At 41.4% G+C, this 72,089-nt stretch overlaps 1 protein-coding gene across 2 annotated transcripts; it reads right to left on the bottom strand.

Moving 5' to 3' along the window:
- Positions 1–3,705: 3,705 nt before the first annotated feature.
- NDP (norrin cystine knot growth factor NDP) lies at positions 3,706–31,222 on the bottom strand. 2 transcript variants are annotated; one of them, XM_007180262.3, is made up of 4 exons: positions 30,896–31,222; positions 23,979–24,071; positions 16,446–16,815; positions 3,706–4,973 (listed from the first exon to the last, which is right to left on the bottom strand). In XM_007180262.3, the coding sequence occupies exons 3-4, from the start codon at positions 16,605–16,607 to the stop codon at positions 4,746–4,748; spliced, it is 390 nt and encodes a 129-aa protein (XP_007180324.2). In that variant the 5' UTR covers positions 16,608–16,815; positions 23,979–24,071; positions 30,896–31,222; the 3' UTR covers positions 3,706–4,745. The 2 variants fall into 2 exon arrangements, with proteins under 2 accessions (XP_007180324.2, XP_007180323.2); XM_007180261.3 differs by lacking the exon at positions 23,979–24,071.
- Between the last annotated feature and the right edge of the window lie 40,867 nt (positions 31,223–72,089).

A 72,089-nucleotide genomic window follows, 5' to 3' on the forward strand; every position in this document is an offset into this window, starting at 1 on the left:
TATTACAGTCATCTCTCACCCTCTCTAGGTTGTGCACATATGAAAATCAAAGTTACGGCTTTTTCACCACAGTATCTCCAGCATTTAGCATTCTAGTTGACACATAGTAGGTGCTGGTACATATGTTTAAGCTATGCATTTAGAGGAAGCAGAAACATTGATTTGAACCCTAAATATTATTGGCCACTTAAGAAGACAAGATGGCGTAGATACAATCGCTTCCTTTTACAGGTCAATAAAATATGTAAAAGTTACTGTTGCAGGTTTGGTTCCCAAGAGTCAGAGGCTGAGATGGAACTTGTGATGCAGGGTATTTATTAGGGGTCAGCACCTGTGGAACACAAGGAGGGAAGCAAGTGTGGGCAGGAAGAGAGATAGAGCTGACACGCCTCAGCCAATCCAGTTGGATGGCTCTGGAGAGAGAATTGCCCGCTAGAGTTGTCTTTCATCAGACTAAGATAGCCAGCCTCTTATTACCCCACCTACATATCAGTCATCGGATGTGAGAGCCACCCCTGGAAGAGGATGCCCTTGGGCAAGGTGACTCTGCAGCTGAGGCAGACCTGGAAAGGATTGACAGCTGAGGCAACAAATCCTTCCCTGGTGCAGGCATGTCCATGTTCACCATGGTCGCCAGATTTTAAATGTTCTGTCTACCACGTGAGAAGATGGCATTAATATTTGAGGGCACAGCATGTCTTTAATCAATGAGAAATTTGGAATTACATTCATAATTGAGTTAAAGAAATTACCCACGTTTTCATAGATTTATGGTAGAATATACCAAAGTATTTCATTAATATAGTGAAGACTTGCGGGCAAACATTGATTTGTTGGCATATGATGTCATTTTCTCATGAACTATTGTCCTTCAGCAAGTAGTTGCTGGGTACCCATTAGCACACTGAAACAGGCTTAGTAATGCCTGTTTCAATGTGCAAATCGTCCTCCTGGGGTGTAATGATACAGCTATGGGCAGAACCTCTCTTCCCAGATCCAAGTCTCTCCATTATTCTAGCTCAGGAAGGGAATGGGCTTGTCTGTCTACCAGGATGTGGCTCTGCCCTGGGGTCATGAAGAAGGCAGCATCAGCAGGATATGGCTTCCCTTTCCCATCTAAGCCTTCCCAAACCCCTGTCCCCCAGGCATTTGGCGTTCCCTCTTGGGTAGCTCTCTTGCTCGAGTGTGTATGTTTCAACGGGGCCTGAAGAAGCAACCAAAAGCAAATCTGTACCTTAATTTCTCCAACGTCACAAAGAAGAAATCAACTTCCTCAAACAGTTCCCCAGTCATAATGTGTAGGCAGCCTGTTCTACCCAATACAAAATAATGTGTTGAGTGGATTAGCAAACACTTGAGTTTAGCAGAAAGCCAACTGCTTTTTCCTCAGGACCAGGCACAGTTGATTTGCCCTTCATTCTAAACTTCTGGGGAAAGTTCAGGAGGTTACAGGAATAAAACTGAAGTGATTGGTCTGGGAAACTGAGATCCCAAGAAAATCAGTTCAGTCCATAAATTTCTCCATTTTCCACTATACTATTAACTCATTATTATTAAATGCTTATGAATTATGAGAGCAAGATCAGTTTACAAGAGGCTTGCCCTGCCCCATTATGGATTATCACACAGATTTTTAAGATGTAAGCTACTGAGATTATAAAATATTTTAATTTCCCTTTATTCATACAGAGCAAAGGGGGAAGACATTCCTTAGGCATTCCACAAGTAGTGTTTTTAAATGATCAATGTTTTCATTTGGTTCTCTCTCAATCCTTAGGGGTAGACGTTAACATAAGGCTAAATATGTTTAATTTTTTAAAGATATAATGCAAATTCCATAGTAACTTAATATCCAATAATGTCTAAATTCTCTCAGTTCCCAGGGCTATTTTTAGGTCTTTAGGAAAACTATAACTCTTTTTCCTCCTTCTCAGCCTTGATATGCCCCCATTAAATTTTTTTAAAATAAATTTATTTACTTATTTTTGGCTGCTTTGGGTCTTCGTTGCTGGGCATGGGCTTCCTCTAGTTGTGGTGAGCGGGGGCTACTCTTCGTTGCAGTGCGCGGGCTTCTCATTGAGGTGGCTTCTCTTGTTGTGGAGCACGGGCTCTAGGCGCACGAGCTTCAGTAGTTGTGGCTCGTGGGCTCAGTAGTTGTGGCTCACGGGTTCTAGAACGCAGGTTCAGTAGTTGTGATGCACGGGCTTAGCTGCTCCATGGCATGTGGGATCTTCCCGGACCAGGGATCAAACCCGCGTCCCCTGCATTGGCAGGCAGAGTCTCAACCACTGCGTCATCAGGGAAGCCCTGCCCCCATTAAATTTTACTCTCTCTCACTGTACTCTTTTCCAGCCCATTCACCATAATCAGCATGCAAGATCCTGAGAAAAGCGGGGCTCCTTTCACTGGCAAGGGGAAGGGAAGAACCCATGGCTGCAGAGAGCAGGAAGTCTGGGTTCTAGTTCCAAAGCCAAGATGACGTGTGTGACTCTGGGCAAGTTCCTGGATTTCTGCAGGTCTACATTTGCTCATCTATTTAGTGAGAGAGGAGAATGGAAGCTTTTTAATGGCCCTCCCAATGCCACCATTCTATGATTCTCTAATGTTCCAAGCATATTCTACTTTTTGCCATGGGGGAAACTTTGACAATAGACCATATAAAAGAATTTGAAGGGAACACTTTCTATGGCTTCAAGAGAATTTGGAAAATAATGACTCATATAACTGCCCCCCTCCAGTCCCAAATTGGTAGTAAGGAAATAAAGACTGGAGTTTGGGGCATATGACTCTCAAAGCAAATTGAGTTTTCAAAGCCAGGAAGAGATATTTTAAGACTAGAAGTATTATTTTCACTTTTTGATTAGTGACATGAAAGAATAACTATGAATGTGACCAGCAGTTAATACTTTCATTATTGGTTAAGAACTATAACCATTTAACTTTAGGTATTAAATTTAATTCTTTTTTTTATGGCAGAATTTCTCTTCATGTAATGGTCCAAATTACCATTTCACATTTGCCTTCAGAATGGGGAGAACTTCCAATTTAGTGGACTGGCTGGCTCTGTCACTATGAAGGTTAAGATCAAGGTCAAGGTTTAATAGTATTAGTTTCATTGCATTCCAAAGCCACAAATATAAATTTAACCCCAGAGATGATGGTGTGTGAATTAATTTCCCACAGGTTGGCTGTACTAACAGTGGGGTGCACCATCACCTCTGGTGAACCAAGACAGCATGGTGTCAAGGTTGCCTTGGAAACTGAGTTGCCAGTCTGGGTTAGTGTTGAGATGCCTGAAGTGGATATAGCACTATGCTAGCACCATGAGTATTCTTGCAAATGCTCATGCGTACCATTGGCCCTGGATCACTGGACGGTCAATGACACAGAAACCATTGTTTGTGAACTATTTGTTTTCCTTCTGGTTCTTCAGACTTCATTTATGGATACTTATTTTCTTCTGAGAATAGTGGCTAAGGGAGTCAGAATGCATCAGATTTTGTGCCCATTCAGCAAACTAAATTCTGAGACTAAAGGCCACATTTCATAAGCCCCCCCCACCCTAGTACATTGATTTCAAAAAAATGCCTCCACCGTGCTTTCTGAAACCTGATCTCCCTCTATTTCTGGATCCCCACCCCACATACCATAGGGGATGCGCTCTAGTAGGATATTGAGTAGGAAAAAACAATCCTTACACCGTCAAAATTTTGAAGATACTCTCTTTTTATTTCAAAACATGGGAATAACTCAAATTTTGAGCCTCAAGGACCAAAATATATTTGAACCAAATGTTCAGAAGACGAGCCAGGCCACCATTTTCGGCAGCAAGCTTCCCACGGACGAGTGGATATTAGAGAATGATGCCCACGACATGGCTAAAGCTATAGCACACCCACAAATAGATTCGTACTTGGTTGTCTAATTTGCATGCATGAGTATAGAGCATTCTCCATGCCACTAGTACATATATGCCTTTTTCAAAGTCAGTGCAGGATCCGTATTTGTGCAGGTCTTTAAAAGTCTGCTCCCTTACAACATGTTAACATAATTTATCTGAGAGAGCCTCAAGATGACAAATTCTTTAAGCCACTTTTACTTCCCCAAAGTCATTTCTGAATAATAATGATGGCTATCAGGAGTTCCAGCATCACATAGGAGAATCTGTTTGTTAGTGATTTTAATGTCAGTTAGCTGGCTGTGAATGAACCTGGCTAAACATATCCACATGCTTGGTGCCTGGAATTTGAAATTGGTAACCTTTAGCAACAATGGCAACCTTAGACCAAATGACAAGATAAAAAAAAAAAAAAAAAAAAAAAAGCCAGAGGATGTCCCAGAAAGAATTGGGCTTTCCTGCTTTCGAAAGCAAATGCTTCCCTAATCTGCACCAAACAGTGACAGCCTGACCCACTCTTGCATGGGGGCCTACTTTTCCCACTAATGCTGAATTGTTGGAAACCCAAACAGCATTCAGTGCCAAGGGGGAAATTGCCTGAATCTGAAAAGGAACCAAAAGAAATTGTACCAGGGAAAGGAGATGGGAATGGAAAACAAGTTCCCAGAGTATCTCTGTCAACAAGCATGTAGAGTCTTTATTACTAGAATACGCAGAATCCCGTGGGAATTGCTACATATTTTTTTTTGGGCCTTAACTCTTCCCTTGCCAGTCCTTCCCTGGCTGGTTGAACTGCTTCAGCGAGGGGGAGGGACTGTCTCATCCAGAAGCCACTCAACAGCAGGCCTCAGGAGCTGCACTCCTCGCAGTGACAGGAGAGGATGTACCGGTAGGTGGCCGTGAGTCGCATGCCCCCAGAGCAGCGCAGCCGCAGTGCCTTCAGCTTGGACGTCTGGGGCCGGCAGCAGTGACAGGAGGAACGGAAGGGCTGCTTGAGGACAGTGCTGAAGGAGACCAAGGGCTCGGAGCGTGACGCCTGGCTGCAGTGCCCCTCGCACCGGGCCAGGAGTACCATCTGGGGAGAGAAAAGAAGTGGTTACCCCCACTGGGGAAGCCAAAACTTCAGCCAGGTCCCGCAGCATCCTTTAAAAGGCCCTAACACTCCTGGCTGGATGAGTTCCTGCTGGAGAAGACCAGTGGCTCTCAACCCTGCTCACACATTGGAATCACCTGGCAAATTTGCTTTTCTTTTCTTTTTTTCCATGATTTTAAAGTTTACTTTAAAAAGGTAAATGTCTCTCAATATTTAACAGGTAAAGAAAATATGATATTGGTTTATTTTATGTGGTTGTTATATTTTATTTTCCAAATAATACCGCTTAAGAATATTTATACACCTACTTTTAAGTCCACAGTTTAGCACTCTTATTTGTATGGCTTTAAAAGTTATAGCACAAGATCTTTACAGTAAGGATTGGAGAAAAAGATTCATTCAAAACAAAGCCTGATATAAACATGTTTTTCTCTGTACTTTATTTTAAATACATTAATTTTTTTAAAAATTAATTAATTTATTTATTATTTTTGGCTGTGTTGGGTCTTCGTTTTTTCTGTGCGAGGACTTTCTCCAGTTGCGGTAAGCGGGGTCTACTCTTCATCGCGGTGCGCGGGCCTCTCACTATCGCGGCCTCTCTTGTTGCGGAGCACAGGCTCCAGACGCGCAGGCTCAGTAGTTGTGGCTCACGGGCCTAGTTGCTCCGTGGCATGTGGGGTCTTCCCAGACCAGGGCTCGAACCCGTGTCCCCTGCATTGGCAGGCAGATTCTCAACCACTGCGCCACCAGGGAAGCCCAAATACATTAATTTTTAAATGATGCTCATCTGTTTTTTCATCTGGTGGTAAAATACTAGTGCAAATTTTTATCAAGATAAAGTTTACCACAGATATAAATAAATTTTTCCAGTTGAAAATGGCCCTTCAGCTGCCATTAAATGAAATTTCCCAACTTAAGTGAAAAAGAATTGGTAGCTGTCATTATAAGCAAAAATATAAAGTACTATAGCATCACCTACATTGCTGCAAATTCGCTTTTAAAATGTCAACACCCAGGCCCCATCTCAGACCAAGTGAGTTAAAATCCTTTGGAGTTGAGCCCAGGCTTTCGTGGTTTTCCAAGCTCTTTAGGTGATTCCAAAGTGCACTGAGGGTTTAGAACCACTGGACACGGCCCACCACCACGATGTGCAAATAAAAACCAAAGAACAAAAGAAATTTCTACTGACAGGTGGTAGTCTACTGTTGGACCCATGCCAGTTCTATTAGTCTGAAAATGTAGAAAGTCATTCCAAATTGCCATCAGGGGGTAAATAAAGAATGACTACAGAGAAAAGGAATTTGCTATGTACAGAGAATTACTAAAGAAAAGGAATATGGTTTCTGAAGAAGAAAAAGAGGATAACTTAGTGATACTTAGGAAGAAATATTCTGGGCACCACAACTTGAAACAAGAGAGTGAAATAGAAAAAGGGTATGTTTTGGGACCTGGAATCACACTTCTGGACTTATACCCTGAAGGATCCTGAGATTTGTGCAATTGAGTTTTCAGTCATTTAGGGCAAATACTAGGATGCATTCCTTCTGACCATCTCCATTTCCAAATGTAGGTTAGGATGATAATAAAGCTTGGGTTGAAGTAGCAGAGGTTGCATGTTCTTTATAGTGGCTCTTAGTGTGGCTTTAGTAAACAGATCCTTTAAGAATCTGGTGCAAACTACCAAAGTTATCCCCCAAACAATGGACATAAGCACACACTTTATATTTTGCATATAGATTAAAGGGATGGAGCAGAGGCTCATTTATGCATCCCATACATAAATGGTATCCTGGGAGAGGCAGTCATGGGGGGCTAGGGTGGGCAGCTTGATTCATTAAGCTATACAACCCTATACATTGAGGCACAGAAGGTGGGGGGAAACCTGAGGTTATTGGTGTATGTTTATGTGGGAGGGTCTTGCTTGGTGAACTTCATATTAAGTGATAGAGAAAAAGTTGCCCTATAATTCCAGAACCCACAACAAGAACATAAAAAGTAGAACTACTCGAATAAAAGATTAAAAGATACATAAATATGCATGAAACTGTTTGACATTTAGCTCATGGTATTTTAGGAATTAGCAATTATTATTGAAACTCACCAGCTATTAAGTCTGATATCATCCTATAGGACAGAATTTAATGCCCAAGAATTAAAAGAAGGAAATGACCTGCCCATCTTTCCAAAAGGAAGAGAAGATGACTTCTGGTAATTATAGATCATTAACATCATTATCTGAAAAGATGCTGGGATGAATCCAACAATCTCTTAACAACCAACAAGACAATATGAGATATTAGGAAACGACTAGCAGGGCTTGGTGAAGAATAAGTTGGACTAGACCTACTGATTTATTTTCTCTGAGAGGTCACAAAGGCAGGGAGAAAATGGTAGCTGTAAGTCATTTTGATTTTATTAAAGCTTCAATTCTATCCTGCCTGCCCTTCACATTGATAGGGAAAACAGACATGATCTGAAATGGGTTTTGAGAGATTATGCCATAGGTCTATATTACACAGGCCAGTTCTTGGTGCCCGCCCCATCCCTCTAATGAGAGAGAGAATTCAAGGTCTTCCCAGTCCCTTCTCACCCTTGCTAGTACGTGGGAATAGTTCCTTGACATCTCACTTTGGAGTAATGTTAAATTTGCTCATCTCTAATGTGGATTATCTATTAGGCAGATTAAGCAGTTCTTCAAAGAATCACCTCCCCAAATGGAGTCTTTAGAGATTCAATTTCAGTCTGGATGGGTATATCTAACCTGTGCCAACAGACTTCATTCAGAAGGGCAGAGACATGGCAGCGGATCGTACCCAAATGATACACGTACAGGTGAAACAAATGCTGACCTTGAATGACCAGGCAACTAGCACTGTCCATAAAATGACCAAGTCAGCAATCTAGGGCCATTTGTAGAACTAACCTAATAGTGATTTCACTAAAAGTCTTCAAGGTCTCAAGCTCTGCCTTCAGCTCATCCTGAAGGACAAGAACTCCAGCACTGAAGACTCCGGGGCCACCTCCAGTGGGTCCCTCTTCCTCCGGAGCTGGACTTTCTGGGCAAGGAGAATGCAGAGACATGTACAATAAACACCTTCAGTGGCTGCCACCAGCCTTCAGAATAAAATCCAAAATCCTGAACAGACATTAAGGCCCTCCATGACCTGGATTTCACATATCTTTCCAATCTCACCAACAACTGTTCTCATTCTCATCACCCATTCTCTATTTGGATCAAGCTTAATTACTTAGGAGTCCATGGAACTGCCCTGAATTTCCCTGCCTCTTGCCTTTGCCTTTCCTCTCTCAGGAATGTCCTTTTCTCCTGGCTGTACTTAATGAAATACCAACTATCCTCCATTGCCAAATTCAAATGCCTTCTCCTCCAAGAAGACACCATGAAATGATTATCTGGCCCTTGACGTTCTCAACATACATGCAAATCCCCTCTCTGGGAGATTCCCAGTACAGTTGATCCTTGAATAACATGGGGAGTCAAGGGCACCAACCCTCCGTGTATTCCAAAATCTGCATATAATTTACACTTGGCCGTCCCTATCTGCGGTTCCACATCCGAGGATTCAACCAGCCACAGATCGTGTACTGTGGTAATATTTCCTATTGAAAAAAAATCCTCATGTAAGTGGACCTGTGCAGTTCAAAGCCATGTTGTTCAAAGTTCAACTGTATATAGATGCCATCTCTATCTAGCCCTGTTTTGTGTGTGTGTGTTGCAGGAGTCAAGCAGGGAGTTTGGAAGATAAAGATCCATGAATGAGTGTTGTTAGGAATGGAAGGTATAAATACCTGCTTCCCAGATTCACTCTTTTTTTAAAAAAATGTATCCATACATATATATGAATCATTTTTAAAAATTAATTATTAATTTATTTATTTTTGGCTGCGTTGGGTCTTTGTTGCTGCACGCGGGCTTTCTCTAGTTGCGGTGAGCGGGGGCTACTCTTCATTGCGGTGCATGGGCTTCTCATTGTGGTGGCTTCTCTTGTTGTGGGGCATGGGCTCTAGGCACGCGGGCTCAGTAGCTGTGGCTCGTGGGCTCTAGAGCGAAGGCTCAGTAGTTGTGGCACAAGGGCTTAAGTTGCTCCACAGCATGTGGGATCTTCCTAGAGCGGGGCTCGAACCAGTGTCCCCTGCATCGGCAGGTGGACTCCCAACCACTGCGCCACCAGGGAAGTCCCCAGATTCACTCTTGATATTCACATTTTAGTCTTGGCCACGCCTCACCTGTATTACAGATTTAATGAACAACTTCTGACCTCTTCCAGACCAGAGCTTCTCAAACTGTAATGGGCATGTAAAATCAGCTGAGGATCTTGTTAAAATGCAGATTGTGCTTGACTAGTTCTGAGTGAGGCCAGAGATTCTGCGTTTCTTGTAAGATTCTGGTTGATGTCGGTACTGCTGTGCTAACGTCCACACTTTGAGTACCAAGGCTCTGGACCTGTGAAAGTTTGAGAGGCTCTGCTCTAGATACATCACTAGATGGTGATCATTTCGCTAATAATAATGATGGCAGCCAACATTCATTGAGTGCTTACAACATTTAATCTCACTTAATTCTCATAACATTCCTATGTGAAAGGTACAATTATTATCTGTACTGTTATTACAGATGAGGAAACTGAAGCTTTAGAGAATTTGAGTAAATTGCCCAAACTCGCATATCTGGTAAAACACAACACTGAAATCAAACCCAGGTCTGTCTAAAACCAAACCCCTGGTCTAAACCACTATAATATCCTGCTTCCTGATATTAAGGTGCTTGCCTGAGGCATGTGCCAACTCACACCCTACTCTAATCTTCTTTGACCTGCCTCTGGGAGTTGTAACCATATCATAACCACACGAATCTGACCCTTTTCTTATGGGCTTCTTGGGACACATCATCACCACCTCCAAACTTAAGCAGAGCTGAATCTTCTAAGAACCATGGCAGTCCTAAATAATATCTCCTCCACTGTCAAGACCCTCGCCCATTGCTCCATCCCCCAGGGATCTGAGGACTCCCAGGGACTCCCAGCAGTTCACTGGATGATACCACATACTCTCTAACTCCTTAACCAATTCTTCCTTCAGTTCAATAAAACTTTGACACCTTCAGACATCTGTTCACCTGCCAAAACACATTGGCCCCCAGTTTATGGTCAATGCACATTCCTCATACGTGGGTGACTTGGCTGTATTTTATTAGCTGCTCTGCATTTTGCACTGTGCTTAACTGCTCTTAATGAAGAGCATACACACTACTCCACTATCAAATCAAGAAATGAATTTTTTTGGACAAAGAGCCCACATGGAGCTGCACCACTAAAAGAGTGTGTTCAATAGGTGGTTATTGCTCATACAAACTTCTATTGAGGGGCTTCCCTGGTGGCTCAGTGGTTAAGAATCCGCCTGCCAATGCAGAGGACACGGGTTCGAACCCTGGTCCAGGAAGATCCCACATGCCATGGAGCAACTAAGCTCATGCGCCACGGCTGCTGAGCCTGCACTCTAGAGCCCATGAGCCACAACTACTGAGCCCGCGTGCCACAACTACTGAGCCTGCGAGCCACAACTACTGAGCCCGCATGCCTAGAGCCCATGCTCCACAACAAGAGAAGCCACCGCAATGAGAAGCCCATGCACCGCAACGAGGAGTGGCCCCACTCGCCGCAACTAGAGGAAGCCCGCATGCAGCAACGAAGACCCAACACAGCCAAACAAACAAACAAACAAACAAATAAATAAATAAATAAAATAAAGAAATAGAAAAAAAAACAAAAAAACAACCTTCTATTGACTTTTCACGACTCAGGTGGGTGACAGATACACGTTATCTGTTTTTGGTCCAGTTTAATTTTTGCTATCTTATGTTCCCCCCCAACAACTGGCTTGATGTTAGGAAGCTAGGCAACTTCTCCAGCAGCCCTTTTGTATCCCCCCAACCCTGGAGTCACTTGGCTCCAGCTGGATGTGATACCTAGTTCCTTCTAACATGAACAGAACTGCTGGGTTCAGGGTATTAGCTCAAGGATAGACTCTTTCGCGTTCAATCTGATTTGCATGTGCTGAGGTTAAGAGTAATGGAAGGTCCTTGGGTAATAATTAAGGAATAGTAACGATGATGATACGTAACATGTATTGAACGTTTACTAGGCTCCAGGCACTGTGCCAAGCCCTTCACAGGCAAGTTAATACTTAACAACTGTTTCAAAAGGTAAACTCTCCCCACTTTACAAATTAAGAAATTCAAAGGCAGAGGATAAGTTACCGGCCTGAAGTCACATAGCTGTACAATGGAGGGCCAGGATTCTGAACCGAGACAGCCAGATTCCTGAGCTCTCTCTCCTAACCACGGTGCTATACTATTAGGCCATGAGAGTCAGTCTTTCAAGCCTTCGAGTTTCATAAGATGCTAAAGTCGGTCAAGGGCAAGTTCAGGCTACACTGTGAGGGTTGTAGCCAGCTGTGATTCCTGGGTCCAGACCAAGGACTGCACCCGGAGACCTCAGGCTCCTTCTCTCTCTGGGGACCTACCACAGTTCTTAGACAGTTAGGCCTTTTGATGCAATACACAACTGTCTTCTGAGTGAGACAAAATCCAAACACAGATGGTTTTCATCACCCCTTGTTGAAAGACTTGCCATCTCCAAAGCCACTTTCCTTTCCTGTCACGTGGGGCCCCTGTGAATTCCTGGCTCAGGCCATGGTCTCCATCAATATCAGAATAAAGACCCACCTGTCCCATCCTAGAATAGAGCTTTGGCTATTTTACCTCAATCGAGTGAGAAACATATTTTGCCTTTTTCTCAACAGTGAATACTGTGCATCCCTTACTCCATGGCGCCCCATGAAGCACCCCCCTTTCTCCTCAGGAACATGATTCACCTCTGCTTCTCCCATTCCTCACTTCACCAGCACCCTCAATAAATGGCTGTTCAGATCATCTCCAGAGAGCCAGGTCAACCTGCAGCTAGAAGCCGGTCCCTTCACTCTGGTTACAACTCAGACTGACCTGAAGAGACCTTTGCACCCAGAATACTTCCCTTCCCTCTCTCCTCCATTTACTTGTAAGCATTATGAGGGCTCAGCCCTGCGCATGACAGGTCCCCTTTCCTCAGGGAATTTCCCCAGGCTTTGTGCCCCGAACCCTCTTCCTCCTTCTCCCCCCGGGGCCACCCCCCTAGCTGCTCCTGTGGCCCTGCAGGGTTCAGACAACCGTATGCCCAGCTGGCTCACTTTCCCAGTCTCGGTTCCTGAAAACCCCTCCTTGGCCTGAATCCAGAACGCACCCCCTCCAATCCCTCCTTCCTCCGCTCACGTGGGAAGGGAGGTCAGACAGCAGGATCTGTTTCTCTCTGCCTTTGATCCCCCCCTTTTAGCACCCAGCACAGTGGCTTACATTTACTTTGCCCTTCTGTGTGCTCCCCCAGCCCTGCCAGGTTCCTGTGTTTAACGAGAACCTCAGTGAGGTTCATTTTCCTAATCCTTTAAGGCTATAGGAGATCCCAATAGTTATTGAGGTTTCAGTGGTTGACTAAAATAGAAAAGTGAGTCTAAACACCTGTCCACTTTATAACTTCATCATCAAGATCATACTATCATCTATTAATGTCTATTATATGCCGAACACTAGGCTGGATGCGTTACAATTATCACCAATACCCATACCCACACTTTTAGGGAGACAGCATTAGCTCCATTTCACATGGGAAGAAACTGAGGCACTAGAGAATGACTTCATTTCCCTCTAAGTCACCCATGTGGCCAACTGTGGAGCTGGAATTTGAAACCAGGTCTCTCTCACTTCAAAGCCTGGGATCTCAGTTCCCTTGAAGATTCCCCAGATATCTCATTTCCACTAACCACTGACCCTTTGTTTGCTTTACCACCTTTACTAAAAAATTCAGTGAAGATTGTCAATGAAGCTGCCACTCCCAGAATCTTTTGTACCCACTCCTAGGAGGTGTTACCACTGAAAGCCACCAGGCGCATCCTAATCTGTGGCCACACTGACCTGCTTCGTGGACCACCGCGGCCAGTCTTTTCTGCCTGACTCCATCTCAGCCCTTTCCTGAATTGCTGGGAGATGGGCGACAGGTCCCCGGGTCTGGCCAGATGCAAGTTCAGATAGTCTCATGGAAGGCTCCCAGAAAAGCTTTCACTACTATTTTTATTTTTCTACAAAGATTGCTGAGTGTAAATCATGATTTTTCAACAAACTGGAAGTTGAGCCTGAACTTCTAAATAGTGGCTCCCATTTGCAGCAACATGAATGGACCTAGAGATGATCATATTAAGTGATGCAAGTCAGAAAGAGAAAGCCAAATATCATATGATATCACTTATATGTGGAATCTTAAATACGACAAAGGAACACATCTACGAAAACAGAAACAGACTCAGATATAAGAACAGACTTGTGGTAGCCAAGGGGGAGGGGGTTGGGGGAGGGAAGGATTGGGAGTTTGGGGTTAGCAGAGGCAAACCATTATATATAGAATGGATAAACAACAAGGTCCTACTGTATAGCACAGGGAACTATATTCAATATCCTGTGACAAACCATAGTGGAAAAGAATATATATATATATATATATATATATATATATATATATATATATATATATATGTGTGTGTGTGTGTGTGTATAACTGAGTCACTTTGCCATACAGAAGAAATTAACACAACATTGTAAATCAACTATACTTCAATAAAATTTTAAAAAATCATAATAAAAAATAAGTGATGGCTCCTACATTCTATTTGCATTCCTCCAGTAGGAAGAGCCAAGTGAAAGATGAATGAATTGAATGAAGTGAATGAAAGATGAATTGAAAGATGCATGCTCTGAGGCAGACATTGCCACTCCTGGGCTAAATGACATCGAACAATCTACTTAATTCTTCTTTCAGGTTTCAGTTTTCCTTACCAATAAAACGGGAATGATAACGCTTTCCATCACAGGTTTGTCAGCAACGACTAGATCATATAGTATGAGGTGCCTGACACCTATTACGTGTTCAAGCAGATGCTTTCCCTTCCCTGAGCCTGGGTCACATTCTCGCCTTTATCTGTCTTCCCGAGACCAGACACTGGATAAATGGGAGTCGGGAAGCATTAACAACTGACAGGCAAACAGTAGTAAATAATGGGCTTTGAACCTCACGTTGAGGGGAGAATTTTTGCAGAGAGGAAAAATCTACCCTAGTCTCCTCTTTGCAAAAAACCCCATTGGTCGTTTCTGAGGCACAGGCTACATGTTTTATATCCCAAGTCTGTAAAGATGAACAATTTTTCTAAGTGAAACCCATTAGAGAGAAAACCAGCCTGAGTCTGTGAGAATTAAGAATTATAGAATATCTCAAAATGAAAAACAGTTTTTGTTCCCGGCTACATAGAGAAAATCTAATCCAGAAAAGGTCTGGGTAGTTGAGATTCTGCCAGGCATATTTTATGGCCAAGGAAGAAAGGTTTATAATTGCAAGCACCATTTACATAAAACTATTGCTATATTTGGGATAGTTTGGGATGTTTGAAAACAGATTGTTCCCATGAAATTACAAACATTTCTCTACAATCACAATTTTGCTCTATTTATCATGGTATTCTGGAAGAAACAGAGGTGAACAAAGGTAAACTAAAGTCTGTTTGTAGGACTCATGCTCAAGCACTGTGGGTTTGTTGTGTTTGAGTTAAGGCTATATCTTCTTTGACCTTTCCTTAACTAATGTGATAATTGCTAAGGCGCTCCTCCATCTTTTCATCAAATCTTTCCAGATTGTTCTTTAGTTTTCAGAGATGCTCCAATTTTCCTGTTCCTTCCTATCATCACATGAACACTTTCTTTGAAATAATTTTATTTCCTTTCTTTTTTAAACATTTTATTTATTTTTGGCCAGGCCGCGCGGCGTGTGGGGTCTTAGTTCCCCGATCAGGGATCAAACCCGTGCCCCCTGCACTCGAAGTGAAGTGAGGAGTCTTTTTTTCTTTGTTTTTGAAGTGAAGAGTCTTAACCACTGGGCCGCCAGGGAAGTCCCTGAAATAACTTTATTTCCTTTCTTTTTTTAAAGAATCATGATTATGGAGGACAACTCAGCAGAGGGAGAAATCGTCCGTGGAATAAGAAACACTAAATACGAGTGCTCTCTACAGGGGGAGTGGAGGAGAAACTAATAATTGCTCTAGTCAACCTTACCTCAGGCCTACAGTTTCTGAGCAATCAGTTGGAAAAACATGTCCTATCTTTTTTTCTCAGTTTGTTTTATATTTTGTCCTAAGAAGGGATTGCAGGCTTGCAAAAATTTATCTATTTACTCTTTTTTTTTTTTTTTTGGTTCGATAAGTACAAATAAGAGCCAGGAAGTTTGGGTTAAAGTGAGTTAACCCAAATTCTGATCTCCCTAAACTAAAACAAGCCATCATCATTGAGCTATAATCAGAGAAGTTATGGAAATTTTAAAGGCAGACAGAAATCGTAACGTTTTTAAACGGAGGGTAGAGCCATTAACTTATATGGTCTCAAGTTTAGTGGTTGATATTACCAAAACTTCTTAATTATACCAGTAATTTAAAAAAATACTTGCCATGTGAGAATATTTAAGTGGTTTTAGTCTCAGGACTGGAAGTGAAAATCTCTGAGGTTGGGCTAAACAAATTCTTATTTACCAAATGTGGGCAAATTTCATTCGTATGACTGGGGGCAGTGAGAGTCGTGAGAAGTCTGCTTCTGGGTCTATTTTTCCCTACTATGTGCCTCCCTTCTGGGTGGTCCAGGTGGCCTTGGAAGCATAGTATTCCTTCATACACCCCGTCTCAACACTGAGACATCACTTTTGCCTGTGCAAAAAGACACACAACCTACTCCAAACAAGAATGACGTGGCTGATCAAGGTAAACATGATAACTTATCAAAATGCCATTTCTGTTTTGAAAGCATTTTAACATAAACATGGCAGGTAGAGAAAGGCATGGACCAGGAAACACTTTGAAGAGCCCCCCCCACCCCCGCCAAGAAGTACGTTTCACTGCTCAATCATATTTCTTGTATTCCCTTCCTCTTTATTGCTGGTGGAGATAGAAAGAGTTACGATAACCTGTAGATGCCATTTTCTTTCTTGAAAAAGGACACCACTGCTCCTACACTTTCACAGCCAGGGACGACACACACCCCTCCAACCTTGTGCCTAGCAACAATTTTATTGTGAGAAACTTCCAGCCTTTCCTATTGACTTTGAGCAGCCTGAAAGGAGAGAAGCTGGCTGGGTGTGTACATGGTCAATTAGGCAGCTTTACTGACAAAAGTTCAAAGCACGGTGGGAAACCCTAAAAGGATGATTCTCTGGCAAGCCCTGTGGGTCAGCCATATAGTTCTCTGTCCCTTGTCAAAGGAAGAGGGCTTGTCTCCTGTTTCTGGGAGTAAGGCTACTCTCACAGAGATCTCGAGCTTACCTTGGAGCTACACTTGTACAACGGGTGACTGATAGAATCGACATAGTGGTGTCTCATGCAGCGTCGAGGATCGGAGTCCATCATGAATGAGCTGTCTGTATCTCCCATCAGCGCCAGCAGGGAGAGCATAGAAAAGGATGCAGCTAGTACATGATTTCTCATTGTTGTAAGGGAAAACTTCTCAAGAGGAACAGCAGAGGGAGGCAAAGGACTAAAAATTGGAAATGCCTTCACCTCCTAGGCTCCAGTTCCTTTCAAGGAAAGGGCAGGATCCGGTTGGAGCTTTCTGGTTGTCATTGTTCTTTGTATGCCGGAGTTTTCGTCTTACAGTTTGCACTCGCAATCCATCATCACTGTATCTGAGGCACAGCTGGAATGAAAACAGAAATTATTTTCCCCAGAAACGTTTACCCAGAAAAACTAATGGAACCCTGGAGGTATTGAGTAGAATTTTTCCATGTCATTTTGAGTGGAGAATATTGGTTTCTAGAGTGTCATTAGCATAAGCTATCATCCATTTCACACCCCTCCCCCATAGCTTACGGTACATATTTATAATCATTTGGAAGTGGACACAATGGTTTAATGGAAGCGCTTGTTGACTTTAATTGCTGGAGGATAGTTTGACCCCATAGTCAAGTGGTTCTGGCCAGAGCATAACTCGATTGGATGCTTTCATCCTTATCCCTGGCTGGTGGGGACGAGAGGGTCTATTCAGTTTCTCGGTAAGCTTTGATGTCAATGTCAGCTTACAGGGCTAGAGAGAAGGCAGGTCAGCGCTAACAAGCACACGCCACGTCCCACAGGAAGGAAGTACATTTTCCATGTCCAAGTCCAACCCACCCATCCACCTAGTTTTCCACTTCTATGCTCTGGGCTTATCCTGTTTTTGTGTGAAGCCCCGTGCCACCCAGCACCAATGATAAGCTGCATCGGAAATACACATTACGCTAACTGGCCTCCAGTGCGGTTAAGGCAACACATGTGTATTTGCCAACAGACTCACGCATTTCTGAAGAGCCTTTGTAGCCCAAGCACACGTATAATTTGAAAAAGTAAGTGGTTGCTGGAGCAGAGACTTATCATTAAAGTGGGATCATGCCATATCTGAAATTTGCCTTGTTCTTTAAAGCATATACCTCTTGGACAAAGGACTTGGGTCCAGAATCTCCTCAAATCACCTCACTAACCCCACCCCCCAAGGCATGGCCAACACTATCACACCAGCAAACAGAGAGCATCAAAAATATTTTCAAACATTTAGGAAGATTGGGGGGCTTGACATTACATCTAAAGCAAAAGGAACACAATAATTAAACCTTCAGAAAAACTTTCAAAATTATTTCAGATAAAAGTTTATTTTGCTTCATAGTACAACCTTTTTTTTAAGCTTGCTACGCATGGACAGTCTGAATAAACAGAGCAAAGCACTGATAAGATGAAGAAGTTCAAGTCCATATAAGTCCATTAGTTTTGCTCTAATATAGTGGCCCCAGACCCCCCCTTAACCTCAGTTTAGCTGTCTTGCGAGTGTGGGGCAGGGGACCCCAGGAGGAAAAGGGTGTGTGACACAGGGCTGTTTCAGAGTGGAGTATCCCTGGCGATGGCAAAACTTCAGCACGTGTGTTTCAGGGAAGCCCTGTAAATTGCAGGAAGAGCAGGGAACAGTAATGAGGGGACCCACCTGGACTCTAGCACTTCCATTGATTAGCTGGGGGACCTGGTACAGGTCATTTAAGCTGTTCCAGCCCCAGTTTCCTCATTTGTAGAATAGGGGAGTGGGGAAAAATGGCATCTGCAACCCTCTCTTGCTCTAAAATGCCAACATTTTAGATACTTACGGATTCAGTTACTGCCATGTCCATATGCAGAAGATAATCCTAAAGTTGAGGATACCATATTTTCATGCAACTTTGCACCACTTTCCTTTATGTGCATGCTAATGGCAATATTTCATTAAAATTGATCAAACCTGAGCCTAAAGCTCCAAATCAGCAGAGGATGCAGAAGAGCATTTTTGTTTTCATTTCAGCTGCATATTCTAGGTTTTCCTCTGCACATTACATTGAAACTCAGCAAGACTTCAGCTCAAAGAGCCAGAGCTTTCTTGGGTTCCATGTTCAGAGGCTACAGTATTGCTGACCATTTCCTGAGTTTCAATATGACTGTATTTTCCCAAATGGTTAACTGTCTCTTTGAAGCCTTAATTAGTCTCCGAGAGAGAATTTATTAGATTTCTCCTTTCACCATTCCAGTTCACAGATATTTCCCCCAGGAGTCAATGGCAAGAGGATGAAGGGGAAAAGCAGACATTCCAGTCCTGACCTTCCCTCTCCACTGCCAGCAACTTCTTTTTGGAGCCATGGCCAGGAGATATGGTTAAATGAGCAACGCAAATGAAAGAAAAGCATGCATAGCATGATGGTAGAAACAAGCAATGACATTGACAACAAAACCCTATATACGTGTTGGCATTTGCATTTATTCCACAGAAAAGGAAATATAATCGGCCCTTAAATGTAGAAGATGGGCACCCTCACTCACCTAAGAGAAATGAAAATTAAAGCACTTTGAGACACTTTGTTCAACCAGTCAGAAGTCTGATCATGCACCCTGTTGGCAAGGCTGTGGGAAAACAGGCCTATTTTGGAGAAAGTACAGTAAAAATTGGTACAAATTCTGTAGAGGCCAATTTGGCAATATCTATTAAAATTGAAAATCTGTATAATTTAGACCCAGCAATTTCACTTCGGAGAACTATCCTACATGTGAGATCACACAAGCATATGGTTATTCACTACAGCATTGGTTGTCATGGCATAAAATTGGAAACAGCACAAAATTTCCATTAGTAGGGGACTGGTTAAATATATTACACAACGTTCATACAGTCGAATACCATGCAACTCTATAAGGAAGAATGCAGAAGCTCTACTGATTTGTGTTAAAACAAGGAGGGATAAGAATATATATTTGTGTTAGTTTGTATTTACATAGAGAAGCTCTGGAAGGATACTCAAGAAACTGTACAGTTAGTTACCTGTGGGAGTTGGAGGACAGGCACGGGAGAAAGAATTTTCGTTGTATAACTTTTTTAAAGTTGTAGATGTCTGAACTTGTGAATGTATTGCCTATCCAGAATTTCATTAACAAATAATATTTTCTCTTTTCAAATCAAAGCTTGGCTTAAAAATAGTAATTAAGTTAATGGATGTTTAAAGTTTGTGCCAGTTTGAGTATTTTAATAGTATTAAACTTTTATTCCTGATAAATATGGGAAGACATGCTAGTCTCTTAGTCAAATATTCTTCCAGGTGGACCATTTTGTTCTTGTGCACTACTGCCACCTAGTAGCAACGTTCTGAATTGCAAGCACAGTTAAAAAAATTTTTTTTTCCTGAAAGGTGAATAAAATAATTTTGCAAGCAAATGTTATGACATTTATACTGATAAAGAGCTAGTTAATGTCACACAGAATGTAACTTTATTATCTGATTTTCTCTTTAAAGATGATAAGCTGAACCCAGAAGTAGTGATTAAAGTATAAAAGAATGACAGAAGAAATATTGCTTCACCACTAATAAGAAATAGATTTTTCATTTCAACACGCTCATAAAGCATGATACTTTTTGTTCGGTTGTTATATTAAACTCTGAAATGAGAATGCCAGCAACAGTGTAAATATGCCACAGAACTCACAGAACCCTTGAAGCATAAAGGTATGATCCTTGCAAAATAACACTGAGATTTTTGCCTTGTGTTCAAATTGAATGAACCAACACTGTTGTGTTGAAGAAGAAATGAACAGAATGCTCAAGAAAAGAGTGATGTTAATTAAGTCAAGTTGCCTTAACATTGTGTTGGTCCGGATGTGCACAGGTGAGGTTGTGCAGAGTGCCCAGGGAAGCACTCACAAAGGGGAAAATCAAGAATGAAGGAAGTTTTCATCACTCGAGATCCCAATTTTATGGCAGCCTAGGGGTATCTTCGTCTGTCTTGTAGGAGCTTCTGTCATTTTTCTCAAAATTAAATTAATTCTAACTTGCTTTAATTTTGTGAAAGCCATGTAGCATAAAAATCAAATGCTGCCTATCAAGACTTAGAACCTCAGCCCAGCCAGTGATGGATTGAATGAGAAAGCGACTCTCTTGTTGAACTCAGTAGACCTGGGCTGCTCTGTGCTCTGGGTACAGTCTCTCTGAGACATGGACTTGGCCGATGTACAGAGCCCACATTCTAATAGCTCCAATGTGGAGCCTCTGCTGGAGGAGAGGCACGTAGGCTGGCGTGCCCGACTTTGGAGCTACCCTCCAAACGATACCAGTGGAAAAGAACAACTGGTGCCCAGATTTCCCCACCTGTCATTCTCAGCGAAATAATATAGCAGAGCTTACAGCAGACCCAGCCTCCTGGGTGAGAGATGGTGTTGTATCTACAGATCAGCTCACTCTTGGGCTGACCTTCTGCCTGGCAAAGGGTAAAGTGCTGGTTTCACACAAGTTATTCCAGCAACTGGCTAAGACACGTGGCATGTGCCAAGAGTGGCCTTATTCTCGCCCTGCTTGCCAGACAAGGGAGGGCCGTGCTCAGTATCCGTATTTCCCCCGGGGGCTGTTTTCAGTATAATACATGCAGGTATTGCCTCCCGTGGCTTCTTTCTACAAATATATATTTAACACATATTCACTGAGCACCTACTATGTGTCTCCTTTTGCTCTAACAGATGAGACTCAAGGGTCAGGGGAAAAAATAGGTCCTATTCTAGTTCCCTCTTCCAGCTCACTGCATCCACAAGCAAAGAGTCTTGGCCCGCTGTTTTCCTGGGCAATTTTTTTAGACACGCTGATGAACTCATTTAACATCTAATTCATATGCAACATCCTTTGCTTCATTTCTAAGAAGATCAAGCTAAGCAGATGAAATATAGTGACTTTGGAATGACATCAGTGTGCCAGACAGAATTATTTGATATTTACTATCATTTAAAACTATCATATCAGGCATGAGTAAGGTAAAGATGGCAGAACATAAAGCCTCTCTCAAAGGAATTGCAAAAAAAAAAAAAGAAATCAGAGATTTAAATGTGGAAGAAAGCTTGCCACTAGGTAACACTTCATACTGGGATTAGAAAAGCAAGAAACTCAAAGTCTCATCAGAGAGTGTGAAGTGCTAAGTAGCCCCTTCCCAGGAACTCAAAGAATTCCAATTGGAACTAGTCAACTAGATGCCTTGGAGAATAAGTCAGATGCCTCTTCCGAAGGCACTTAATTTATAAACTGTAAACAGCCTGTTGGATTTTATAAAGCATCCCATGTGCTCAATGAATGGTTTTTGATATTATTCCTATCTGGCAGCACATCAGTAGTGGCCAAGAAGCCAAGCCTGGGCTGCCCCAGAGGCAGCCGTCCTGACCACACACGCTGCCAGCCCTCCAGCCTGCCAGGCCCTGGTATCTCCAAGGATGGGCAGCTACAAGGTCAGTGGGGAGGGAGCAGCTCCTGCCCCTGTCATCTCATGGTGTCTGTTCTACAGTTAGAGGTGGCAGAGCATAGGAGGCAATGCCTGCCCCCATAGAGCCATCTTAAGAGAAAGAGGACATCCTTGGGATTAAACCACAGTTCTCCAGTGTGGGATGGTCTGTTTTCTCCCAGCCTGCATTACTAGGCAGGCATGGCCAAACTCAGCGGTGATGGTGATGGAGGAAGAAAAGAGATGGGAGAAGCAAAAGGGAAGGAGAAATAGAGCCCAGGGAAGAAGCAATAAATCACAAGCCTGGGGTAAAGAAGGGTGTGAAAAAGAAGGATTAGGAATAGAAGTAATTTCTGGTCAACTGTCAAGTGGCCCCATCTGTGTGTGTGTCCTTGGATTGAATAGTTTTACTGTCTGGGGCAAGACTGGTGTGGGAGGACTGGACCTAGAGACTGACTGAAACTTCAAATCCTGATTTTTTCAGGAAATCCAGAGAAACCTCTCATTGTGATCCAAACTCCCACTTCCCTACAGGTTTCATCTCTTCCTCCCCAACCCATTTCTAGCCTGTGTTCCACGTCCCGGTGTTTTGCATTCATTTGCCAGAAACATTGGATAACTATTCCACAACCTTCTGAAACCAGAAGAGCATTCTATTGCTGTCTGCTCTGGTGGAAGGAAGGCTGATCTGAGGAGCCGCAAGCTCTGAGCCCTCCCTTCCCGTCATTGGCTGTGTGATCTTGAGCAAGTCACTTGCCTTCTCTGGACTCAGTTTGCTCATTCACAAAATGTACGGATTGTTCGAGATGTTTCTATGGTTCTATCCATTTCTAACATTCTCTAACTCTACCCAAGCTTCTCAGAGTACTCGCCTGCTTTGGAGCTACATGTTCCCCAAAGAAATATGACACAAAGAGTTCCTTGCTTACTCAAGAAGTTAATGATCACAGAAAAGTCCAAACAAGTTCTAATGTGGTGCCTAAGCCCCTTGGTGAGGCTGTATTGGTGGCCCAAAATAAAAATAGCCCGTCATAACCAGTTGACTTGGTGTTTGAATGTACCAAATACGGTTTATAAATTAATAACATGTTGTTAATAATAGGAAGCAGTTAGCGAGGATACTTAACCAGTTCTTATTTCTCTTAAAGCTGTCTTAAAATTTGTAGTGTTTCTTTCCAGTCTCCACCAAATGGGGAGAGGAGAAAGCGAATAGTGGTTAATCATGGTAGAATTAAACTTCTTTCAGTTGGTGATGATGAGGATATAGGCTGAGTTCAACCCTCTTGCACCTTTCCTAGGAATGACCCTTATTCCTAACAGATTGAGCCGCAGATCTTCATGCCCTAGTGGGGCCATTTATGATGCTCTGGTTCAGGATAGAAGAGGAAGATTGGTTAGAAGAGTTTTCTTCTCTGCAGATGTGGTTAAGAGCAAGGCAGTCCGCTTAGTAGGGAATCTATGGAACCTTTGTGCTAGGGTACCTGAAGCTCTAGGCTGGGACTTGGGTTGAAAAGAGTTGCCCATTGGGTACGGGTCTTGTTTCCTGTGCTGGGCTTCTGCGGGCTTCTACAGTTTCTGTGGAAAGACTCATTCTGAGTTCTTAACAGTTGACATAACTGACTTTTAGAGAACAAACCTTGCATAAATTGGAAATGACCGAGTCTGATTACCCATGTGTCAAGAAGCAGGATACGGCTGAAGTCTTCTCCTCTGGGGGTTTGGATTATTTCTGTAAATCTACCACTCCACTAAAAGCTGTGACTGATATGGTGACGAGCTGTCAGAAGAGCCTTAGGGGTGGGCTTTCTGGGGTGCCAAAAATCAACAATAGCCCTAAACATGGAGGCCCCTTCCATCCTTTCACCAATAATAGGGAGAGAGAAAGCCACAAAAGAGGTAACAGAAGAGACGGAAGAAGGATTATTTTTATGTTTCAAATCTGCCACTACCCTTTCAATGATTTCAAATAGCAAAATCCCAGAAAGGGAAGGTTCCCTTCATTTCACCCACTCCCTCCCAGGAAGGGGGTTTCACATGAGGAATGAGAAACACTCTACCACTTACCTTGTGTAAGACCCTTTGGAAGGAAAGCAGGAAAGTTCTGAGACACCCAACCCAGGGCACTTGGTCTCGCCAACACGTGAATGTACACTCTCCCTGTGGAAAAGAAAAGGTGCCCTGGTGTTCTGGGGACCCTGGTGCTGAGTTAATTTGACACTTGCTCTGCCACTGGGCTGCTGGCTGTGGTATGGCCTTAGGAGAAGAGAGATAACCAATGTTAGCTCAGGGTACAAGCTCCCTTTTACCCTGGAGCCAAATGAGTATGTTGGCTTTTCTTCAAAGTGTCCAACAAAGTGTTTCCAAAGCTGCATTTGAATCTCCTCACCCACATTTTGGAATGATGGGTAGTGATCTCACCTAACAGCTGTAGAGCCCTTTGTTAGAAATTGGGCATAAACAATAGAGCAACTCAGTATTTCCGTTCCCCATTCAATTTGCCTTTTCTGCCCAATGAGGGGACTTGAATACTGGATTCAATCCGGTGGCAATTTGGAAGCAACACTTGTGGACACAGACTCATGTCAAAGGGGCAAGGTTAAAAGCACGGGGAACTCTACTCAATGTTCTGTAATAACCTATATGGAAAAAGAATCTGAAAAAGAATGGAAATATATATATATATATATATATATATATATATATGTATGTATAACTGATTCACTTTGCTGTACACCTGAAACTAACACAACATTGTAAATTAACGTATACTCCAATACAAATTTTTTTAAAAATGAAAAAAAAAGCCAATCACATAAAAATATGTTTCCCTTATTGCTAATCACTCTGAATTTATTGGGCTTTTGGTTGTCTGTTCGTAGTTTGCTTTGCTTAAACCACACACACTCTGGCTATGTCTTTTGATTGCCAGTTCCCCTGTGACACTTCCATTCTGCTGCCTTTGGATTTCAAACCTCAACAGAAACATTTTAATTCTGAAAAAAGTCATTTTCCGTAATTTGGGGGGGAATCACAGAAATGTATGAAGTCCTTGAATATTGCCTCGCGCTTTAAAGAAAAATTGGATTTTAAGAACTGGATTTCTTGGACTCTTCACATCCATATTAAGAATGTGTGTGCCTACATTTCACTTCGAGTTAAGGAAGGGGGATATTTTCTTCACTGTAGGAGTTGACTTCCTTTTCTAATGTCAAGTAAAGAAGGCAGCTTCAGAGTTCAAACCCCTCTTCCTGGGAGGGAGTAGGTGAAATTAAGGGAAGCTTCCCTTTCTGAAATTGTGCTATTTGAAAATCTCCAGTGGCAGATTTTAAACATCAGAAATAATCCTTCCTCCTTCTCTTTGCTTCTCCATGGTCTGCTCTTTGCCTATTTTTATTCCCTATTGATGGGAGGATGGGAGGAGACTCGATCTTTAGGGCTATTGTTGGTTGGTGGCACTGCAGAAGGGTCGCCCCTGAGAATTTTCTGACACCTCATCAACTTTCTTGAATGTATTAACCTGTTGCCCTTTCATTTTTAAAGAATCTGGCAATTGGTTGGATCACAGCTTAAAAGAAAAAGTTGGGATTGAGCCCGGCCTTGGAGGAGAGAAAATGGTATGAAAAAATTCTTAGCTTTTGTAGAAAAACAAAAAGAAAAACATATCTACTGCAAATCTTATAGAACTGAGTTGAAAGCTATATAGTCCATGTTCGTGTGCAGATTTGGACATGAGGGTGAAATGGATTCTGATTGGATGAATTCCTGATTCCAAGCATGAGGGATATATTGCCTCCTAAAGTTACCCATTCTTTGCATTTTCTGAGTCAGCAGTCTTTCTAACAAGAAAGTGGTTGTCCCAGACTGTGAACCCCATCCAGGGTGTTACATTCGGACTATGGAAAATGGGTCTGGGGGTGTGACTCTCAGCAATTATAGGCTCACCCATCAGACTCTGAGACCCTCTGATGAGGGGCACAGTAAGCGCGAAGGGGGACCAAGCAAGCTATTGCCAGACACACAAGAAGAAAGCTTTGCAGATGTGAGAGCATCTGGCATCAGAAAGAATGCCATCGGCGCAATCTTCCTCAAAAACTCAAATGTGTGGGTGTGTGAATTTGCAGCACGCAACCTGCGCAGCCAAGCCAGTCCCTGCCTCGCCCACCCCACTGCACATGCACGGGGGTTTCAGCAGGATTCGCCACCCTTTGTTTTCTCCTGGACGCAAACAGAGAAGTTCTATGGTTGCTGATCTGAAGGGTGAGGAGTGGGTACTACCAGCTGGAATGTTGCCACTGGCAGGGGCAGACAGGAAAATAGGAAGGCTCTTAATGTCCTCCCAAAGAAAACCTTTGATGGACAAAAGAGTGGTTGTATTTTTACCCTCTCTCTTCATGCTGCCAGGCGTCTTTAAATAGATTCTCTAGCCTAGGGACTTGTATGGAATAATTCATATTAAAACCCAAGAAGTGGCAGAGGAGGGGAGTTGGTTCTTTCTTCTCTTTCTTTTCTTTCCTTTCTTTTTTTTTCCCCCTTCTTGTCAAGCTAACAGGAAAAGACTCATTTTAATTCAGCTGTGTTCAATTTTTCCTTTTGGGTCTCTTAATGAACTTTAGCTAATTCGGAAAAGACTACCAAAGCCCCCAGGAAAAGAAAAGGGCTAGGAACCTGCATTGTAGAGCGCTCCTTAATACCTTTTGGTCCCAAGGACATTAGCAGCATCTTTTAAGGATGTTGCACACAGGGGGTGACACGAAGCTCTTAAATGGGAATGTCTAATTGAGAAGTCCAGTTCCTTCCATTTGCAACTCATAAACCGATCTGTTGTTCGGCTGTTGAAAGAAAGAAAAAAAAAGAAAAAATCCTCCCCATCTCCCCAGCCCCATGCTGGGTTCGGTTCAACCCAGGATCCATTTCTCCCCTCTCCCTTTCACAAAACGGGTTTCATAAAGACATTCAGGCCCGCGCTAGCCAAATTAAAAGTCCCGTCTGTCCTTCTCTTTCCTTGGGAAGGGAAGGATGTGGGAAGGACAGAGAAAGGGGGCAGGGCGCGGCCCAAGGATCCAGGGAGCTTTGTTTCAAGTCACTTGTCTCTCTCCCTTGAAACAGAGAATAACCACATTTCTCTTAATGTAGGCCGAAGTGCATCCAGGCGTTCCCATAGCACTCCCACCCCCGGCCCTTTGCCGGAGATGTGCGGGTCACTGTGATGGTATGTTTGTCCCTGCCAACCCGGTTCACTCCAGCCCTGCTCCCAGCAGCCTAAAGGGCAGCCCGAGCCATGAGGCTGCTCTTCTCTGCGAGTGGGTTCAGGCTCGGGGCGCTCCGAAAGGACCCCCGATCCTATCAGCCCGGCAGAGCTGCTGCCAAGAATGACATCCTGGGAATACTATGGAGATGGGGAGACCTCATGGGCTGTTGTCCCCAGATGGAACAGGACCCAGGCTGTCTGGAAAACAGGCAGAGCAAAGAGCGAGCTCACAATGGAAGGAGCTCAGGCGAGGGGAAAAGGGGGCGGGGTGGGAGTGGTGGAGAGCAAAAGCAAAGAAAAGCCACATGCCACCCAGGAAGATTCCAGGGAGGGCGGGAGGAGGTGGTGGAGGAAGGACTTGCAGGAAACAAGTACCCAGACATGGCACTGCCAGTCTAGCTGGATTCTTTTCTGAATTAGATTATGCGAAAGAAAGAGGGGAAATATATAGCCTGCCAGCTGTTCAAAGGCTTACAACCTTGCTTTTATTGTCCGGGTAAGTTGGTGAGGTGGGGCATCAGAGGAATTCCAAACATACCATCCCAGAGAAATTTTAATATGTTCCACAGTGTCATACACGAAGAGGAAATGACAGCTGATCACAGCCAGGGCAGGCCACAGCAATCTGGGCCTCGGAGCTCACCCACCCTCCCATGGCCCAGCTTCCCTCTTCTGCTTTAGCCCTTCTCCATTCTGCCACCTGCCGTCCCATCCCTCCTGCTCCCACCGGCTCAGGCAGGGGGCCCGGACAAAGTCGCCTTAGCTGACTGTCATGGGAGGAGGTGAGGATGGCCTGGAAGGCCGCTGGCCAAGAAGCTGAGGGCTGGCTAGGGTGAGTCAGGCCCCCCAGGGAGTCAGAGGCATTTTAATCCAACCACAGGGGATTATCTGCTGATAAGGACCAAATCAAGGACTCTGGTGATGCTGTCTTCAGGGTATTTCCCCCCAGTAACCTATCCGAGGCAGAAAACACAAGATCGGATTATTTGAAAGCAACACTGTTAGTGGCTCTGACGGAGACCTGGGTTTGGGGAACAACTTCTGGCAACTCCTTCCCAGGGTCCTCTTGAATTTAGGCCAAGCCCAGAGGTCACTGGTTTCGATCCTGGGGGTGGGACTCGATCCTGGGGGTGGGACAAGTAAGTGGTGGGAGATAGTGACTACATCTTCCTCCATGCATGTTTCTAATTCAATGATTCATCAAGTGGCCCTGATGTCAGTCGCTGAGTAGGTGACTCACAGCCATCCCCGATACAGACAGCACGTGGTCCTTTCCAAAGGGGGCTCAAGGGAGCAGAGAAAGGATACACTGCCCCTTTTCTAGGCTTCTCCTGCCCAGGAAGGAAAGATCCAGGCTGTGCTAGCTGTGAGTGACGTGTCCCCAGGATCCGGTGATAAAAGCCTAAGGGGAACCCCTTTATCATAAATGGAAAGAAAACCCACCGATAAGCGACAATCATTTCCAGTAAATCTGGGTACCAGCAGATATTTGAAAGAGTTCTTTCTAACAAGGAACTCATTGACCAGTCTACCCACTGGCCAAGTCTATTTCTGTTCCAAAATCTAACTGGAGATGGCATACAGACTGAGAATTAGGGCGCAGGACAATGTCTCGTTCACCTTTGCATCCATCAGGACTAGCATAAGTTATTGAAAGAATGATGGCATGAATAATTAACCAATAAGAATAATAGTGCTCGAATTGTGAGTTCTTAAAATACAGTAAAAATTGCCAGCCACCACTGGTGGCTATAATTCCGAGAAACTCGCCACATTTTTCAAGGGCCGAGGAAAATAAATGAGTTGGAAATTGTTAAATGTATTGAAAAATGATTTATTTTCCCCTTGACAGTGTCATTGGAACATGAATTAAGATTGAAAACTCCACAGGCGTGTTTCCATCTGTGGGTGTCAGCTGCTTGGTACATGGTCATCAAGAAGGCTTCAGCCAGCACTCCTTTTACCTGAACTAAATGTATTTTAAAGTAAATGATGCAAAACATTGCATTTTGTGCTCAGACCCTCTCATATAATGGTCTGAATCATAGTTTAAGAAAACTGTTTTGGATCGGCTAAATGCTTTGTTAACAGCAGTAGCTTAAAATTGTATAGCAATAGAATCCATGGTATCTTTTCAGGCTTTCTCAAATAAATAATGACTATCCCAGGGTTGTAAATTACCTCATTCAAAAGCCAGATTCTCATTCAACAGTGCTTGTTAGGTTAGTTATTAGAGAAAATCAGAGGAGTTCCCCCATAAACTAAGTTCCCGTTCCACGATGAATATTGGTCTCTAGGAAGCTAAGAGTTTACTTTCAGAAGCCAGACTGGTAAGAAAAAAAAAAAAAAAAAAAAAGGGCAGATATTTGCATTTGGTCGAAACAATTGAGAAGCATCTTGTAGTCCCCACTGCATCTGATAGACACCTAGAGCCAACTCTGCATTTTAGGCGTGTCTACATTTTCAAATGCACCTGGTATTTAATGTTATGTGTTGGAGCAATCTGCCAACGCCGGCTCCTTGTAATTAAAATACACTAATATCATACATGAAAAGAGACATGTTTCACAGCATCCATATCTGCTATTCATGACAGTTTCAGAGCATAGAACGCGGGACTCCCGTCTTGCCAAATAGCTTCCTTCTCTGCACCTGAACCTCAGCAGAGGAGGGAGTCTACCTCTTTCATGCAGGTTTATCTCGCCTCCTCGATCACAATGAGCCTCAGTTACAGGGTGTTCTGAGTCATTAACATTCTGTACACAGTCAAACTTCCCGTCCCCCAAGAAAGAGTTATGCCCAGGCCTCCTACAGCCCAATTGTTCATTTAAAGAGAGAACTTGTATTCAGGAGCTTGCAAGAAGCCTCCGAATATTCCTCAGGTGTTTGTAGGAGTCATTCCTACAGGTCCCGGTCCCTGTGCTGGTCGCGAGCATCCTTTCCCGGTCACTGCTTGGACTGGGGAGCATCGGTCGGCTGCAGGGACGAGCTGATTACTAAAAATAACCCTTTGCAATAAGGCCAAGGCAAACAGCATGCATTTCCTCGGACTTTTTGCCCAATCAAAATCCTATAGTAAATCCATCCTCCTCTCTCCCCGGCGCTCCTGACTGCATCTATGGAATTGAAGATGTTGCAAGTTGGGAGAAAGGTGCAAAGGAACAGGATTCCTGTAAAGCGTGACACAGAAAGCTAGAAATAAATGTTGCCTATTGTTTGAAGTCATTCTAAGCGCTCCGGCAGAGCCCTGGCAGGAGATCAGCAGCATACATAAGTAGTAATGAAAGTAAACAGTGCGCTTTTAAACTTGCAGTCTTGCCCGCGTTCATAGTGCCCCCGTTCTAAGAGGGATGAGGGCGGCGGGGAAGATACTGGGGCTCCAGGAATCCATGTCGGCGAGTAGCTGCTTCTCAGTCTCCTTTCACGGGGTCAAATATAAGAACCATTACAAAGTTACATCTAACTACGCAGAGTTTGAAAATCCAATCTCTTTCAGTCAAACCCAAAGAGATTTTCCAGCCTCTCTGTGAAGCTCCCCTGCCCTGTCACCGACTTCAAAGACCCGTTCATTTACAAAACACAATGCTAGCCCACTACAGATTAATGCAAATTCAATTAATGCAAATTTAAGTGGTATTTAAAGGTTGTCTCTTTGTCTGAGAGGAGGATGAAATGCTCCTTTTGGAAAGAAGTAATTTCCTAGGCAAGCCGTCAGCGCTGTTTTCCTGCTTACCTTGGGGGAAAACGCAGGGCTCCTTTCTCCCCAGACTTTTCTGAGAGCTAGAAAGAGGTCCTGTTACTTCCAAATGCTTTTGTTCTTCTGTCCCTCTGTCACATGGCTTGCCTTTTATATTTGCAACACACAAAAGTTAGGACTGTTGTTTAAGCGACACAGGGAGAGAGAGAGAGAGAGAGGCAGAGAGAGAGGGAGAGAGAGAGAGAATGTCAAATGGAAAAGTGCCATTGCAGTCATATATCAATCAGGCGTGCGGCCGCAGCAGCGCACTAGCAAATGGGAATGCCACGGAAATGTGAGGCGCCCGGTATCGGGGACTCGCAGCCGCTGCCCACCGCTAGCCTCCCTTCCACGGAGCATCTTACGATGGGAACGGCATAGGAGTAACAAGGGCGAGGAAGTCCCCCACCCCCTTCTTCTTCGTCTTCTTCTTCTTCTTTTGTGGTGTTATGGAAATAATAAGGGGCTAAATGATCTTCGGGATTCAGTTCTTTGGCAAGCATGCGGCCGCCCTAAAGAGGTGTCGTCCGCACGAAAGACACGGAAATACAGAGTGGCATTCTGCTTAATGATTCAGCAGCTGACCGGGATGAAGTTGAAATTCTCAGTAAGAGAGGAGAAACATGGGAATCAGAACTCTTTCTCGGGCAATGCTGTGGAAGCAAGTGCAAAACTCTGCCCTGTTTTATTACGGTGTGGGTGGGTGGTGTGAGTTCTTTTCTGAGCTGTTCATCCAGTGAATGATTTTTAGCAGCAGATCCATGATTAAATCCACAACAGTACTGAAATCAGCGCCTTCTTTGGCATCATTTAGAATAAAACACTACATCTGATTTAGACACAATGACAAAGTGGGAGTCCTTGACTCCTCGAGTTATGTGAGTGTGAGGATAACAGGTAAAGCCAACCCACTGGCACCACAACTAGTAGAAAAATGACAAAGGTAACTACGTGTGTGGGCTAAATGCCTGCTAGCTGGATAATACTGTTATGAGCTGTAGGAATACAAAGGGAACTATTTCCTAATTCTTGCCCTTAAAAGCTGAAAATGAAGACAGAAAGCCATCAGCAACTTCTGTGGAAAACACAATGAACCATTGAACCATTTATAATTTTTTTTTTATGTCAGATGAACCCAGCTCCAGAATGTTTTTTTTTAATGAACACTGATGAAGAATTAAACTGAGAATATAAAAAAGTGATAAATATGTCATAAAACTTAATTATTGATGCTGAAACTGTCAGGTTCAGCTAGATCATGTCATTTATTATTCATTCATAAGTTGGTAATCACATTATTACTTTTCCACAGAACCTTTACTTCAGTCACTGATGTTTACGGGAGGTGTCTTCAATTTTTCAGTTTGATCTCCACCCTTTAGTAAGAAGCCCCTTTTCTTTTGCTTTACCAGGAAAACCCTGTCTACCTGGGACCAGCCAGTCACAGAACAGAATCCACCTACAAGGATAAAGGATAAATGACAAGTTCAAAGCCTTGAAAGAAAACCTGGCACTTGGCCAATGATGATATTGGCCGAAATGTCTTAAAAGCAGAAGATCAAAAAGCAAATGGAAATTGGAGCTTAAAAATGGAAATAATCTGAAAGGGGAAATGACTTGTAGCTGAGTAAGAGCCATGGAAATAGTCATGAACACATTTTCTGGCTCAATTTTGTGGGTCAGATCGAGAGGGTGGATAAATCCTTTGGCCACCAACATTTTCAAATATCAGAGCTTGACGTCCATCAACATTTTCATTTCTCCTGATAATTTGTGTTTTTCTCTCAACATATGTTCACCACTCCACTCTGCTATCTTTTGCCTTTGGGTTCTCAGAACCACTCTATCTGCTCTGAAGTAACATGAAAAGGTGTGGTTCTTCCTGGTTGGAATTTTCCAGCCTCCTACAAGCTGCCCTTCTGCAAGGCACCACAGAAAGTGTAAAAATTGCAAACACATTGATTGCTTGGCCACAGAAGACAGGCTCTCTCCCAGATGGGGCCCCACTGCTCCCTCCAGCCGTTATTCTGTCAGGGGTGGCGAAGAATACCATCTGCTGCCCCTTTCAAGAGGGAGGCTTGCCTCCGCCTCTTGGGCTCCAGAGGACCTGTTTCTGAGCCTATCAATGGGTATCTGGCACCAGCAACTCTTTTCATCACATCACCATGCTTTTCAGAAAGGTCACTGTGCCACATGTGGTTACTTTACCAGCCATCATTAACGTTCCTGAGAAAGAAGGACTCTCTTTACATTTCTATCTACGCCAAAGGGGATGAAAATACTCCTGCTGTTATTTCATATGCACTCAGGATGGGAAGAGTTTGGAGAAGAAGATGTCTATCAGCTGGATGGGAAATTCTTTAAGGGACCCTCCTGAGCCTTTTATTTCTGGTTCTGCTTTTAGGTTGCCTCTCTCTTTCCTGGTAGCTCTAGTGGATATTTACAGGAATTGCCCAGCGTCCAAATACCCCCGAAGGGATGGGGACTCCCAAGGCAGGTGGGAGGCAGGATCTGAAGGGAGCAGGTGTTTCCTCTCCCCTCCTCAGAGCAGCTGGAGAGCCATTCAGGAGGAGTGGCCAAGACCTGCAGACATTCAGAGGTTATTCCCTATGGGCGCACTGGAATCAAGAGCCCAGAGGTTACGGCAGCCAATGTCAAGTGCAAGAGAGCCCAGCCATGTGACAAAGGGTGTTCCAGGGACACAGGGTCCACCCATGATGGCATTTGGAGCATTCTGGTCTTTTGGGCTGCATCCGTGTTTGTCACCATTTTATGAGCCTGGATCTCCAGCTTTCCTGGTGATTCTGTGAAGTGCCCCCCATCACCACACCCACAAGTCCTGCCAATAAATTCCTTTCTGCTTTAATTAGCTAGAGACAGTTTTTGAGGTTGGCAACCAGGAGTCCTGACCTGAACACTGCATTTTCCAGATTTAGGTAAATTAACATCATTAAGATACAAATGGAAATGTAGCCTCTCCTTCTTCCTAGCTACTTTTCCAAACAAACAAATGGTTTCAGATTCATTGTCAGTCTGCTATAGTCTCTGCTACAACATTTTGAAAGCAGAAAATTTCTAGGTGGATACATAACAAGATACATATATATAATATGTACTTATCAAGACACCCACCAAAAGCCAATAACATTTGATATCATATCTACATGGATACAGATAGGGGTGTGGCGGGGATGTGTGTGTGTGTGTGTGTGTGTGTGTGTGTAAAATCCCAACACACCAGCACAGTCTGCTAGGCATGATTTACAATTATCTATGAGAATACTAGTCTTTACCATGCTCATGAATATAATAGTATTCATTCAAACATATCTATTAATAATAATAGCAACTATTTAATGTGTGTTTACTCTCTACTGGGCTTTGTGCCAAATATCTATATGCATTATCTCTTTTAGAGAGATACACAGTAATCCTATAAGGTAGATACTATTATTCTTTATTTTGTAAGTGGAGAAACTGAAGCTCTGAGTGGACAGGTGATTTCCCTGAGGTTGACCAAGCAAGCAAATAGCAGATATGAGCCCTGGCTCTGCTGTCTTTAAAAGGCCAGGACTTAACCACTATGCCACGCTGCCCCTATTCAACAGAAATTCACTGAACTGTGCTTTTACAGTAATGTTCTATTATTTGTGGGAGATGCAACTAAAAGTAGGACATAGATCCAGTTCTGAAGGTGTTTGTGATACTGTAAGGAAGAAAGAAACTTTCACTTATGAAGACACTGCAGGGTATAACGTGATCAGGATGGTTCATCCAAGACGACACCCCTGGGTCTTGGCTTTGAAGCCACAGGGTGGGAACCAGAGGATGAAGATGAGTTTGTGGAGTGACACACAGTCCGACTTTTGGCTGGGCCTAAACCTATACTGTGGTGAGCCAGGAGGATGTGGGGAGCAGAGGAGGAGCCAGGCTAGGAGCTGGGGCCAGATGAGGTTAAAAAAGAGAGAATAGAATAGGAAGGCAGTCTGAGACAAAGGAGAGGTTTTGTAAGTGGAAGAAGACTGAGTCAGAGGAGCAAAGATAAGTAGCATGGCAGGGATGCCAATAGGTACTTTCATTCATTCATACATTCATTCAACAAATATTCTTTCAGTGTTTCGTACCTGCCAGATGTCATTCTCATTGGGGTCCGGCATTGGATAAGACAGGCAAAGTATCTATGGTAATGGTCTAGGAGTATGTCAGTAAGGACACTTTCAAGGCAAGTAACAAAAAACTTGAATATTGATGGCTTAAAACATAGGGAAATTTATGGCGCTCAATCAGGAAGTAATAGTTTTAGGGTTGGTACAGTAGCCATGGTATCATCAAAAACTCAAGCTCCTCCCACTTCCTCAACATTGTTGGCTTCTGTTCTCCTCTAGCAGATCAATTCATGCACGCAAGATGGCTGGTGGAACTCTAGAAATCACATTGAAATTCAGGAGTCAAGACAGAAGGAGAGAAGAGCTTGTTTTTTGTCTGCTTCTTCAATCAGGAGGAAAGTCTTTCCAGAAACCCCAAGGGCTTCCCCTTGCATCCCATTGACCAGAACCCGGCCACATTCCCACTCCGACAGTAATCTCTGCAAAGGGAAGCACAATTGCCATGACTAGTCTGACCCAATCATGATCCACGCCCTAGAGCTGGGTGCATGGCAGACTAGACATAGTCAGATTCTTGGTGATGAAAGAGGATGAATGGTAGGAGTAGATAACCAGTAGTATCTGCCACAGTGAGAGAGACAATATAAACACCAGGTGACTTCAGAGTGTGACAAATGCTATGAGGAAAATGAAATAGCAATGAGCTAGAGAGTAACTGAAGTAGTGCAGGAAGAGGGGTGAGTTAATAGCGCGACCAGAGTTGGTTTCTCTGTGGACATGACATTTGAATGTAAATGCTAAGAGCAAAGTTGGCAAGCAGAAATGCCAAGGTGGCTGGAACAGAGTGAGATGGGCAAGTGGTAGGAGATGTGGTCAGAGATGAAAGCAAGGGCCATATATATTATGTAAAGCTTGATTGTAGGCAGTTTGGGTTTTTGTTCCTGGTTGAATTGTCTCCCCCAAATAAAATATTTTGAAGTCCTAACCCCCAGTACCTTAGAATGCAACCTCACTTGAAAATAGGGTTTTTATAGAGATAAATTAGTGAGGTCATTAAGGTGGGTCCTAATCTGATATGACCGGTGTTCTTATAAAAAGGGGAATTTCAGACACAGAAACAGACATACACAGAGGGAAGATGTGAAGACACACAGGGAGAAGATGGCCGTGTGACTGGAGTAATGCATCATAAGCCAAGGAAGACCAAAGTTTGCCAACAAACACTGGAAGCTAGAAGAGACAAGGAAGGATTCTCCCCTGAAGCCATCAGAGAAAACATGGCCCTGCTGACACCTTGATTTCAGACTTATGGCCCCCAGAACTGTGGGACAACACATTTCTATTGTTTAACCCACCCAGGTTTTGGTACTTTGATATGGCAGTCCTTGGAAACAAACACAGTTTTGTTTGCAAAAGGATGGCAATTCATTGGTGGGTTTTAAAGCAATGATTTACATTTTTTTTAGAAACTCACTCTGGTTCACATGTAGAGATGGATCACGGGCAGATGAGGAAGTGGGAAGTGGAGTGGACAGATTTTTGATGTACTTGGGGGTGTGTGTAGAATATACAAGACTTACTTCTGAATTGTTTGTGGGAGAAGACAAAAAGAGGAAACTTCAATCTGATTCTTGCCCCATGGTGGACTAAGGGAAGCACAGGTTTTGTGAAGGTTGGGGCTGGAAGCATAGAATTCAGTTTGGAACAGGTTCTGTTTAACATTCTTATAAGACATCCAAGTTGGAATGCAGAAAAGATAATGTGATATACAGGTTTGGATTTCAGGGGCAATTTCAGAGCTGGAGAAAAGACATTTGGACATTATCAACCTATGGAGGGTATTTATAGCTATGCAGCTGATGGAGATGCTGAGGAAGAGAATCTAGCTAAAGAGAGATGGGGAACTAGGATAGAGCTCTGGAGGTCACCTATGTTGAGTGAGATTGAAAAGAAGAGATCAGAGCGGTAAGCGGAAAATTAGGATATTGGGCCATCTCCAGAAAAACAAATAATAAGTTTCGTTTGTCTGTTTTTTAAGTATAGAAAGTTGTTACCTAAAAGTAGAGAAAGGAAACTATGGCATTAGACCTCTGCTTCTCAAATTTAGAATTAACTAGAGAGCGTTAAAATGCTGATGCCCAGGCCTCGCTCAGGTTAACCAAAACAGACTCTTTAGGGCTGGAGACTGGGCATTTGATATTTTTAAAAGCTCTCCTCTCTTCCTCAAAAAATTAAAAATAGGACTACCATATGATCTGGCAATCCCACTCTTGGGTACTTATCCAAAGGAAATAAAAACAGGACCTTCAAAGAGATATGTGTACCCTCATGTTCACTGTAGCCTTATTCACAATAGCCAAGATATGGAAGCACCTTAAGAGTCCACCAATAGATGAATGGATAAAGAAGATGTGAGATATATATTTATATATATATATATATATATTTATATACTCACACACGCACACACACAATGGAATATTACTCAGCTGTGAGAAAGAAAGAAATCTTGCCATTTGGGATGACATTGATGAAACTTAAGGGCATTATGCTAAGTGACATAAGTCTGACATAGAAAGACAAATAGTGTATAATCTCATGTATATGTGGAATCTAAAAAAGCCAAACTCTTAGAAACAGAGAATAGAGTGGTGGTTATCAGAGGCTGAGGGTTTGGGGAAATAAGATATTGGTCAGACAGTACAAACTTCCACTTGTAAAATGAATAAGTTCTGGGGATCTAGTGTACAGCATGGTGATTATAGTTAACAATATTGTATTATATACTTGAAAGTGGCAAGGAGAGCAGACCTTAAACGTTCTCACCATGAAAAAGAAATGGTAATTATGTGACAGGATGGAGATGTTAGTTAATGCTATGGTGATAATCATTTTGAAATATATATCATATCAAATCAACATATTGTACACCTTAAATTTACACAATGTTATATGTGAATTATATCTCAATAAAGCTAGGGGAAAAAACAAAAGGAAGATGAGGAATATAAATAAATACATAAATACATAAATAAAGCTCCTCTTACAACATCAAAGGCACAATCCATTAAATAATTAATTTATGAGTTGGACTTCATTAAAATTAAAACTCCTGCTCTGCAAAGGCAATGTTAAGAGAGTGAAAAAAAAAGCCATGGACTGGGAGAAAATATATGCAAAAGGCACATCAGAATATACAAAGAAATCTTAAACTCAACAGTAAGAAAACAAACAACCTGATTAAAAAATGGGCAAAAGACCTGAAGAGATACCTCATTAAAGAAGATACACAGGGGCTTCCCTGGTGGCGCAGCGGTTGAGAATCTGCCTGCCAATGCAGGGGACACGGGTTCGAGCCCCGGTCTGGGAAGATCCCACATGCCGCGGAGCAACTAGGCCCGTGAGCCACAACTACTGAGCCTGCGCGTCTGGAGCCTGTGCTCCGCAACAAGAGAGGCTGCGACAGCGAGAGGCCCGCGCACCGCGATGAAGAGTGGCCCCCGCTTGCCACAACTAGAGAAAGCCCTCGCACAGAAACGAAGACCGAACACAGCCAAAAATAAAAAAAAAAAAAAAAAAAAGCTTTAAAAAAAAAAAAAAAAAAAGAAGATACACAGATGGCAAATAAGTATATGAAAAGATGCTCCACATTATATGTCATCAGGGAAATGGAAATTAAAACAATGAGATACCGTTACATGTCTATTAAAATAGCCACAATCCAGAACACTGACAACACCAAATATTGGTGAGAGCAACAGAAACTCTGATTTATTATGGGTGAGAATGCAAAATAGTATAGCCACTTTGGAAGGCAGTGTGGCAGTTTCTTACAAAACGAAACATACCCTAACCATGTGATCCAGCAATTGCGATCCTTGGTATTTATCCAAAGGAGCTGAAAACTTATGTCCACACAGATATTTAGAGCAGCTTTATTCATAATTGCCAAAAACTTGGAATCAACCAAGATGTCCTTCAGTAGGTGAATAGATAAACTGTGGTACATCCGAACAATGGAATATTATTCACTGCTAAAAGGAAATGAACTATCAAGTCTCGAAAAGACATGGAGAATCTTCAATGTGTATTTCTTTACAATTTTATATGTCAATTACATCTCAGTAAAGCTGAATTTTTAAAAAATGCATCTTACTAAGTGAAAGAAGTCAAACTAAAAGGTTACATACTGTATGATTCCAAAAATATATGACATTCTTGAAAAGGCACAACTATGGAGACAGCAAAAAGATAAGTATTTGCCAGGGGTTGGGGAGGGGAAGGGATGAATAGGTGGAACACAGAGGATTTTTAGGGCAGTCAAAATACTCTGTATGATATTATAATGATAGATACATGCCATGATACATTTCTCTAAATCCATAGAATGTACAACTCCAAAAGTGAACCCTAATGTACGCTATAGACTTTGAATGATAATGCTGTCAATGTTGGTTCATCAGTTGTAACCGATGTACCCTCTAGTGCAGGATATTGATATTGGGGGATGTTCTGCATGTGTAGGGACAGGGAAAATATGGGAACTCTCTGTACTTACCACTTAATTTTGCTGTGAACTTAAAACTGCTCTAAAAATTAAGTCTTTTTTTATAAAAAACAACAATATGGCATGCTCCCTTCTTTCTGCAAAAATATTACCCAATTAAAGGAGACAGCTTCAGGAAAAAAAACAACAACAACAACAACTCCCCAGGCAATTCTAAAGCTCAGTTAGAGTCAAGAACCAGTCTTTAGCCATTATAAAAGTACCCAGTCAATCAATTCAATAAACCATTTTATAATGTAAATTCAAGCTAATGAACCACTAGATATATGCTAATTTTAGTGAATAATCTTTTTTGGCATCTTTTCCACCATTTTATGAGCATCTTCAAAGCGTTGAGAGGACATCTTTTCTTACAACATACTGTACATCTCATCAAAGGCATAACTCGAGACAATCTTTGGTTTATAAAAAGACGACGAGAGAAAAAAGACTCTCAGCTCTAAATTTAAGCACCTTTTGAACTTTATAAAAATCACTTTAAGAGCCACATAGTTAGTGTCATAGAAAAACTAAGATGTTTATCTAGCCCTTTTCTTTTAAAATACATCTTTCTGTCCATGAGTTACTCCATAAGGATAATGAAAAATTATTTTATACCCAAAATTAAAAATGCAAGGATTCAAAGCAGCCCAAAGAACATTTGAGAAAAAAAGGACTTATATTTAAGGAGGAAACAAATCCTCTAACAAAATGTGTTGTCTTGCTTCATTATGGTTCTAAAATTAGCCCTTCTTTAATTAGGTGAGAAATAGGGCTATTAAAATCATCAGTACCCTGCCAAATCGCTGGGGCTCCTTGCTAGAGGTAAGGACCTCAATGTCCATTTTATTTCAAAGACCTTATTCCCCTCACCCCATAGAACCCCTCAATAGTATCTGACACAAATGAGTGACTCTTCCTTAAAATTCATCCTTCTCTTAGTCTTCATCCTGTGATAGGATCCACTCCTACCATGGCATCCTTTCCTTCATGGCCTCAATTCTCTTCTAACCCACCTGAGTGATTTATCTAGTTCATGGCTCAAATATTACCTCAAGGTCCATTTCCGTTCTTAGTCTACTTTCTGAACTTCAAAACAAGAATTTCCACTTATTCCCGAGAACTCACCATTTAAATATTTCATTGGCACCTCTCACTGGGTTACTAAGTCCAATTGATTATCGTCTCCTTTCATGTTGCTCCATGTTTTGCATCCTTAACTCAATTGCACCACAGTTGCCCCAGCCTGGAAAATCTTATTAGCTCTGTAATTTGGAGAAAGTTGTTAGCTTCTTACAAACTCAGTTACTTCATCTGTTTTATGGGTAAAGAAAAACAATTTAAGAGGCTCGGTGTGAAGGTTATTTGAGACATTGAACTGACACTGCTTTAGATTTCAAAGATTATTGCTCTGTGTCGTTGTTAGGCAAGGCCCTGCTGGAGAACACCTAAGGAAATGGTGAACTCAGTCCCAGCTATAAACAGGACCAAGGTCTTTGACTCCCATATTATGATGCCTATAAAACTACTGGCAGGCTGGGAAGTAATAACTTTCTCCATAGTGAAACAGAATGGTTTCAGTCATATTGGAACTTCAATTTCTTATGTTCTTGCTATAAAATAATAGACTCTACTGTCAAATCTTAACTTTCTCAAATTCTTAAATTTCACAAGACTGAAAAATATTCCCTTCCTTTTGTATAAAATGTGACCTTCATTTAGAAATAAGGGATTTTTCATTAACTTTGCATGTCTCAGTGATCATGGACAAACTACATTCACTAGTAGCTCAACAAATTCATGTTAGGTCAGTTTTAATCCTATTTAAGGTCAGTTTCACAGAGAAAGAATTATTATAAGAGTTTGTACTGACAGCTTGTAATTAATGTATGCTTTTGAAAGGATGAACAGCCATTGACTGGATGTTCAAAGAAAGATTTTTTGATCTTCCCCCTACACACAAATACATGATACTACTCATCATATTTGACACTTCTTTATCTTTCCCAAAAGAATTTTTTCACATATTGAACAGTTCGTCTTCCCCAAAAGTATGACTTTTTCAATTAAAACTTAATTTAAAAAACATATTTGGTGGTTTGAGTCAAGAAAAAATAAGAGGCTTAGAGGTATTCCATAGTTGTTCTATGCAATGAATAAAGGCAGCTTCATTTTATCCATTTACTTATTCAATCTGTATTTATTAAACACTTACTGAGTACAGAAAACCCTGCCTTTCCTTACCTAATTGATGAATCATTATATTTTCAGAAAGATCCTCCGATTTTCCCAGATATCTGAGAAATGATTTTCAGAACTTTTTTAGTCCCACTCATTCATTCATTCAACAAATAATTTTTGAGCAGTGCCAAGCCCTGTTTTAGACCTTGGAGATAGAGTAGCAAACAAGACGGATAAGGTCCCAGCTCTCATGAAGCTGAAAATCTATTAGGGAGACAGGCAATCTCATAAAGAAATATATAATATACTTTCAGGTGATGATAAGTGCAAGAACAAAAATCAGACAGGATAAGGGGATCTAGCATGAAGGAAAATGCTACTTTAGATTGGGTGGTCAGGAAATGCACCCAGGAGGAAGTGGTATTTGAACTCAGAGATATGGGTGAAGTAAGTCATGCAAGGGCTAGGGGAAGACCATTCCAGGCAGAGGGAGAGCCTTGGGATGGGAGCAAGCTTAGCATGTTCACGATGAAGAAAGGAGGCCACTGTGGCTGGAGCAGAGTGAACAAGAGCAAGAGTAGAAGAAAATGAGATAAAGGCCAAATCATGTAGAGCCTCGTAGCCACGATAGGACATGTAGAGTGTATTCTAAATGGAATGGGAGGCCACTGGGGAGGTTAGAACTAGATGGTGACATGACCTGATTCAAGTTTATGAAAGATGACCTTGGGTCTTTTGTGGAAATAGGCAGTCGGATTAGGAGGCCAATGCAGTGAAACACGGTTGAATTCTGACTATATTCTGAACATAGAGCTCTTGTAGAACTTGATAATGGATTGGATTTATGGTACGGATATAAAAGAGGAACTGACGATGACACTTAGGTTTTTGGTATGAACTGGTGATTGATTGATGTTCTTCATTTAATTGAAATAGGGAAGATTAGAGGAGGAATACAGTGGATGGGAGTGCAGAATCAGGAGCTCTGATTTGGACATAATAGAGCACCTATTGTGCAACAAGTACAAATGATCTGCTGGCACATAGATCAGACCTGTAGGAACATCATTCATGAGGAAAAACTCAAGAAGACAGGACCAGGGCAGATATGTGAATTCCCTGCTGCCCCTCACACTCTGGGGTAGCTTCACCACAGATGCCAGATGTGGGAGAGGGATGTGACTTTTGGGCTGTGGGGCTTTTAAGTTGAATGGTTAAGGAAGAAACAGGTTCTTCCCTGATATAATGAGGGGCCAGGATGTAACAGCAATATAACACAGTAGAACCGTGCTCCATCTCTATCCTGCCAGTCTCTCCTTTGGGGTGATCAGGGACCAGGATACAGTGGCAATTGGATACAGCAGAACTTTTTTCCATCCCTGTCCTGACAGCTCCTCTTCTGATGTTGTTGAAGTAAGAGAAGGATCCAAGGTACCTGTTGCAGCTGTATGATAAAGACAAGCTAACAGCGGGATTTGCCTCATCAGTGCTCATGACTGGAAAAGTACCAGCCTCTTTCAGGGCATGCAGGGAGGGCTGTGGTCCAAGGCTTGTTGTTGACCAGGATTGATTGCCTTAAACGCTAGTCTTAGCCAATTTCTATGGAGATTTTCAGGAGGCCAATTCCTTCTCTACAGGGGATAATTCATGAGCAAATTAACACTTACCTCTTCATAAAAACTTGGATTGAGTTGGTAGTAGTGGAGCGGTGAAATGTGATTGGATTCTGGAAATACTCTGAGTTTAGATTTCCCAAAGAACTTGCTGGTGGATTGACTTTATGATTCAAAGAGAAAAAGAGCAGTCAAGAAGTATGTATAGGTTTTTATCCTGAACAACGGAACACTGACAGAAATCAGGAAGGTTGAAGGAACGGGTAGTGGGGTGGAAGTGAAATCAAGAGTTCTGATTTGGAAATGCCTAATAGACAGACAAGCAGAGAGGCGGACAACACTTGGAGTTCGGGGAAGAGATCTGGATGGAGGATATAAATTTTGGAGTCACCAGGATGTAGGTGCCTTTTAAAGCTGTTACTGAGTCCAAGCTCACATTGCTCACCACACGACAGGCCAATAAGTCAAAAGATGAGTTGTCGGGGCAAGGAATAGTGACTTTATTTTGAAAGCCAGCAGACGGAGACGGTGGACTAGTGTCCCAAAGTCAGCATTCAGGCTTCTTTTGTTCTAAAAGGGGAGGGGGTGTGGCTAGTCGCTGCAAACTTCTTGGTACAGGAATCCTTTGTTCTGGCAGCTGTCCATGTAGGTCTGATCACAATGTTCCTATAAACCTCCAACGAGACAATTGTTATTTTCTGTTCTGCAGCTTTTAATCTCTGTATGAATGAAAAATTGTTATACCTTTAAAGGTCAGAGCCCCGAGAATGGGCTATCCTGTACATCTCAGGCTCTAGGCAACATTCTTTTACAACGGTGTAAAGCCAGCACAGGCAACATAGCACAAGGGTTAGAGCTGAAGGAATAGATCCAATATGGAGTCAGGTTTGTTCTCTGTTACAAAGCCATGGGACTGGATCAATTTAGGAGCAAATGTAAGAGAAAAAAGGAATGCAAACTGGCAAACTGAACCCTGCCTGGGTTATGTCAATATTTAGAAGCCTGGAGCAGGCCTAATGTCTGCTTCTCCAGGCAGACTCTTGGTTGCCTACAGCAAAAAAAAAAAAAGAAGGAACATTCAAGCGCAATGTAATCTAAAAATAATACCTGCAATTTACCGCATAAGGCAGGTCTGAGATAGATCTGAAGTGTCATTTTCCAAGGTAAAGGGGGAATATTTCTACACATACAAAACATGATGAACATAATATTTTAAAAGCATGGTTTTTCCCTCACTCAGCTAAGGAGAATTACCTGTCATTTAAATATAAAATTGACAAAATTCCATACTTTGCTTACTCTTTCAGAGACCTCAATTAAAATCATATAATTATTCCAAAGCTTTTTGAGCAAGGTTTGTTTTTCTTTTGAATGCAACATTTTATCCTATCTTTAATAGGGCTGTATTTTACTCTCTTCTCCCCCAAAACTATAGAACTATTAAATTATTGGGCATTCCCCTCACATGATATGTGTATTTTCTGTTTCAAGTCTAGGTTTCTAGGACCAGTGTTTCAGTTACTCAGCAAATCATCAAGGAAATTTGAAAATGGCATTGACCTTTCCTCAACTTTTGGATCTAGAACCAGGAATTGGTTATGGCCTATGCTAAATGAACTAGACATTAAATCATGATTAGTAATGCTTAATCAGGAACCGAAAGAGTCTTGGTTGGTAGGAAGGGAGCAACAAATGTCCAACAGTAAAAATAAGGAACCTTTCTTGTCCCTCTTTGTTTTAGCTTATTCCTTCCCCCCAAAATAGAAAGAGCTGATTTTTTATAAAAACAATTAGAACCTAATATATTGGATTTCAAAATTTGTCAGGAACTATATATGCGTGAGAATAGCCAAGAAATTTCTGGAAAAATAAACAATGAATAATAAAGGGTGTGGCAAAACATCTATTACTCACCCCATGTTCATGTACTCTTCCACATTTCTCAGCCCCCTTGCTGTGCATGGGACTGTGTGACTAGTTCTGGCCAATGGGCCGAAAAGGTGTCACTTCTGGGTCAAACCATTTAACATCCTGATCCACACTCTTCACTTCTGTCTTCCCATGCTTCAGTGACCTGGAGGCCATATATTGAGATTGTGGCATCACAACAGGGAAGCAGCCTGTGCCACTGAATCTCCAAATGGAAGACAACTGGCCTGGAGAGTTGCCTGACCCACAGTGGAATTCGTGTGAATGTGCAATAAGTCTGATATATTAAACCATAGAGATTTAGGGGGGTTTTGTTTTGCCATAGCATTATATACGTATACACTGATACAAAAAGAAACTTTCCTCAAAAATATGACTAAACAGATCAGTGAAATATAAAAGGGTTCATAAATAGACCCATGTCTATTTGGAAGGTTAATATGTGACAATGTCTTAAATCAGTGGGGAAAGATGGATTACCGGTACATGTCTCAGTTAACAAAATTAACCCAAAATTTAGTGGTTTAAAACGCCAACAATCATTTGTCATCTCTTGTAGATTTGGTGGGTCAGGAATTCCGACAGAACATCACAGAAAAAGCTTGTCTCCACATCATGCATGATGTCTAGGGCCTCAGCTGGGCAGCTCAAAGGCTGAGGGCTGGAGTCCTCTAAAGGTTCATTCACTTGCATGTCTGAGGCTGACGATGGTGGCCATGGGCAGGGGGCCTAGTTGGGACTGTCAGCTGCAACACCCACATGTGGCCTCTCACATAGCCTGGACATCCCCGCAACATGGTGGCTGGGTTTAAGGGTAAATGCAGCAAGAAAAAGAGCTATATTGCCTATTGTGACCTAGACTCTGAAGTCACACAGTCTCACACCTGTGAGAACACAGGTAAAGCTTGAGGCAGGGAACACAGATGTCACCTCTTGATGGAGAAGTGTCAATAGCATATTGTAGAAGGGCACAACGAATGGGATATAGATATAGATATAGATAGATATAAATATAGATACAGATAAAGATATAGATGTATATATGTATATATACACATAAATAGCAGCCATCTTTGGAAAGTATAATCTGCCATAGTGCAAATGGTTGTTTGTTAAGGCTCAGATACTACTTTTGGACAAGCTGTATGCCCTCCTACTATAGAGATGAGAATAACAAATATATTCTCATATACAGATATTACGGTTTGAACAGATGGCTGAAACTCTAGCTAATAACTGTATAAAGAAGAGATGCAACAGATAATCTTTTCTAAAATTAAAGACATGATTTTTGGTAGACTTTCCTCAAATTACAAACTAGTATATAGATTAAATTTCCATAACCATTATTTTATTTAGTTATCTTGTATTGTTGGAAATAATTTGGGTCCTTTACTGAGATATTTTTAATGTCCAAAGCCTTGAAAAATTCCAGGCTAAAGATATTTTTGTTAAATTATATGAAGTAGAGCTTCAGGCTCTTATTTTCCGTGTGTCTATGCACCATAGTAAATGAAAAACAATTTTCTAGGAGAATCTTGGCCTTGCCCATGGTTTTCCCATGTCTCACCTTAAAGCAAAGTTACTATGGCTTTCCATGCAGGTACACATTCTTGTTAGATGGCTCCTCGTTTTTCACAGAAGGATATCAACCCTACTCCCAGGCGATTGATCAATTGATCTCTGCCAAAGTATTCCAGTATGGGAGGACTAAGCGTCACAACTTATCAGAGAGCACAGTCTTAAACTCTCTGTTGCCCTATTTTAAACTGAATATTTGTCTGAAATAAACAGTGTCTAGCAGGATTACTTGAGGGATACAGAATCCACCCTGTAGAAAGCCAGTACTGTCATTGCTCTGCCCACATCCCCTTGGATACCTTTTAACAGTGTGTAACCCTTCCCACAACTTTTGCAACTCTTTTTGTGAGGACTGACCTCAGGCCACCCGAACCACTTTGCCCACAGGCATTAGAGCAGGAATTACCAGGAAGTTTACATCACTCTCACCTTACCCTTGGACCCCACAGCCCTTAGCCGGTGCAGGGCAACAAAGCACAGTTCCTTTGCCCGGAGTCCGGACAAACTTGTAATTCCTCCTCCAGAGCTCCCTGCGGGATCAAGCTGAGGCTGGGACATCACCTGAACACACACCCTTGCTCAGCTTCTTCCTCTCCTCTATCCTGTTCCCCTCACTCCCATGCCAGTTTCTCCTGGGAACACTTTTTAAATAAATCACATGTACATGAGTCCTCAAGTTAGCATCTGCTTCTAGAGAACAAGACCTAAGACATAATCCTTCTCCTTAGATATTCTTCTATCTTTCTGTGAATTAAAGTGACTCTCTAGAGAGTGGGATACTTGAACTACCTGGTACAGTTTTAATGAATCAGAATCTACATACCAATGAGATCCCTAGTAGATCTGTATGCACGTTAACGTTCCAGAAGCACTTTTCTGAGAAAGAGTCCTGTGAACTGGTTCAAGAAGTAAGACATTGGAATAGATCGGAAACTGGAAGAAATCACAAACCTTGTCAAAGATGAATTATTGCGTTATTTTCATTTTTATAATATTCCAATGCTATTTAAATAATTCCAAAGTAGGGAAGATGATGGAAAGCTTCCAATTCATTTTATGAAGTTAGCAAAACCCAATATTAAAACCTGATAAAGATTAAACACTCAGAGAGAAAGCTTATTAAATAACCTAGTGAATATATAGAAACAAAAATCTTTAAACATAGCATTGGCAAACTGAATCCAGCATGAAAATAAAAGAATAGTACACCACAATGAAAAAGAGTTTATACCAGGAATGCAAGGATTATTTAATATTTTAAAATCTACTAACATAATTTATCACATCAAGAAGAGAAAACCCAGAATTTCAATAGATGTCCCCAATTAATTAATAGATTATAAAATTAAATATCCATTAATCATAAACATGTGTAGTAAACTAGGACTAGAAGAAAACTTTCTTAAAATGATAAATGGCATATTTTGCAAACCAACACTTTACATAATTCTGACAGGCTGTTCAACTGAGGTCAGGAATAAGATAAAGATGCTTAAAATAATCACTATTCTTTTTTATTTCTTGTGAGTTCCAAACAATATAATAAAACAAGAGGAATAGGAGGTATAAAAATTAGAAAGGGAACAAAACTAACGCTATTTTCATTCTTTTTAACCTACCTTGAAACCTCAAGAAAATCATTCATGAAAATGTTAAAACTACTAGGAAGTGGTGGATAAGAACATAAGTATACAAGTATCAATGACTTTTACATATTAAAAAATAAATATTTCATCTACAAAAGAAGCAAAAAATATACCATAGTTTCAAAATGTGCTATACTGTGTAAAGAAAATCAAAAAATACTTTAACAAGAGTTTAAAATGGAGAAAGACACTGTATTTCTGGATAGGAAAATCCATTATTATTAAAGTGTTAATTCTTCCCAGTTTGCTTTATAAATGTGATACATTTCTAATCTAATCCAATACCAACTGAACATTCTTGCAACTTGACAAAATGCTTTCAAAGTTTATCCAGAAGAATAAACATGAAAGAATAACCAAGAAAATTTTTAAAAGAAAAATGAGAAGGAATCTGAAACCAAATGTTGAAATATATTATAAAGCCACAACAATTTGAGCAATGTGGTACGGGCACAGGACTAGATGAACAATTCAAGGTAAGAAAAATAGAAAGTCCAGAACAAATGCAGGAATGTTTAAGAACTGATTCACTTTGTTATAAAGCAGAAACGAACACACCATTGTAAAGCAATTATACTCCAATAAAGATGTTTAAAAAAACAAAACAAAACAAAAAAAAAAGAATTTAGCATAGGATAGTAGTGTCATTTAAATCATATTTATTATATAATTTGACTAAATACTTGTGGAAAAATTAAGTTAACTTCATTATATGCCAGAATAGCTGGGCTAAGAATGTAAATTTTTAAGATAAAAACATGAACGTTCCAGAAGAGAATATAGATACACATTTATCTAATTTGGAGTGCAGCAAGCTTTTCTAATCATGACACTGAAAGCAACATCATTTTAAAAAATGGTCTATTTGACTATATAAAAATGTTACACTCCTATGCATAAAGGAAAAGCAGTATATATTAAAAGTTTAAGCATATTGTGCTTTTCTATTGGAATAACATAAACAAAATTGGGAACACATCACTGCTACACATGAAGTTTAAAAGTAAATATATACAATAAAGAGCTTTCAGAAATCAAAAACAATTAAAATTGGCAAAGGCCATGAAAGTGTAATTCACAAAATTGCAGAGACAATCATTTTATTTTTAAGAAAATTTTAGCTTCTTTAATAATAAAGTACAAATTAAAACAACGGGGTATATATCACCTTTTGTGTATCAAACTGACAAGAATTAAATAAAATTATAGTACACAAAGTTTTGTCACGTGTGTAAGCAACTGGTACCCTTGAACACAGCTGGTCAGAGTGTAAATTTTATGAAGTTCATACAGAAAAGTGGTCAGTTATGTTTAAAAACTTTTAAATGTTGACCACTGGTCTTCTGGGAGTTTGTCCTAAGGAAATAATTATAAATTTTTGCAATGACTTACCTATAAGTATGCCCACAGCATCATTTCTTATGGTAGCCTATCTTGGAAACCAATTAATTATCCAACAATAGAAGATTGGCTCAATAAATAAATGCCTTTAATGAAATACATAGAAGCTATTAAAAATATTTTTAAAGAATATTTAATGGCTTGGGAAAATGTGCATGAAATATAGTTTAATTAAAAACAGATTGAAAAGTAATATGCAGTTTGAAACGTTTGTTAAAAATTTTATTCATGCATAACATAAAACAGGAGAACACGCGCCAGAATGTTAACAATGGTTTTTTCCTAGATGCTGGGACTTTGGGTTATTTATAACGCCTTTTTTGTGCTTACCTGCAAGTTTCATATTTTCTTCAATGAAAATGTACTCTAATATAATCAGAAATTATAAATACCATTTGCAGCAACATAAATGGACCTAGAGATTATCATACTAAGTGAAGTAAGTCAGACAGAGAAAGACAAATATCATGATATCACTTATATGTGGAATCTCAAAAAAAAAAAAAAAGATACAAATGAACTTATTTACAAAACAGAAATAGGCTCACAGACTTCGAAAACAAACTTAAGGTTACCAAAGGGGAAATGTGGAGGGGAGGAGGGATAAATTAGGAGTTTGAGATTAGCATATACACACTACTATATATAAAATGGTTAATCATCAAGGGCCTACTGTATAGCACAGAGAACTCTACTCAGTATTCTGTAATAACCTATATGGGAAAAGAATCTGAAAAAGAATGGATATATGTATATGTATGACTGAATTACTTAGCTGTACACCTGAAACTAACACTACATTGTAAATCAACCATACTCCAATATAAAATAAAAATTAAAGGAAAAAAAAACCAAACAGAAGAAAAAAGAAATTATAAATGCATTAAAGTTTGTCATGATACACAATGCCACCTTCAGGGTATCACCCAGGAGAAATTCTTGTCCATTCTTAACACCAACAGCCAGTGGTAATTGCTCTTGTCCTGAGCAGTTGACCTGTTTTTATCTGATGGACCCTATGAACCATGTAAACTAGAAAGCTTGGAGACAACCTATGTCCACCTCTGTAAACAAGGGTATGAATCTATGTGACATGCAATTGTTCCACTTAAAACATTGTCATCTTGTAGTTTGTGTATTCCAATAAGTCAGCTGATGTGTTTCCAGGAAAGATGCAGGGTCTGTATAAAGTAATGACTATACCCACTAAGGACCCTGAAGCAATAAGAGAATTCCCCAGCATACAAGAACCACAGGGCCCAGAAGAGAAAGTTCAGTGCTAGACCTGCAGGGTAACTCATCCCTTAAACAACTGGGAAGAGTAGGTCATTCGTTCAATCAACTAACATTAGCTGAGGTCTATTATGTGCCAGATACTGTTCTAGGTGCTGAGCAGCCATACAGTGAATAATGAGAAAATTACACAATTCCTGCGTTATGGGCTGAATTGTGTTTCCTCACCCCCTCCCCCAAATTCATATGTTGGAGTCCTAATTCCCCAGTACCTCAGAATGTGACTGTATTTGGAGATAGGGTCTTTACAGAAATAATCAAATTAAGATGAGGTCATTAGTGTGGGCCCTGATCCAATATGACTGGTGTTCATAGAAAAGGGGGAAATTTGGACACAGACATCCATAGAGGAAAAACAATGTGAAGCCACAGGGAGAAGAAGGTCATCTACAAGCCAAGGAGAGAGTCCTGGAACAGATCCTTCCCTCATAATCCTGAGAAGAAACCAGCCTTGCCTATACCTAGATATAGGACTTCCAGCCTCCAGAACTGTGAGACAGTAAGTTTTTGTTGCTGACGCTATCCGATCTGTGGTACTTTGTTGCAGCGCTCCTAGCAAAGAAATCACCTGCCGTCAAGAGGATAAGGAGCAAATAAGCACAAACAAAAAATAGTTACAAATTGTGGACTGTCCACATTGAGTCCTCAGGAAAGACTGCTGTGGGGAAGCCCAGTTTAAGCTATAACCTGAAGGATGAGAAGGAAGTGGCCTGCGAAGAGGGGAAAGCATCCCAGGTAGAGGGACAACACACATGCAGGTCCAGGGCAGAGAGGGATTGAGCTGCTTTGAGAATTCAAGAATCAAGTGAGGGTGAATGGGTCCTATAAGGAGGCAATGGCAACAGACATCAGAACGCACTGAGATTCTTCCGTCACTTGTGTTTGAACAGGTGTGGTGAAGTGTAATGAGTCCTCAGTCCCAATGTGGACTCTGTCACTTATAACTGACCTGATTTCTTTTTTTTATTTATTTATTTATTTATTTATTTATTTTTGGCTGTGTTGGGTCTTCGGTTCGTGCGAGGGCTTTCTCCAGTTACGGCAAGTGGGGGCCACTCCTCATCGCGGTGCAGGGACCGCTCTTCATCGCGGTGCGCAGGCCTCTCACCATCGCGGCCCCTCCCGTTGCGGGGCACAGGCTCCAGACGCGCAGGCTCAGCAGTTGTGGCTCACGGGCCCAGCCGCTCCGCGGCATGTGGGATCTTCCCAGACCAGGGCTCGAACCCGTGTCCCCTGCATTAGCAGGCAGACTCTCAACCACTGCGCCACCAGGGAAGCCCCTGACCTGATTTCTTAATCGAGTCCTCCATTATAAAAAATCTTTTCAAGGGAACCCTCCTATACTGTTGGTGGGAATGTAAATTGGTACAGCCACTATGGAGAATAGTATGAAGGTTCCTTAAAAAACTAAAAGTAGAGCTACCACATGATCCAGAAATCCCACTCCTGAGCATATATCCAGAAAAGATGAAACTCTAATTCAAAAAGATACATGCACCCCAATATTCATAGCAGCACTATTTACAATAGCCGAGACATGGAAGCAACCTAAATGTCCATTGACAGATGAATGGATAAAGAAGATATGGCATATATATATATGTACACGCACACACACACTGGAATATTACTCAGCCATAAAAAAGAATGAAATAATGCCATTTGCAGCAACATGGATGGACCTAGAGATTATCATACTAAGTGAAGTAAGTCGGACAGAGAAAGACAAATGCCATATGATAGCACTTATATGTGGAATCTAAAATATGACACAAATGAACTTAGTTACAAAACAGAAATGGACTCACAGACATAGAAAACAAACTTATGGTTACCAAAGGGGAAGGGGGGGAGGGATAAATTGGGAATTTGGGATTAACAGATACACACTACTATATATAACATAGATAACCCACAAAGACCTACTGTATAGCACAGGGAACTATATTCAATATCTTGTAATAACCTATAGTGGAAAAGAATCTAAAAGAATATATACATACATATATATATATATACATATATATATATATATATATATAAAATCTGAATTACTTTGCTGTACACCTGGAACATTGTGAATCAACTATACTTCAATAAAAACATCTTCAATCACAGATACATGAATCCAGAAAGCCTGGTGATGAGAATAGAAAAAACTTTCAGAATTCATACTTTATTTTGGTAAAGGTGTGCTTCATGATACTCATTCTCTGTACTTTTCAGACTCTTTTCCCCTTCCTGAAACTTCCTGATGCCTCTCAAACTTCTAGGTCACTGCCTGATCTTGGTGAAATGTATGAAGGAGTGCGGCCACTAAGTCAGCACTTAGCATAGGGAAAGTAAGCAGAAAGACTATGACCCCCATGGTCATGTGTAGATGGAAGTTTGTACCTGAGAACTTCTCTAAATAAATTTCATTCTCTTCATGTCTCCACAGTCATCCATCAATCATTCGAGTTCACTCATTCAATTACACACTCCTCCTCTTTCTGTCACTGAGGACACACCGCCTCATTTTGCCATGAGGTCTAACTCCCAATCACCCCATGGAGCTGTTATCCAGCTCTTGGGCAGGCAGGCACTTAACTCAGCTCTAATAGTGTCCTGACTCAGAGCAAGATTTTATTCTTATCACTAAGTCCCCAAAATGCTTATTTGGTTAGCAGAAAATGTCCACCATGTAGTTACTTCAAAATGGATGTTATTTACGGTTCCATCACATATCCAGCTGATCATTCAGTAAGTAAATTAAAATAGATTGGCCCTTTAAAGCTATAGATTTTTCAAACTCGTGATTTTGAGCAGATTTCTGTATTCACTTTATGTACAGTACAAAGACAAGACTAAAATGGCTTCAAGATATTCATTCTAGTTAAACCAAAGCTCATTTTAAAATAATCTAGTGAAAGTCATTTTTCTTTTCAAATAAGTTGAACAGAAAGGAATTCTTTAAAAAGAAAAAAAGGAGATCCAAGAATATTATGAATATGCCATGCAATTTAAAATTTAATACTGCAGCTTGGTTCTCTGCTAATCCTTTTGTGCATTTCTGCTGCAGACATATGGCTTTGAGAGCCCATCTAGAATACTAATAAATAAATAATGGTTGAGCACAGCTGATAGAACTCCCAGTTATAAGCATAGATTAAAGTAAGGTTGATTTTACACATACTACCTTGCCAGTTTGTATTCAGACACTAATATTATTACTCCTTTCTTTTCATTTGCATGCTTATTATAAGTCAAATAGATCCCTTCCCTGCCGGGGTATGTGATTATGGGTACAGAGCCCCAGGGACCAGTGGAAGTGGGCTCTGGCAGTTTTCTGGGTCAGGGACCATTTTCCAACATGACTCCAACATGTCTTGCCCTTCTTTGTCCATTACTACAATCTCCATATATCCAGCTCTGTTGAGAATTCAATAACTTTGAAATATCAGGGAATGTTACTGGATGCCCTTCCAACACCAATGCATGGGAACTTTCCAACTAACACCATTGCCTTTTCTCAATAAGTATTTTCTTTTACTCCCCTATAGCTTTTAATACAGTTGACCAGTTCCTCTTTTAAATCTTCTCCCCCAGCTTCTGTAACACCACATTTTGTATATTTCCATTTCTGTGGTTCAACATGGAATCCACTAGATGTTCCTTTCCACTGATTTACATATCACAAACCAATCAATCCTCCTCTCCTCTTTGAAAACCCCTGAGACCATCCCATATTAATTTGACCTGCCACTGACTGCACAGTATTTATACCATTTTGGTCAATAACCAAATACGGCTCTGTGACATCTTTTGTAATGTAGCCTTATATTTTAGTTAATCTTTACACTCTTCTTAGAGAGAGAAACACACTCTGCTGAGACACAGAGAGAGAAACAAGTTACCAATTTGAAATACGATCTGAGGGTCCTTCCCCTTGCCCTTCCAGTGACAGGCATCATCAACTCAGGAAAGAATGAATTGTTAGAGCAGAGTAAAGGGGCAAAATGTACTCGGTTTTGGGTTTTAATTTAAAAATCAGCTTTTGAAACTTGTGGCAGAGACAATGGTTTGAGAGCAAAAGATTTGACTTCCAAGAGTATGGTCTTTTTCTGTTTTAAAAGCCAAGGCATCTCAGGGCACAAAGTCTATGCTAAACAAAAGAAGTGGACGGACGGTAGGACCAGCCTGGAGAAGAGATCACAATGACCTGGACTGGGCAAAGCAAAGAGATTCAGATCGGAGGAGGGGCTTTTGCAGGGAGTGAGAGATGAGTATGGGAACCTGCACTCCCTTTCCAGTTGGAGTAAACCCTTGCAAGGAGGCTCCCCAAGCCCTCCTCTGTGGAGTGAGGATAGACAAGTGACAGTGGCTCTTGAAGGTTGAGAGGTCCAGGCAGAAGGACCTAAGGGAGACTTGGGGGCCCCCATGCACTCCAGCATGGCACAAGAAGCCATGCTAGGTCTTCCCAAGGGTAGGGGTAGCTGAGAGAATAATGGTGGAACTTCAGTATTCCCAGTTTGGATAAAGATGAAAACAAGTGACCAGCAGAGACCATTGACCAGAGGCCAGATGGAAATATCTGGGCAGGTGCCAGTGAGTGCAAATGCCAATGATGTGCAGAGACCAATAGGAGCAGGCCCACACTGGTTCCCCTGCTGAAGTTCTTTCCCCCAACCTGGCCTCCTACTGAGCCTGTTGGAACTTAGCTACTACGCCAAAGACAAGGACAGAGAGGGAGAGCTTTGAAATGATCAAGAAAACCCTCGATTGACTAAATTTATGCAAAACTAACTACAGTTGAGTTTCTTTTACCAAGCAGGGTGAAAGCTAGAGAGAGCAGTTATAGAAAAGAGGTTTGGAAAACTACAGTAAATCAATACAAGTTGCATGTTTTGGGTACTTGGGCTTAATCAAGCTAAAGAACTTTACTAACTACTATGCAACATCTCTCAAACTAAGACAGGTATCTTCTTTAAAATTTTATTTTGTTTGTTTTCCTAGAAAGCATCTAGAAGACTTGGTGATGGCTGCCAAATAACCTTTGAATGGCTGAATGATCAATTAAATAATTTGAAATATTCAGTCAGTGGCTATTTTAAGATGAAAACAACAACGGCCTGAAGTTTTGCATTTCACACAAAGATAAAGAGGACTACATTTTAAAATTAGATGGTCTCCCTTTTTCTTATAACCCATTCATTATTCTACTCAAAAAGCAGACTTCTTGTTTCAGGGAGGTGAGGAGGTGTAGCATATGCTTAGTCTTCTACTTTTATGGAAGCCATAATGCCAACCTTGGAGAGATGAAGTGACCCAACAACAAAGGGTTATCTGAGCACCTGTAAGGAAATATCTTTTCAGTTCATCTTCACAGTCATGAACTAGAATGTTTTGATGCAGATGAGTAGGGAAAAAAAGCTCAGGTAGTCATCATTAGGGGAATAGATGACAATAGCATTAAAAGTGGAACTATAGAATAATTCTGTAGAAATTTGTCATGCATATCTGCTGATAAAAATATCTGAGCTGTGAAAACAAGGCTTTAAAGAACCATTTAAAATATCCCATTAATTGCAGCAACATGGATGGACCTAGAGATTATTATACTAAGCGAAGTAAGTCAGGAAGAGAAAGACAAATACCATATGATATCACTTAGATATGGAACCTAAAATACAACACATATGAACCTACCTACAAATCAGAAACAAACTAACAGACATAGAGAACAGACTTGTGGGAGGGGGGAGGGATGGATTGGGAGTTTGGGATTAGCAGATGCAAACTATTATGTATAAGATGGATAAACAACAAGGTCCTACTGTATAGCACAGGGAACTATATTCAATATCCTGTGATAAACCATAATGGAAAAGAATATGAAAAAGAATAAATATATGTATAACCAAGTCACTTTGCTGTACAGCAGAAATTAACACCACATTGTAATTCAACTACAACAAAATTTTTTAAAAAACAAACAAAAAAATAAATTTAAAAAAATCCCATTAAAAAGCCGACATATGATTGTGACAAAGGTACCACTTGGCGGAGGATGTTGATAGTTGTGCGTGTGTGGGGACAGGGGGTATATGGGAACTCTCTCTGTTCCTTCTGTTCAATTTTGCTGTGAACCTAAAATCTCTTTTAAAAATAAAGTCTATTAAAAAATAAAGCCACCATATTAAACCTGTAGAAATAACAGATTGGTTGTTGCCAGATGCTTGGGGGAGGCAGGAATAGGGAAAGGTTGCTTAATGGGTACAGGGTTTTCTTTGGGGAATGTTGAAAATGTTTTGGAGCTAGATGAAAGTGGTGGTGGCACAAAAATGTGAATGTACTAAATGCCACTGAATTGTTCGGTTGAAAATGGTTTATGTTACGTGAATTTCACCTCAATTATTGAAAAAGCCACCATACAATAGATGAGCTTCTTCAAACTTATATGTCATGGAATTAGAGTTTCCCAGCATGGTCCTCAAAAAGGACTTCCGTGATCCAATTTGTTTTGAAGCAGTGCACGTGTGTCCTCTTCTTGGCTATCCTTCTCTGCATTAGTGTGTTAAAGCCTCTGAATTGTCGTGCGGTAAAGCTCTTAGTGTTTGCTTGAACAAGGACCCTCATTCCCTGCTCTCTGCATCATATCTGATAACACCACACAGAACCCGTTTTGGGAAATAATACTCTAGACCTTTGCAAGAAGAGAACACCCCAACGCATTCTTGTTTTAATTGTTCTAGGAAAAAGATTTTTACACAACAACTTTTTCTCAGTATTTGCTGAAGACCACTTAGCCTTCAAGCTGAAATAACATGATTTCTGAAGTCTTTTGATAATACTCAAGGCAATAATAGGTGGCCTTAATAAACCCAATTCTAAATAAATGATGAGATGTTAGAATAATAAAGACAATGACGCTCTTGACTACCACTTGGTTTGTAGGCGGGAGTACTGTACTAGGAAAACTTATTATCCCAGCCATATATAGATCAGCTAGCCATATAATTTGAGATTTTATTCATTTGCACAAACTGCATTTTATATATACATCAGAAAATATGACACAGTGTGTGGGCATATCTCAAATAGCTGACTTTTTAACAGCAGATATAAAAATGTCCAATACAAGGGCAATTTAATAAAATGAAATGGCTCAAGGCTATCTCTTCATTGCAAGGAAATGTATCCCCATGAATCTTCACCCTAAGGCCATTTCTTAGATCCCAAAAGTGTTGATTTAATAATAATTACCACGAATAAGAATGTCTGTGGAATGGAATTGACTATTTTATGATTGAAATCAGTTATTCTCAACCAGGGGTGGGATACAGTTGGTGTGGGGCAGGGGACAGAGCGTTCCATTCTCCCAAAGAGATGCTTCAAAATCTCCTGGAGGGATGTTTATTTAGAAATGAATGATCCATATAATCATTACAGATTTGATTTGAATCACAATAATTAATTCACTTTGAAGATGTAATCACAATTAAAAAGGCGTGGGAGTTTTGGTTCCTCAAATGGAGACATGCGTTAGGAAAGGTGGAGAAACAAAGAAGAGCGTGTTGTCTAGAGACAGATTAAACACAGACAGGCTGTCTGTTTCTTCACCACCCACACCACACATTCAGCTTCCTGAATGCCCATGCCCCAGATGTCCCACTGGTCTGGACTTCCCCGAGCTGAGAGCGAGTGGGTGGCGTATGAGAGTTCCAGGAAGCAGCATCCCAGGGGCCCATGCTCTGACTCAGGCTTTCCCTGGACAAGTCTCTGGCTCTATACTCCCAGAATTCCTGGCTTTGGCATCTGGGACCACCTGCCCTGCTCTTCTGACTTTCTTCAAAGTTACAGCCCCAGGAACAAATAGATTCCTATCGCCTAGACGAGCTGGGTTATAGGAACATCTCTAGCGTATCTGCCTGCCTCAAAATGCCATCATGCTCATGCATGCGCACACAGCCACACATGTAGGTGCCCCCTCCCTGCCCCCCACACACATACACACACTGGCCCTAGTGGCCATGTTTATTCTAGCTGACCCTGCCCTCCTGGCCACTGCTGATTGGACCAGGGCTGCATAATTGACCCACCTGGACCACTTTCTTTCTCCAAGGAATTTAGAATTGAGACTCAGAGGTACTGGCCATTGTACTGGGAGCTAAGACTGCAAACGAAGAAAAGGTTGGGCTAGGACTATCCTATTTGACCCAGAATGTCTGAAAAAGCAGAGAAAGTCATCCTGGAGAGGGAGAGAGAGAGAGAAAGAGAGACAGAGACAGAGACAAAGCAGATAAAATGAAGCAGGTTTAAGAGAGCATGTGGCCCTGGAGGGATGGAGGAGCCCTGCTGTGCTTCTGATGGCTTTTCAGGTCCTGGTTCAAGGGCCTCCTGTACTCTGCCTTGGTTTCTTGGTTTCTGAGATGCCTCTGTATTGTTATAATAAATCCTCCTCATGCATTTTTTTTAAACCTAAGATAGTTTATGTAATTTTCTGCTACTTGCCATCAAAAGATCTGTCACAAAAAATTAAAATTTAAATTACTGATATGAATTTCACCATTTATCTTTATACTGTGCAATACCAGTTTTTAATGCACATACAAGAGCACTTAATTCATATGCAAAATCAGTAATATTACTCTATTCATATTTTACAGCCTGTTACACATGTATACATTTTGTTCTTACCAGCACAGCGGATAGGCTGTATGACATTAACATGGAACATAACATGTAACATTACACGTAGTTTAACATATTCCCGGGTTCCAAAGATTCGGACCTGGACCTCCTCAGGGGCCATTATTTTGTTTAACACAGTGAGTACTTTGGCTGCTCCACGTGGCCAGCTTCCTGACAGCATAGTGATCTCAGGATAGTCAGACTTCTTACATGGTGGTCGGTTGGCTCTTAGAGCGAGCTTTCCAAGTAGAAAAGCCTCAGTGTGCAACCATTTATCAAGCCTCTGCCTGTGTAGAGCTTGACAATATCCTACTGACCAAAGCAAGTCATATGCTGAAGCCCAGGGTCAATGTGAAAGGGACTACACAAGGCAAGAGTACAGGGAGGCGTGGTTTATTCAGGGCCACTATTGCAATCACAATTACAATTAGAATGTTCTGTCCAATAAGCTTTGCACATCATCCTCAAATGTCCAAAATTACGAAAGAGGGAGCATTGTAAATAGTACAAAATGTTTGCTAATTCAGGAAATGATTGTTCCTTTGAAATACAAACGAGAATAGACATATTGTGACACCACTGACTTGTGCACCTAACACAGATTCCCTGAGCACCTCTTGTGTCTCCGGTCTTGTTGGATGCTAAGCTCTTGACCAGCCACTGAGGGCTTCAGTGAGAAAGGCTCTTTTATTCCTTTTACTTATTTTTTAATTATTGTGATAAAATATGCATAACATAAAATTTACCATGTTAACCATTTTTAAGTATATAGTTAAGTACATTGCATTAAGTACATTAGCATTAAGTACATTCACAGTGTTCTGCAGTCATCACGACCATCCATCTCCAGAACTTTTTCCAAATTGAAACGCTACGCATTAAACACTAACTCCCTATTATCCCCTCCCACAGCCCCTGGCAACCACCATTCTACTTTCTGTTTCTATGAATTTGACTATTCTAGGTACCTCATAAGTGGAATCATACAGTATTTGTCCTTTGTGACTGGCTTATTTCACTCAGCATAACGTCTTCAAGGTTCATCTATGTGGCGGCATGTGTCAGAATTTCATTCCTTTGTAAGGCTGAATAATATTCCATTGCATGTATATACCACATTTTGTTTATCTATTTATTCATTGATGGACATCTCTTTCCTCCCTTTGGCTATTGTGAATAATGCCACTATGAATATTATTCTGCTGCATTCTTTTTTAAAAAATTGAAGTATAGTTGATTTACAGTATTAGTTGCAGGTGTACAGCATAGTGATTCAGTATTTTTGCAGATTACATTGCATTATAAGTTACTACAAGATAATGGCTGTAATTCCCTGTGTTATACAGTATATTCTTGTTGCTTATCTATTTTATACATAGTAGTTTGTATCTCTTAATCCCATACCCCTAATTTGTCTCTCCCTGCTTTCCCTCTCCCCTTTGGTAACCACAAGTTTGTTTTCTTTATCTGTGAGTCTGTTTCTGTTTTGCATATACATTTATTTGTATTATTTTTTAGATTCCACATATAAGTGACATCATACAGTATTTGTCTTTATCTGACTTATTTCACTAAGCATAATATTCTCTAGTTCCATCCATGTTGCTGCAAATGGCATTATTTTACTCTTCTTTTTATGGCTGAGTACCATTCCATTGTATATATATATGCCTCATCTTCTTTATCCATTCGTCTGTTGATGGGCACTTAGGTTGCTTCCATGTCTTTGCTATTATAAATAGTGCTGCTATGAACATTGGGGTGCATGTACTTTTCGAATTAGCGTTTTCAGTTTTTATGGATAGATACCCAGGAGTGGAATTGCTGGATCATATGGTAGCTCTATTTTTAGTCTTTTGAGGAACCTCCATATCATTTTCCATCATGGCTGCACCAATTTACACTCCCACCAAGTGTACAAGGGTTCCCTTTTCTCCACATTCTCACCAACATTTCTTACTTGTAGACTTTTTAGTGACAGCCATTCTGACAGGTGTGAGATAATAGCTCACTGTTGTTTTGATTTGTGTTTCTTTAATAATTAGCAATGTTGAGCATTTTTTCATTTGTCTGTTAAACATCTGTATGTCTTCTTTGGAAAAGATATCTATTCAGGTCTTTTGCCCATTTTCTGATTGAGTTGTTTGGTTTTTTAATATTGAGTTGTATATGAGCTGTTTGAATATTTTGGATATTAACCCCTTGTCAGTGGCATCATTTGCAAATATTTTGTCCCATTCCATAGGTTATCTTTTCCTTTTGTTGATGATTTCCTTTGCTATGCAAAAGCTTGTAAGTTTAACTAGGTCCCATTTGTTTATTTTTGCTTTTATTTCTTTTGCCTTAGGAGGCTGATACAAAAAAATATTGCTATGATTTATGTCAGAGAGTGTTCTGCCTATGTTCTATTATAGGAGTTTTATGGTTTCCATTCTTGCAGTTAGGTCTTTAAACCATTTTGAGTTAATTTTTTTATATAGTGTGAGGAAATATCCTAATCTCATTGTTTTACATGCGGCTGTCCAGTTTTCCCCAGTACGACTTGTCAAAGAGAATGTCTTTTCTCCACTGTATATTCTTGCCTCCTTTGTCATAGATTAATGGACCATAGGTGTGTGGGTTTATATCTGGACTCTCTATTCTGTTCCATTGATCTGTGTCTGTTGTTGGGCCAGCACCACACTGTTTTGATTACTGCAGCTTTGTAGTATAGTCTGAAGTCTGGGAGGGTTATACCTCCAACACTGTTCTTTTTTCTCAAGATTGTTTTGGTATTTTGGGGCATTTTGTGGTTCCATGTGAATTTTAGGATTATTTTCTCTAGTTCTGTGAAAAATGTCATGGGCATTTTGATAGGGATTGCATTAAATCTGTAGATTGCTTTGGGTTCAGGATAGGGACAGGTTACCAGAAAAACCAAGCCATGATTAGATGCTTGGGACTTCCAACCCCACCCTCCATCTTCTGGGAAGGTGAGAGGGGCTGGAGATTAAGTTAATGATCTATCATGCCTATGAGATGAAGCCTCCATAAAAACTCCAAAAGTATGGAGTCAGGAGAGCTTCCAGGTGGGTGAACACTTTCATGTGCTAGGAGAGTGGCATACCTCAACTCCGCAGGCACAGAAGCTCCTGTGCTTGGGACCCTTCTGGACCTCACTCTATGTATCTTTTCATCCTTTAAAATATCCTTTGTAACAAATTGGCAGTAGTAAGTAAACAGTTTTCCTGAATTCTCTGAGCCAATCTAGCAAGTTATCAAACCCTAGAAGGGGTCATGGGAACCTCTGCTTTGTAGCTGGTTAGTCAGAAGTACAGGTGATGAGGTGGGGCTATCAATTGGCATCTGGAGTGGGGGGCAGTCTTGTGGAACTGAGCCCTTAACCTGTGGGGTCTGTACTATGATTAGGGTCAGAACTGAATTGAATTTTAGGGCACCCAACTGATGTCAGAGAATTGGTCAGTGTGGGAAAACCCTCACACATCTGGTGTCAGAAATATTCAGTGTGAGAATGAAGGAAAACAGAGAGTTTTTCCTAGACACATGGACACATGGATTCTTATTTTATTTAATGGTTTATAATCCTTTATTAGCATTGTTTATTTTAAGCTCAAATTGTCTCAGATTAGCTAATGGTAGGCCTTTCAAGGTCGTTCTTATGTCCTCTTGACCTGTCTCCACAGCTCTTTGAGCACTTTGTTACTTTCTGGCATAATAAGATGTTCCAGACTCATCTTGTACTTTCTCTGCTCCACCCTGGAATCACCTATTTCTTCAAGGAGTCCAGATTTCTTTTTTGGAGATAGAAACCAAAGCTCTCATGCAAGGTATACTCAATTGCTACTACAGTGTCATTGCTTCTAGACCCTCTCATTGGACACAGGAAGCAAATAGATGTATGTATATACATATGAACATACATATATATACATAAAACAGAATTTTTGGAGGTTGGAGAATGCACAGAAGAAAAAAGAAAAAAGACCGAGATGGGCAGAATAATGGTCTGCCAAAGATGTCCATGACCTAATCATCAGAAACTAAATATCGTGGGTCACATGGCAAAGAGAAATTAAAGCTACAAATGGAATTAAGGTTGCTAATCAGCTGACCTTCAGGTGGAGAGATGATCCTGGATTGATAAGTTGGCTTAATGTAATCGCAAGAATCCTTCGAAGCAAAGAGGGAGGCAGAAGAGAGATGGAAGCATTGGAGGGGTTTAGCCTGACATTGCTGGCTTTGAAAGTAGAGGAAGGGTTCCACAAGCCAAAGAAAGTGGATGGCTTCTAAATGCTGGCAAGGCAAGGACACAGTCTCCTCTATAGCCTCCAGAGAGGAATACATCTCTGCCAACATCTTGATTTAACCCAGTAAGACCCAAGTTGGATGTCTAACCTACATAACTGTAAGGTAATTTATGTGTGTTGCTTTAAGCCACTACTTGTGGTAATTTGTTACAACAGCCATAGAAAACTAACAGTGGCAAAACTCTTTTGTCAAGTCAGAGCCTATGAAAGTCTAAGTTACCTCTGGGCAAAGCAGAGAGAATCACAGTGATTTTGACTTGAAAGAACCTCAATCCAACTTATCTGGGGAAATATTCAGTATTGTTTAGGGCATGGAAACTGAGACCCACAATAATAGTGGATCCAACAAGAGACAATTTTATTTCTCTCTCATATAAAACCTAAGTACATAGGGGGCTCTCTGTGAGAAGCCGTCAGGGTCCAGGTTTCTTCTGTCTTGTTGCCTCACCATTTCCAGGTGTTGCCCTCATTGAAGGGTCCAAGACAACTCGCCACCACATCCTCATTTCAGCCAGTGGACAGGAGGAAAAGTGACAGGTACAACTCTTCTTTTTACAAGTGTCCACTTGTCACACCAATTCACATGCCATTGGCTACAACTTAGTCACACGGCTGTACCCCTAAGCAAGTAAGCCTGGGTCACCCTGTGCCAGCTTAAAAACTGCATTAGGATGGAAGAAGAGAAAAACAAATATGGGGGACAACTAACCATCTCTTCCACACTGTGTAACTGGTACTCCTCAGTACGTGTTTTTATGCTTGTAAAAGTATATTGTTTCTTGTGTAACTCTTTGGCAAGAGAATATTAAGGTCAGGGCTATTTCTACTTTGCATGTTGATTCTTAACCAAAGTGAGAGAAAGAAGTGAATTAGTAGCACATAAGAATCATTATATCTGCTGGTTTCCATATCTATTTAGCTGTTCCCTGGTCATTGGAGGTCACTCCTGATTAGGGTCCTTGAATCTCCAAGGGTTGCCCCCTATCCCAAGCTCCTTCTGCGTCTCTCCTCCCAGTTTTCTAGCCTCATAGCCACCCTTGCCTGTGGGCCCTCAACTCTTGGTATATCTTCCTCAGTTCTCTTGGGGGCAGCAGCCTGCCTGAAACATACTTAAAACAGGAACATCTCCTTCACCCTTACTTTCATCACTTCCACGTTACTTTTCTAACTGCGGCTGTAACAAATTACCACAAACTTAGTGACTTAAAACAACACAAATTTCTTCTTACAGTTCTACAGGCTAGAAGTCTGACATGGGTCTCACAGCTAAAATCAAGATGTGACCAGCCCTGCATTCATTCTAGAGGTTCTAGGGCAAAAATATATTCCCTTGTCTTTTCTCGCTTCTAGAGGCCACCCACATTCCTAGGTTTATGGCCCCTTCCTCCGGCAACTACAGATCAGGTCCTTCTCACAACACATCACTCAGACCTCTTCCATGGTCACATCTCCCTCTGACTCTCCCCTTCTGCCTCCCTCTTCCACTTTTTTTTTTAACATCTTTATTGGAGTATAATTGCTTTACAATGGTGTGTTAGTTTCTGCTGTATAACAAAGTGAATCAGCTATACGTATACATATATCGCCATATCCCACCCTCTTGCGTCTCCCTCCCACTTCTTCCACTTTTAAGGACCCTTGTGATTACATTGGGCCAACCAGAATAATCTTTCCACTTTAAGATCAGCCGATTAGCAACCTTTATTCTATCTGCAACCTTAATTCCCCTTTGTCATCTAACATAACATATTCACAGGTTCTAGGAATTAGGACATGGACATCTTTGGGAGAGGCATTATTCTACCTACCACAACCTCCATTTTTATCCTCCTTCCATTGTGGCCAAAAGCACAAATAAAAGTCTGCTTTCCTTCTACCACTGGGCTTCCTCTATGCCTACTCCTAAATCAGGTCTTTATTCAGCTCAAGGATTGGTACTTGAGAAAGAAGCTTTCTACCAATTATCACCTCACTTTGTACATAATCGCTTGTTCATTTTAAGTTAGTCTATAAATGAATGAGTCACACTTCAATGCCCTAGAAAAAGATAGCAAAAGAAGGAGGCAATCCTAACCACTTTTAAGCTGCCTTGTACTTGATTGCAAGTGTTAACCACTTGACTTTGGGGTTTTGGCACTCTGTACAAAGTTAGTAGCGGCTCTTATGAAATGGAACTCAACATCATTCAGATTGATCTGTCAGGCCTGCGAAATAGAAGCAGTAATGTCATTTGTGATTTGGGAAGTTATGCCTGAGGCCTCAAAGCTGTTCCTGAACAGAGGAACAAGTGAGGAGAGTGGGGATGGAATGAGAATGTCCTTGAAATGTTTTTACATTCAAATCATTTTAATAAGATTAGCTAAACTGCAAAAGCATCCTCAAGGCCTGGAGCAGTGGGATTTGGGAGCAAGAACATGGAAAGAGAAGGAGAAGGGCTGAGTTCCCACACAGCTTTTATCACTAACTTGTAGGCACTAACCATGATGCCTTCAAGTTTTATCTTCAGGACAAGGAGGAAGACACTTGGCGCCAACTACCTGCATGCTAATCAAGGCCAGGAAAGCAATTCTTGCTCCTCCTAGAGTTGATAGTAGATTTGAGAGAATGGTCTCTTGTTTGTAACTCTGTAACAGTCTGCATCTGATGGGACTGAGTTATGGAATGAGCTGGCCTGGATGATCTCCAAGGCCCTGTTAGGCTGTGTCCATCTGGGGTTCAGTGACACAGTCTTACTCAACTGACAACCACTGCTCTGCCCTTGGATGGCCCCAACCTCTGCTGCTCTCCAGGACCAAGTCTTCTCTGCGGCCTTGCTTGTGGCTTTACACTGCACTTCCCTCTTCCTTCCTGAAAGATGAATCAGATTGGCATGACTCTTGCCACTCTCTGTGGGAACTAAGCAAATGTGAGTGAGCATGTGGGTGTGTCTTTTTCCAAGAGTTAGACAGTGACATTTACGATGAATCAATCTTATCAGGCAAATACAGTCCATGCTTTATTTCCCTGGTTAGAAAATGACAAGCTAGTGTACTGCCTATTTTATTCTGTATGTTTTAATAACGCAATATGGTGTCTTAATCTGTTTGGGCTACTGTAACGAAAATGCCGTAAACCGGATGGCTTATAAGCAACAAACGTTTATTTCTCACAGTTCTGGAAGCTGAAGAGTCCAAGATCAAGGCACCAGAAGATTTGGTATCTGTTGAGGGCCTGCTTCCTCACAGACAGCACCATCTCACTGTGCCCTCACATGGCAAAAGGGGCAAGGGAGCCGTCTGGAGTCTCTTTTATAAGAGCACTAATCTCATTCATGAGGGCTCCACCCTCATGACCTAATCACTTCCCAAAGGCCCCATCTCAAAGTACTATCATATGGAGGATTAGGTTTTCCACATATGAATTGGGGGTGGTGGTGGTACAAAAACATTCAGTCTATAGCATATGGAATTTATGAGTAAGGAGTTTTCAAATGAGATTCAGGGACAAAACCCCATCTACAATTTTGTATGTGTGTGTGTGAATGTACATCTTTCTTAGAAGAGGATCTATAACTCATCAGATTTCCAACAGAATTCATGAGCCAAAAAAGAACAAGACTAACTAGTGTAAAAGAATGTTCTAGTACCATAGACTCAGCATCAATCACTGTCCGCCTCTAATGGAGGCAGCTCAGGGAGCCAAAGGAACTACAGAAGTAATATCATTAATAATTTTTTTTTTGGTCAGGCCACGTGGCTTGCGGGATCTTAGTTCCCCAACCAGGGATTGAACCCACACCCTCGGCAATGAAAGCTCAGAGTCCTAACCACTGGACCGCCAGGGAATGCCCCATTAATAATTTAAAGCATTTTATATCAAGCATCATGTAGTAAAAGTCCTCTTGATCGACCACTCCTTAGTGAACTTTCCAAATTAAGCAATGCTCTCTGTTTCATCTATAAAAGACACTCATTGCTGCCTCAGCCTTGAGCCCAGCACTATCCCACACTTTTGGTCCCACCCATGGAGTTGATTCATACCAAGATTCAGTGATGGTTCTTGCCCATCCTATTCATGTCAGGATATTATATTTCTGTGATTTGGTTAAAAATACGAAAATTTGATTAAATATGAGCATAAAAAGAAAGTTGCAAAGTTGGAGTCTCTTCAGATTCTTAATTAAGGCAACGTGATTTTTTTATATAACTGTAGAAATTTAAGGAAAATACGAAAAAGTTTTGCACTCTGATTGCATGACAGGTATCTTTTAGTTCCTGCTTCACTTTAAAGAAACAAGTGGAGATTAAAGAAGAATGTGGTTTGTGCAAGGAGAGAGACACTCAAGAAAAAGCCTTGGTCCTTCATCCAAGGATTGGGGGATTAATGCAAATTTATATGTTTTGAGTTAAAATAAAAAGCTTCAGAAATGTACAAATCATTTTTAGGATTCCCAGATTGAACCAACTTTTTCTATTGGCCAAACAATCATTGATTCTCACTGAATTAATTTAGAGCAATTCTACCGTACTGGGATCCCAGATAGGAGAAAAAATGGGTTTCAGGACCCATGATTTTCAAGGATCTTAATATTTGTGTACTTTCATTGATGCAGAAAAAGAAAGCGAATGGATATTTTCAGCTCTACAGATGATTCCATACGCAGGATCAATAAGTTCTTTCCGTAAGATTTAGGCTATCTATGACAGTTTGAGTCCTTCAGGAATCAGCTGCTCAGGTAAGATTCGATGTGCAAGAGATTTATTGAGGGAAATTTGTGTGAAAGCAAAAAGGGAAAGGGAACAGGAGTAGGTGGGGAGAGGCTTAGACCAAGAGGCGGGTCTTATACCTATGAAGGGAGAGCGGGAAGGAAGGAATATTGGGTAGCAGGAGCCACAGACTGCAGCGCAGCTCTGAGAAAGTCTCAGCAGATGGAGAGAGTTAGAATAAAGTTTTCCTGTAAGAGATGCCCCATGTTAGGCTGAAACGGCCCAACTGAAGTACCCCTGCTGTGCTCAGTCATGCCAGAGTGTGAATGTGGCAGTCGATTCTAAAGATGCGGCAGCTACAGCCTGTTGGCTGACTCTACTCAGCTACATGACTGTGGACACCTTTCCTATTATAAAGCATGACCATTGGAAATAAACACCATTCTCTAGGTAGGCTCAGACCAGTAGGGTGTGTGGAAGTTGGTGCATCCTATTATGTCCAGTTACCTTTGTCAAAAGACTTCTAAGAAGGACTCATCCTTCTTTATCTACCTGCATCTGAAATGCTACGGTAAAAATGATTTCTCACAGATTTGATGATAAAGCTTGTGAAATCTTTGCCCAGGCCTAGAAACAAATGCTTCTTTGGTAGCCTGACTTCAGATTTAGCAAGTATTTAGTGAGCACCTATTATAGCTGTGCCAGGCGCTACTATAGAGGTCTACAGACCTTGTGCAGACAAGGCCCCCTGGAGCTTACACTCTAGCCAGGGGGACAGACAATAAACAACGAATCCATGGGCAAGCTAGCAGTAAGTTCTGTGAAGCAAATCAAACGGTGTAACATGTTCGAAGGGGGCTGGACAGAGGTAGTGGTCAAAGGATTATGGAGAACTACCTCTCTGAGGAGGGGACATTTGAGGTGAAACCAAATTGGAGAAAGAGGATGAGAGTTCAGGGCAGAGGAAATAGCAAAGGCAGAGACAGTCGGGTGAGAGGGAGTTTGGCACATTAGTGGAAGGGAAAAAACACCCCTTGGAGGGACAGGAGCCAGCTGAGGTGGTCTAAGTAGGGGAGTCACACGACCAGATTTACATTTTAACTTTGGTGGTTCCAGAATTTCTACATGGAAAGAATTTGAAAGTGGTAAGATGCTTACGAGGGGAGTTATTTGGAGGGAGGTGAGGAGGGTTGGTGGGCAGGGGGGAGATGAGAGGTGCCACAAAGCTGCATAAAGTTGAGAAAACGTCCACTGTGTCTACCAAAGGATGTGGAGAGGGGGCAGGTTTAGTGATGATTATGGGCTGATTAAAATGTCTCAAACTCAACTCACTCTCATCCCCAGGCATCACCACTGTATTTTTAAAAATCACCATGTCTATCATGTAGAGAATGAACATAGGGGGCAAGAGTAGATGCCTAACAGCCAGGTAGGCTGCCTGGCAGCCAGGTAGGGTGAGAGATGACAGTGGCTTGCATTAAGGAGGTAGTGATGGCACTGGAGCAAAGTGGATTGACTGAAAATATTTGTTTTTCTGTGAGGACATGATTGACACAGCACAAGTTCTGTAGCACCCTGGGCATTGTAGAACACTGCTTAGAGCTGTGCCCTTTTCCTTTTTCTTTATGGTGTATTTCTGAATTCAGATGTGTAGCAGACACTATGGGTGATCAGAGATCCCCTCAAGCCCTTTTTCTTATGCCCATGTGCCTATCTACTGGCTGTGCTGTGCTTTTGCCAATAATGGCCTTGTGACTCTTCTTCAAAGGACTATCCTCCAGCTACTGAAGGGCTTTGCCCAAATACGACAGCTGGAAGTGTCTAGGAGTTTCCATCCCTCCCAGCTTCAACCCACACCCTGCCCAACCAGACCTTAGCCAAAGACTAACAGGTATGGGAGTATGAAAGTACAGCCTCTCTGCCCTGAGCTGAGCTGACTTTGAGGTATAACCTACTCGTCAGAGCTCCCCACAGGATCAAGGGCGGCTGTTCTCCATGGGACTTTGCCCACAAACCCACCTCGCTTGGCTTCTCCACTGTCCTATTTCCTCCACTTCCTTACTGACATCTTCTGGGAGTTTCCTGAAAAATCCACTTGCACACAAATCCTTACGTCAGAGTCTACTTCTAGAGACTTCAATCCAAGCCTCTTTGTTCCATTCCCATCTCTCTCTTCTTAATGCAAACCACCATCATACTTATATCTCTGACACTGTACCACTGGGGCAGGCATCTTACTGTTTCCAAGATTTTTCTGCCATAACTCTTATCATATGAGGGTCACATGTGCGACTCTCTCCCATGGGCATCACTCCGCGGGTAGCCTTTTCTCCTCCACTCAAGAAAGCCTGTTGTGCAATTGGTTGAGAGTATCATCATTATAGGCATAACATTAATTCTGGTTTATTTTATTAAAAATAAAAATGTTAAAAATCCACAAATGTCATCACTTTAGCTATTATTAACAATAAATTATTTGCGATATATCCAACAACTGATCATTACATACCAGAATGGCCTGAAAGGGTGACACAGAACCATATGAGACTTAGGATAAGACTGTATGAGAAAAACTACTCACCTTACTGCCAGCACAATTAACACAGGGGGAGCAGAAATAGAGTACAATCCAAATACATTTCCCTTTCCAGCATAAAAGTATCCTTTTGCGAAAATAGCAAGTAGAAATGTTTAAGTATTAAGTTGAACCATATGACATCTCCATCAGCATTTTCATATGGTTCAACCTAACACTAATTATGAACATTGGCTGGATTTTATAGATACAATACAGATTTAAAGAGGCCCTGCCTCACTCTTAACCTTGGCCAGATACCTTCTTAAATAAACTGCACTTAATCTCCAACACACTTATCTGGGAATGTCCACTCCAGGGCTGAGTAAATGGATTGCAATCATTTTCATAGATTCAAAGCCTTCCTGGAAATTGCAGTGAGCCCAGGTCTTTCTTCACCCTTTAGGCACCACCTCACTACTAATGGGAATGAGACTGCAGGGCATTTCTTAGCATTCCCCAGGGAGTGTTAGCCTCTACTTGAACCCTTCTCGTTGCTTATTTTGGCACCCATCTCTTAAGACAAGCATTGGGCACAAGACAGAAGACCTAAGCATGAATCAGACTCAACTATGTTCCGACTCCATGACCGTAGACTTCTTTTCTATTACAAACCCCTTCCCAATTTAAATGCAAACATTGTCTTATTCTTTTA

This window comes from Balaenoptera acutorostrata, chromosome X (genome assembly GCF_949987535.1).
Source record: "Balaenoptera acutorostrata chromosome X, mBalAcu1.1, whole genome shotgun sequence".
Lineage (NCBI taxonomy): Eukaryota > Metazoa > Chordata > Mammalia > Artiodactyla > Balaenopteridae > Balaenoptera > Balaenoptera acutorostrata.

Excerpts from the sequence above, each read along its gene's own strand:
- NDP (XM_007180261.3), bottom strand. The coding sequence starts at position 16,607 with ATGAGAAATCATGTACTAGCTGCATCCTTTTCTATGCTCTCCCTGCTG. Across the intron at positions 4,974-16,445 it reads TGTACAAGTGTAGCTCCAAG|ATGGTACTCCTGGCCCGGTG; the intron begins GTAAGCTCGAGA and ends TTCTCTCCCCAG.